This window comes from Thamnophis sirtalis, unplaced genomic scaffold (genome assembly GCF_051295495.1).
Source record: "Thamnophis sirtalis isolate CommonGarterSnake01/CBP01778 unplaced genomic scaffold, rThaSir2_p1.2 scaffold_7, whole genome shotgun sequence".
Taxonomy (NCBI): domain Eukaryota; kingdom Metazoa; phylum Chordata; class Lepidosauria; order Squamata; family Natricidae; genus Thamnophis; species Thamnophis sirtalis.
In genome coordinates, this window is record NW_028261387.1 from 83,599,759 (window position 1) to 83,671,847 (window position 72,089).

Sequence of the window (72,089 nt, forward strand, 5' to 3'; positions counted from 1 at the left end):
AAAGAAAATGTATATTTAATTATCTATGTAATAACTGCAGCTAGAATTGTATTTGCACAAAACTGGAAAAGTGAAGAGATTCCTACAGAGGAGAAGGTGATTAGGAAAATACTAGAATGTGCAGAAATGAACAGATTAACATTAGTAACCAAAGAGAAAGAACAAACTGAGTATTATATTATATGGGAATCATTTTACCGATGGTTTTGAGAATAAATATAAGAATTAGAAATAAAAGTAGGTGAGTAAAATATAGAAAATGTATTAATAGAGTTAATAGAATTAAATAAATGAAGAAGAGGATTGTTTTTTTTAAAAAATAATATTTTATTTCCATTTTCATTTTCATAACACACACTCACATGTATACTATACATAGCCAATATCATATAGTATTAAATAATAATTACATCAGTTCCTCTTGTCAACAATGCCCCCCAAAATAGGAACCCATTATAGCTCTTCTGCTCTCCATACACCTCTTTCTTCTACCACCCTCCAACTTTCTATTTTCCCTCCATCATCCTTTTCTACTCTACTTCCCCTCCCTTTCTACTACTCGTCTCTCTACAATCCACTCCTCCTTATCCTTCTCATCTTCCCCCCTTACCCTCTCTCCTATCCTTCTCTGCCCATCTTTCTTCTTTCCCACTCCTCCTCTCCTTGCCTTGGACAAGAAGAGGATTGTTATAGTATTAGACATTTAAGGTATTGATATTAAGCGAAGAATAGATTAAATAATGAATATGATTGTAAATTTTAACTGTTATTGCGTAAAACATTTGTACCCAGATGGCACACTGTTTGATGGAAGATGGACTGTTTGTATTAAAATAAAATAAAAAATTTCTTTAAAAAAAGGAATTTACATTGTTTAGAGTGGCTTGAAGATGGATTTCATCTTCTTCTGGAACAGTACTACAGAGTTACGACAGACTTTTAAAAAGCTACTTATGACTGATCTTTGGAGTTATGAATGCAATCCCCCCCCCCACTATGAAATCTCATGTGATCACATTTCAAGCACTTAGCAACTGGCTCATATATATAACTAATTGCAGCATTTTGCGGTCATATGTCCACAATTTGTCTGCTGGTTTCTGACAAAAAAAAGTCTTTTGGGGAGAATTGATTCATTTAATAACCATGTGGTTCACTTAACAACCACACATTTTGCTTAATGATTGAATTGGTTTATGCTTTATGTCTGTTGTAAAACCAGTTATAAATTTGAGTCTGGTCATGTAGTGCCTTGACTTACCACCACAGTGACTTACAACCAAAATGCTGGGCTCCATTGTTGTTGTAAATCAAAGACTACCTGTATGCCAGAAAATCTGCCTTTTAAAAGAGTCCTTCAGGGATGGGTTCCTGCCAGTTCTAACCTCTTCTATAGAAGAGGTTCCACAAATCTACCCTGCCGTTTAGAACCGGTTCCAGCTCCCTCCCCCCGCCCATCCGCACCACACTTGCCCCTCCTGCCACTCATTGATTGGCTGGCTCACCAATCCCCCCCGCCTCTAAGAGTCCTATCTAAATCTTAAAGTCTTAAGGCTGTCAAGTTTGAACACCCCTGGGGGGTTTTTTTTCTAAAGGGTTAGGGGTTCAATTGTCTTGTAACTTGACAGCTTTAAGACTTGCACACGTCAATGCCAGAATTCCTGAGCCAACATAACTGGAGGAGGAATTCTGGGAGTTGAAGTCCACAAGTCTTAAAGCTGTCAAGTTTGAACATCCCTGGGTTTTTTTCCTAAAGGGTTAGGGGTGCAGGGGTCTTGTAACTTGACAGCTTTAAGACTTGCGTGCTTCAAATGCCAGAGTTTCTGAGCCAACATTTTGGCTGCTAAGCAAGAGCGTTGTTAAGTGACTTTCACCACATTTTACAAGTTGGCCACGCTCACCCAGTCACATGACTGCCAGGCCACTCCCATCCGGTCACATGGCTGGCAAGCCTCTCCCACAAATCAGGCCACACCTACAGAAGAGGTTTTTAAAAAATTTGAAACCCACCACTGGAGTCCTCATACAGCATAGCTTGGATTTCACCATCAGCTATCCTTCAGTAATTTGTTTTTCTTTCAATGAAAACCAGGCAAAATGTGCACAATTCCTAAGAGAAGGTTGACAATAGCTAAACTTGCTGGTCTAAATTCACCTCTGCCCAGCCTGGTTCATGCTAAGGATAGTGATTGGTAGATGTTTTCCTCCTAACTATTCTTATTGATGGAAACAGGTAAACTGAGGTAATCTGTTCTCATGTGCTGTATAACATTACTGGGAGCAAACACTTTCTGGAACTATTCTGCGTGGAGCAGAATAACAAAAGAACAGGATAACAGAGTTGGAAGAGACCTTGGAAGTCTTCTAGTCCAACCCCCTGCTGAAGCAGGAAACTCTATACAATTTCAGAAAAACGGTTGTCCAATCTCTTCTTAAAAACCATTCACAACTTCTAGAGGCAAGTGGTTCCACTGATCAATTGTCCTAACTGTCAGGAAATTTCTCCTTAGGTTGCTTCTCTCCTTGATTAGTTTCCATCCACCGCTTCTTGTCCGGCTTTCAGGTGCTTTGGAGAATAGCTTGACTTCCTTGTGGCAACCTTTCCAATATTGGAACATTGCTAGCATGTCACTCCAAGTCCTTCTTTTCATTAAACAATAGGATGGAGACTGACAATGGATGCAGCAAAAATTTATGCTGCTATAGTTTACTGCTGGCTGAAGGATATACTTCTTAACTCAGCCATGAAATAATGGCCTATGGTGGATTTGTTTCAGGGATGATGACAGAGTGAGGCAGGAAGAAAGATGGATAACTTCTTCCTCTTTCTTTGTCATGCCACTGGCCCCTCCTGAACCACATTATCCTGAAGATACCCATAGTTCCCACTTTACCAGCCTTAAAAGAGCATTAAAAATATTATTCTTTGGCCTGGAGTTATAATGAGGTGGAGAGGCTTCAGCCTACTTTTATCTCCATGGGTGGGGACAAAATTGGCTGTGTCTCCCTCCAAATGATGCTGTCTTTGGGGTCTTGTTTCCACATTTTACTAGTTTTGATATGTTTTATACTCCAAGCCACCCAGAAATAAAGTAAAACAAGCAAACAAATTTTGATGGAGCGAAAGAAACCCATCCATCAGCATCCTTAGTGAGTGTAGAAGCTATTTGGCTCTGTCATCCATTACTTTGGAGCAAAATCAGCCATGAGGACAGTCCATTTCATGCTGGGATAATTTGTTATTGATACGAGGATGAGCAGAGGACATCTCAGTTTAAAAATAGGAAAAAGCCCAAATTGCTGCATTTATTTTTCAAGCTGCGCCTCGGAATATTAACTGGTAGACCCTTTAAGAAGGGTTTGCTATGATATCTGATAAGTTATAACTATTCCAAACTAATTTAAATTAAAAATAATACTATAACACTATAACACTGCAATGCATGTGTCACTGGTCTGGATATTCTTGATTTATTCTTCTACTCCCCTGCTAGGATATGATGAGGTGGCAGGGAATCCACACAGACTGTAAAAATAAAAGGAAAAGAAAAGGTCCAAGATATGTAATTCAGTATGTTTAGGGCGTGTGCAGCTCACTGAAAGAAAATTTTGTGGTGGGGGGCGGGGGGGGGGGAAGCAGAAAGAAACAGAAACCATCATCTTCAGGTCTTCAAAGGGGAGAGTTTCTCTGAGCTCTATTTTCCTTGTCATGTTCATGGAAAAATGAAGAGGGAAAAATGAAGAGAAGGAAAATTCATCAAGTCGTGATATGTTCAAGATAGAGCCAAGCAATCTTTCTGTTTCATACAGCATTTTCCATATGCTCAAACTGAGGCCAATTCTGCCATTACACAGTTACCCCAGCAATAGGTACAGCTAGTTCTTGACTTACAACTATTTGTTTAATGACCGTTTGAAGTTACAATGGCCCTTGGCAACTGGGCTGTATTTATAATGGTTGCAGCCTCATGTGCAACCTTCCCAGCTGGCTTCTGACAAGCAACCTCAACGGGGAAAACCAGATTTGCTTATCAGCTACATTGGCGTGTCAAACTCTCGGTGTCACGTGACGTATTGAGACTTTTTTCCTCTTTGCTAAACTGGGGGTAGCCAGCACGTGACACATCCAGCCTGTGGGCCATTTGAAACCCATGAGCTACATTATTCACTTAACAATTGCAGTTTTTCATTTTGCCCTGCCAGTTTTGGTGGGGAGGTGTTTTCCTCCTTGGAGGAGTAATATTTTCTACCTTATTGTTTGTCTGGTGTTGATTCCCGCTTATCTGACTGGTGGCTCTTCAAACAGTGCCAAGGACTCTATGGCATTATCCCAAAGATGCTTTTTCAAATGACAACTGGACTGTGCTTTTTCCTTGAAGACGTTTCACTTCTCATCCAAGAAGCTTCTTCAATTCAGAATGTTGCGTCCGCCCGGACACAGCCGGCAGCTGCAGTCAGAGCCGAAAGAAGATCCGATTGGCTCTGGCGCGGCTGCCGGCCGGCGGGAGAAATGCCGCCACCCGATTGGTTCCCCGCCTGACAGCTGTCAGTATAAATAGCTGTCAGGCGGGCATTGTTCCCTTCTCCTCCTGTTCTTGTTAGTTATTCTAGTTGGATTAAAGTTTCTTTGAAGAACCCTCTCCTGCCTCTGTCTGAATTTAAAACAGAAGTTCTTCAGTTCAGAAGAAACTTCTTGGATGAGAGGCGAAACTTCTTCAAGAAATACAAAGAAAGTCCAGTTGCCTTTTGAAAAAGCACCTTTGGGGCAAGCATGATCTGGATGTCTGAGAATCTTCATAAACATACACAGCATTATGACTTCCCATGATTTTTCATATGAGCTGAACTGAACTGTTCAAGCCATTCTCACTTCTAAGAGAACAGCTGTTGGGTTGGGCTGCAGAGAATGTCTTTGAAGTATGAGGCTGAGATCCCTCCAAGACAGTATTCTCACCATTTGGGGAGTGGAGAATGCATACATGGCCGTGTACAGTCTGAATGCATCCTTGATACAGTCTGGGATGCTTTCCCCTTGGAAAATGTCTTTCATTGTCTGTATCATGTCTAGTTTGCTATGGTTCCTCCCAGGGGTGGGTTTCTCGCCCCGTTCCACCCGGTTCGGTTGGAACGGGGCCGGCAGCGTCCTCGTGCACGCGCACGATGCACGCATGCGTACTAGCATCTGCGCGACGCTCCAGCTGCTCCTGGATGATCGCACAGGTGCTGTAAGCGTCCTGTGCATGCGTGGAAGTGCAGAACTTGTCAAAACCAGGTAAGGACCGCGGGCGGGCGGGCATGCCCTTCGCCGTTCCCGGAAGTTACTTACTTCCGGGTTCGGCGACCAACCGGTTCGCAGGGACCGCCGCGAACCGGTTGAAACCCACCCCTGGTTCCTCCAGAAGAATTGTGCTCCTTTGTTTTCAGTGTGGTCAACTCTTGGGGTCAAAGTTAGGAAGTGCCAAAAGTAATTGCTCAGCCGCTTATTATTATAAAGAATTTGATTGTTTTTTTCTTTACCGAACTGGGAGGACAAAGATAAATGATTGTGTCTCCTGGTTGCATACCAGAGTAAATGTTCTAGTGTGGGGACAGAAGCCATATGTAGATTGGCTTGCTAGTGTAATTATTTTATTATTACGGAGCTAGCAACTCCAACTGTGGATGTAAAATGAATTCTTATCTCATCAGACTTTTCATAATATACTATTTCAACCTCAAATCTTCTTTTATCTCTTCTTACCTTTGTACTGATTTGATTCTGGAATGTGTTAGCTCTTTTGCAGAACTGGAGGGAAAAGGTGGAAATGTTTTTACAAGCAAAACAAACTGGCAATTTTTATGGTAATATTCTGATTTCACAAGAACATATGACTGGAATCTAAGATCTCATTCTTTAGACAGACCTTAATTCCTCTCGCGCCAATGTTTCCTTATGGACTAAAACACATTTTTAGCAGAAAATTCAAACTGAAGGCATCTAATGGATAGGTCTGGTGGAAATGAAGATAGTCTTCTCAGCTCAAATGGCAACTGGTAGCAAAGGGACATGAGCTAATAAAAGGATGGATAAACATTATGAAATACCAAGGATGACAAGAAAGAGTTTGCAGGAGAAGGGCCGTGTTAGCTGAGGGTAGCCGAAAATCAGGAGGAGGCATTTGCGATATGTTTGGACAAGATGTGATTAAGTTACACGAGGGTTGAAACAAGCCACTATTCAGCTGCAATCTTATAAACTTGTTTTTTTTTTCATCAGCACTAATCAAGATTAACCACAATCTTGATATGCTTAATCCAGTGGTGGGATTCCAAATCTTTTCCTACCGGTTCTATGAGAGCATGTGCATGCCTAACACGCACTTTGTGCTTGTGCGCAGCACTCAAAGACCACACTCGTGTCAGCGTTGGTGAGCTGAGCTGTTTTTTAGCTCGGTTGAGGTGCGGCAATCCACTCTGTCATGCGAATCAGCTGAGCTAAAAAAAAAACAAGGGAATATAGGACAGGGAATGACCGGAGATGGCATCTCTAAACTATGCAAAATTTTCTCTACCAGTTCGCCTGAACTGGTCTGAACTGGCTGAATATCATCTCTGGCTTAATCCTGAACAAAGGCTGGAATAAGACTCACTTTTATAAGATCAAACTACAATTTAACATCATGGTTCCCAAAGCATGCTAAGCCATAAAGTGGTTTGATAGCTACTGAATGCTGTAGATCAAGAGTGCAACCAATGTAACACGAGGATCACATCCCATGTGTGATATGCATTTATTTTGTGGCTCCTAGAGTGGGAAGGGCGGGGGGAGAAAGATATTTGACCCTTTTCCAGATGCTTAAGGAGCCCATTTCACCCTTAAATCTTCTCCCCACAAAATAGCTTCTATCCCACCACCTGGGGAATGTAGCTCTTGCCACATCTGGGCAACATCTGGTGGGACTCACCAGCAAAGGAAGTTTTTCATTCCAGGTAATGAATCCAGCAACTGTGATTTGAAATCAATAGTTTATATTTAACAAATTGTACAAATGCAGCCAACTGTACTTCATTTGCTAAGTTTTAGTTTGAAAACCACAACATAATACAAGATGGGAGACTGTCTATATCCAAATTCAATTCAATAGTATCATGGGAAATCTGTATTTTTTTTAAAAAGGTGCTTGAATAATTTGTAATTTAGTTTAGAAGTCCACAGTTCTGACATGTCATTTGCAAGTTTGCAAAAATGTGAGGCATATATTCGTAACTTTTATTAGGAATGAAATTCTTTTATTCATCACAAGGAAAAAGTGGAAGATAAACTCCCTTCTAGGGTGTCCCATCATACCAGCAACCACAATTTAAGATTTTGTAATTTTTCTTTATATAATCTGATCTTTGAATTAGATTTGTTCTGCTGGAGAATTGTGATGGTGTCAGTGTTCCAAATATCATGCAGAATTAAATCAGAGTCCAAGACAAAACTATCCTTAAAGTTCCAATTTAATAAGACAGACATGTTGGCATCGTACTGTGGAATCCCAATTCTGGAAGTTACATCAGATTCCCACCCATTTGAAAGTTCATGATCTTGTCCCCATACCCATCACATGGTCCAATCTTCTTCTTCCACGCTGGCATCTCCACCCAGCTGCTTCCGGTCAGGTGCAGAGGTGTGGAGACAAAAGATGACCTTGGGCTTCTAGAAAAGAATGACAACAACACATTCCACAATCCTACTCCTTTCTATTCCCCCCTCCCAGCTACTACACTAATTAAACAGCATATTGAAATAAGAGAGAGTGTGGCAGGCCAAAGATCCTAAAAGGGATATAACTGCAGGCCTGACAGATGGATTCCTTTAAGAAGCGGCCTTGGGGGGGAGGCAAGTCTGGAACAGAAACAAAACTGTTCCAATTCTGCACAATCTAGTCTCACTTTAAATAATATGATATAGAATTTCTGCCCTATCTGCTAGGCTGATTTCTGTCAAAGCTGTTGAAGAACCAACAGTAAACAGAAAAACCTTCCAATTAGCATCATATGCAAATTTACCAAACTTTGAACTTTACCATTTTTTTAAAAAAAAGTTATAGTTCTCATTTGCAAAATACATTTGCAGTAGTATTCGGTTTAAACAAATAGGCAAAAGCATTTTAGGAGGAAATGTGGCAGAGGTGGGTTCCTACCAGTTTGCACCTATTCGGTAGAACCAGTTGGTCAAATCTACCAAACCGGTTAGAAGAGGTTCCACCAGTGGACCCGGAAAGCAGGCCACGCCTACAGAAGAGCTTCCAAACTTTTTTGAAACCCACCGCTGGTCCTTGGATGTGATTATTCTACACTATCATGCTCATATTTATAAAACTCAGTGCCTCTGTGAAAGGTAAGGATGACTACTGCGTCTGTGGTGCAATCAGAACATTGCGTGTGTTGAAGTTGTTTTAACGCAAACCAAAGATGCCTTTTAAAAAACAAGTTTATATCATATTCTTATGTATGCCAGTGCTGTGTGTGAGGTAATTTAAGGTGGTTCTGACAAGTGTCGTTGGCATCTTCATATCTGGTCACATGGGCGGCAAGCCACTCCCATAAAGGAGGCCACACCCACAGAGCCACAGAGCCGAGGTGGCGCAGTGGTTAAATGCAGCACTGCAGGCTACTTCAGCTGACTGCAGTTCTGCAGTTCAGCTGTTCAAATCCCACCAGGCTCAAGGTTGACTCATCCTTCCATCCTTCCGAGGTGGGTGAAATGAGGACCCGGATTGTTGTTGGGGGCAATATGCTGACTCTGTAAACCGCTTAGAGAGGGCTGAAAGCCCTATGAAGCGGTATATAAGTCTAACTGCTATTGCTATTGCTATTGAGTAGGTTCGAACAATTTTTGAAACCCACCACTGAAATGTGGCTATAAAGACATAGCTAACTGAAAGCAGCATATCCAAAATTCAATCATGTGAAATAATACCGTTTGCAGCACAGTTTGCAGTTACAGGAAAACTATGGTATGCACTGAGATACCTGTATTAAAAGAAATAGCGCGAGGGATGCCAATTTTTTTCAAAAAAAAAAAAATCTCAATCCAATACAGGCATGGAATGAACCTGGATTAAATTGCGGAAATGAGAAACTGAAATTGACATTTGTTGATGTCCAATTAATTTTTTTTTAATGTTCTCTACACACCTTCTCCCAGGTATTGCGACTCACAGACCTTGAAATAAAAGCACCTTCTCTAAGTCAAAATTTGCAAGAGACCCAGGGAGCTGTTGATGATGATCTCAGCCAGCAGCTGCACATACAAACTCGCTCAACATTCCTACAGAGTGAAATCTGCTCACCTGCAAGAGACAAAATGACCAACTAAGCATTAATGCTTGCAAATTCCATTTCCTTTTTATGGGATACAGTATGACACTAATCATACAACGGTTGTTCCAATCTAAGCAACTTAGCTCAGTGGATACAAGTGGATGTCCTACCTCTGGGGGGCTGAATAAAAAGGGGGGGAAATAAATGGCTATACATCACTTCCAAGCTATGCCTCAAATTTATTTTTTTAATAATTAAATGGGAATGTCACATTTCCTATGCAAAGTGGGGGTTGTGCAAATAGGTCCATTTCAGCTTTTGTATCATAAACTCAGTTCATTTCTGCTTCCACCTGATATCTTTGTTTTTAAAACAGGAGTATGGAAAATCCCTTTGATATGTCAAATTTGTAAATGATTTCATTCATATGAAGACTCATTCATATGAAGATTTTGTAAGCAATATTTACAATACAACTTTTACTACAATTTGCATTCTTGCTGTCCTGTTTATATCAATGTTGTACTCTTTTTTTAATCATATAAAGAGAAACGTCCATTTAAAATAACTTTTTTTATTTATATGTTGATGCAAAATTACATAATTGAATATTAAATTGTGAAACGTTAATATATCTCTCATTATGCCAAAGGGTTTAGATAAAACACTGTTTCATTTGCACAGCCATCTTGAAAGACAGGGTGGTTGGAGAAACAGCAAGTTATCCATATACCACGATTAATATTTTGAGTTATATACTGTTGAAATCTAGCATTTAAATTAGAAGTGCTTCAATCCATTAGAATTGCCAACTACTTTAAATCTTGGAATCACATCCCATGTGACATCTAATTTCTCCAAAAAGTAGATAAGCCATGACAAAAATACCATCTGATTACAGTCTAATAAAATAATAATATTTAATTAACATGATATTATATTTATGTGTAACATATTAATTATTTTTCCTTTTGTTGTTGTTAGTCGTGAAGTCGTGTCTGATCCATTGCAACCCCATGGACAACATTCCTCCCGGCCTTCCAGTCCTCTAGCATTCCTGGGAGTCCATTTAAGCTCACACCGACTGCTTCAGTGACTCCATCCAGCCACCTCATTCTCTGTCGTCCCCTTCTTCTTCTTTTGCCCTCAATCTTTCCCAGCATTAGGCTCTTCTCCAGTGACTCCTTCCTTCTTATTAGGTGGCCAAAGTATTTGAGTTTCCTCTTCAGGATCTGGCCTTCTAAAGAGCAGTCAGGGTTGATCTCCTCTAGGTCTAGGACTGACCGGTTTGATCGTCTTGCAATCCAAGGGACTCTCAGGAGTCTTCTCCAGCACCATAGTTCAAAGGCCTCAATTCTTTGGTCTCAGCCTTCCTTATGGTCCAACTTTCACAGCCATACATTGCAACTGGGAAAACCATAGCCTTGACTATAGGCACTTTTGTTGGCAGGGTGATGTCTCTGCTTTTTAGTATGCTGTCTAGATTTGCCATAGCTTTCCTCCCCAGGAGCAAGCGTCTTTTAATTTTTTGCCTGCAATGCGCAGTGATCTTGGAGCCCAGAAAAATAAAACCTGTCATAGCTCCATTTCTTCCCCATCTATTTGCCAGGAATTGAGAGGGCCAGATGCCATTATCTTAGATTTCTTAATGTTGAGTTTCAAGCCAACTTTTGCACTCTCCTTCTTCACCCGCATCAACTAAATCAACTAGTAGGAGTTAAAAAATGCTAGTTTGGACTTCATAATGAAAGCACCCAATCTGTTGCTTATCAAAAAAGGCAGCTGTTTTGTTATAAAGCATCTTCCCCACCCATTTTTCCAGAATGAGCTAAAAGCTTTTCTGTGAAATCAACATGAGCCTTCACTACAAAATGCATCATATACAAGACTTCAAGTTGGATTAATTGTACCCCACTACTGGAAACAAACATTTTGGGAAAGGGGGGGAAAAAAGTAGATGTATTTCATCAATGCTGCAGTTTTCATTCCATGAACTTCAAATTTCCGCCCGCTGCTGAAGTCTATAATCTCCTCTCCTATTGCACACCATGATAAATAATTAATTGTGCTTAATTTATCTTCTAAAATGGCACCCTAACTTCATGAGCAAAAGGGTGGATTTGAACCAGAAGGTAAATAAATGTATAAATGCAGTTCTATACTCTCCTTAGCATTGTCTCATGAGTTCATGGGACATTTTCATGAGTCGGTAAGCATAGAACTGATGCCTAAACCATTTTGGCCTGTGTGGGAGAGAACAGACTTCAACCATTTATTATGGGAAGTACAGCAAAAAAAGAATAAGTGAAATGTTCAAAGGCAAATGGGTAAAAGATACGTCTACCTAAGGCTTAAGTTTCTGAAAGCTATTACAATTTATGAAATGAGCTTTGTGTTTAGATTACAAATGGGCTGGTCAGGCTCTTTGCCACTTCTGGAGCGTATCCATCACGATGCTGGCAATAAGCCAATACTGTCACAATAAATCTACAAAATAATGATCATAGCTAGAGTTTTATTAGGAGGAAAAAAGTCTATGCTCGGCCAATATTTTCTTCTAAGGAAGCCAGATTCCACAAACGATGCACATCATGCAAATTAAGCAGATTTATTTCTTTAAAGCCTTTTATTGTGGATCTCCTGCCTGTAAAACATTGTCTATTCAATAGAATGAAGCAATAATTAAAACATGGATGGTGGAAAATGGCACAATCCCCTTGAAAGCACTTTGATAGAACTTAGTTTTAATTCTGTCGCCAATCTCAGAAGTACTTGCCAGCGGCTAAGAAACTTCTCAGGCCAATTCTTGAGATCAAAAGTCCAGCAACTAACCTCGTCTAATCTATGTTGGTCTTGTTTTCTGTAGGTGGGAATCATCATCATCACCCAATGGTCCAAGGAATGAAGGAAAAAAGTTTATATTCTCCCACATCAGCCTGCCAACTGAAGCCCAGGAGTACTCTTTTCTTGAAGGGCACCATGTTTAAATTGTCAGCAATAATGATGTTCATTAAACATGTTTAATTGTCATATTAAATGAAGACCAAAACCAGTAGGGACGGCAGGCTGGCCATGCCCCCGAACTGGTTCCTCGGTCGCCCATGCCTTTGCTGGCAGATTTTTTTAGTCATTTTGCAATGTTCTGTGCATGAGCAGAACAATTCACAGGCAACTGTGCATGCACAAGCAACACGCACGCTAAGCGAACTGGCAGCAACCCAGCCCTGACTAGGGGTGACATTTTTGCATCTTGGAGCGAAGGGAAGGACGCGACAAGCGGGTATGCAAACAGCAACCTTTATTGAGAACAGAGTGACTACGATTCAACGTGGCGTGGTTCGCGCCAAACATTTATACCTCCGGGTTTGAACGAGGAGCCAATGGGGCGTCGAGTAGCTCGACCAATCAGGGCGAGGATTGAACCGGCTCCACCCGGGAACCAATCAGAAGGGAGTCCTTTATTCCCGCGCTTGTATTTCCCGCGCTAGTATTCAACACCCCTCCCCCCCTAGTCAAAGAGTTCCTTTAGGAAGGGCAAACATAGTCTTGTAAGTAGGTGGGACGGTGACGTTCTCGTCCCGACCTTCGTGGCTCCCCGGCGGTTGTCGTCGGGGGGGGAACCGCCGGCGGAGGTGTGCCCGTGGCGGGGCGGGGAGTCTGCGACGCGGCCCCGTGAGGTGGCGCTGGCCCCGGGCCCTGTGCCCGATGTTCATTTGTCCGGGGTGGCGTCTCCGTGGCAACAGGAGTGTCCGACAGTGGCCCCGTGCAGTCTGGTTGGGGTGTAGGTTCAGGGTCTCGATAAGGGCTTCGAGGAAGGGAGTAGCCGGGTGAGGCGCGTTTGTACGAAAAGTTCGCATCGGCTTGTCCCCCGTTCCCCGGGTGGAGGCGGTCCGTTGGGGGAAAGGTCATCGAGGGTGGCTCATGCTGAGAACGGGTGTCTGAGAGGCTCGGGCCGTCTGTTTCCGCGGGGAGGCGTCGCCTTAACTGGTCCACGTGGCGCCTCCATTGTGTTCCGTCGGCCAGGCCGACCCTGAAGGAACAGGGGCCCGTCAGAGCTGTGATGGTTGCGGGAACCCACCGTGGATCCCCAGAAAAGGAGCGGGCCCATACAGGATCCCCTAACTTAAACGCGTGGGAAGGAAGGGCCCCCAGGTTGCTCGGCAGATCCCCTGCGTAAAGTGGATGGAGCCTGTCTAGGGGGGTTCGCAATCTCCTACCCATCAAGAGCTCCGCGGGACTTTTATTAGTCGTTGGGCAGGGTATGGAGTGCTGGCTCAAGAGGTAAGCCGCCACTCTTTCTTGCCAGTCGCCCTGGTCCATGCGGCCCAAAGCTTCTTTGGCTGAGCGAACTGCGCGCTCCGCCCGGCCGTTACTAGCTGGGTGATAAGGGGCTGTGGCTGCGTGTCTGATTCCTTGTTCGGCCAGGAATTCTTGGAACGTGGTGGAGGTAAACTGGGGCCCATTATCTGAGACTATCACATCCGGTAACCCATGGGTGGCGAACATCTTACGAAGGGCCCTCACTGTACTCTCTGCTGTGGTGGAGGTCATGATTACCAGCTCCACCCACTTGGAGTAAGCATCGACTACTATCATGAAGTTTCGGCCATGGAAGGGGCCGGCAAAGTCAATGTGTAAACGGGACCATGGGCCTCTAGGGATTTCCCACTCACGAGGGGCGGCTGTGGGGGGATTCGGCCTAGAGTTTTGGCAGATCCTGCATCGGCCTACGTAGTCTGCAATTTCCGAATCTAGCAAGGGCCACCACACATAGCTACGGGCTAAGGCTTTCATTCGCGCTATGCCTGGGTGGTTTTTGTGGAGTGCGGGCAGGATTCATGCCCGCAGGGCTGTGGGGATCACTACCCTATCCCCCCAGACAAGACAACCCCCGTGAAGGGCGAGTTCGGCTTGTCGTGCTTTAAATGGTCGGAATCCTTCCGCTACCTTTTCCACGGGCCAACCCCTCAACACCCATGAAGCTACTTGGGATAGGACGGGGTCAGCCTTTGTGCAAGCTGCGACGTCCGCGGCAGAGACGGGGAGGTCGGATTCGGCGATGGACAAAACAGAGAGAGCAGGCACGTGGGCTGTGTCTGTCTCTGGCAAAGGGCAACGGCTCAGGGCGTCTGCGTGCCCTAGCTGCTTACCCGGACGGTATAACAGCGTATACGAATACGCCGTTAGGAACTCCGTCCAGCGTGTCATGCGGGGAGACAAAATGGGGGGGGGGTTGGCTTGTCGCCTGCCAGTAGCCCCAGGAGCGGCTTGTGATCCGTGATAAGGGTGAAATTCCTACCATAGAGGTAGTCATGGAACCGCTTAATGCCGGACACTGCAGCCAGGGCTTCTTTATCGATTTGGCTGTAGTTCCGCTCCGTGGAGGAGAGTGTCCGGGAATAGAACGCTATGGGGGCCTCTGAGCCGTTCGGGAGGGCATGGCTCAGGACCGCCCCTATGCCATAGGGAGAGGCGTCGCAAGTCAAAACTAGGGGCATCCTATCGCTATATTGAATTAGGACTGCCGACGAGGTCAAAATGTTTTTTATAGCCGCGAACGCGTGCGCTTCACGGCTACCCCATTGCCAGGCCGCTGACCGGTCAAGCAGTCGGTGTAGCGGCTCAGCTAGTGACGCCTTGTGGGGAATAAAAGGGGCGTAAAAGTTTAAAAGCCCCAGGAACGCCTGCAATTCCGCCCTCGAGGTGGGTGCAGGTGCGTTTTTGATGGCGGCAACTTTGGAAGGAGTGGGGTGGATGCCTTGGGCATCAATGAGGAACCCCAAGAATTCTACTTTGGGAACAGCAATTTCGCATTTGCTGCGCTTTAGTTTCAGTCCTGCCTCCCTAAAACGTGTGAGAACCTCCCGCAGTATTTTCAGGAGTTCCGAGTGGCTGGGGGCGGCGACCAGGACGTCGTCGAAGTAGGGAACGACGCCTGGGAGCCCGTGGAGCAACCGCTCCATGAGGCTCTGAAAAATCCCCGGGGCGACCGAAACGCCGAATTGGAGGCGGCGGCAACGGAAGGCCCCGCGGTGGGTGACGATGGTCTGGGCTGTAGCCGCATCGTCGTCTACGGGAAGCTGCTGGTAGGCCTGTGCCATATCTAGCTTGGCGAAAATGCGGCCTTGCCCTAAGGAGTGGAGTAGGTGTTGCACTACGGGAACCGGATATGGATTTGCCTGCAGGGCCAAATTGATGGTCGACTTATAGTCGGCACATATTCTCACCGATCCGTCGGGTTTGACCGGGAGGACTATGGGGGTTTCCCAACGGGCGTGATCTACGGGCTCGATTACCCCCTGCTCTATAAGCTTATCAAGTTCAGCGTCTACCTTTGCTCTCAATGCGAAGGGGACCCTGCGTGCCTTCAGTCTAATGGGAGCGACCTGGGGATCGAGGCAGAGGGAAATGGGGGTGCCCTTATAACAGCCCAATTTCCCATCGAACACATCTGCGAACTCATCTAGAACGCTATCTACGGTGAGGGGAACTACCCTGTGCACCCCCTCTACGGTGAGGCCCAAGGCGGGAAACCAATCCAACCCAAGGAGAGCGGGCAGATCGTTCCTGACGATTAGAACTGGGAGTTTCCCCTTAAAGTCTCCGTATTCCACCCGGATGTGGAATATTCCTGCCGTGGGAATCCCATTTCCCTGGTAGTCTAGGAGGGAGACCCCGACGGGGCGCAATTGGCTCTGGGGAACCCCGGGACAAAGGCGGGAAAACAGGGCCCAAGATAGGAGAGAACGGGAAGACCCGGAGTCCACCTCCATTCGACAAAGCTGACCTTCGAGTCGGACGGCGGTGCTGATTTTGCGATCGCCGGCGGGAACGTGGGAAGCCTGGTAGACCACGCAGTCGGCGCTGGAGGGCTGGTAGGTTGAGTGGCAGTCCTCAGCTCGCCTCGCAGGACGTGGCTGTTGGCGGCGTTGCGGTGCCTGGCGCTGGTCGCTGGGCTGCATGAACGATGGGGCTGGCACGAGAGCCCGGCAGACCCTGGCGAGGTGTCCTTCTCCTCGGCAGCGGCGGCAGACGGCGGAACGGAACGGGCAGGATGCGCGGCTGTGGCGGCCGCCGCATCCGCGGCAAGGTGCGTTTGAGACTGGCTGAGCGGGCGTCGGTGGTTGCTGGTGCGGCCTCCGCTTCGGCTGCGTCCTCATTTGTCCGACGGTTTCCTCCTCCTCGTCTTCAGCAGGAGAGAGGTCGTCGACGAGGTTCGTCTGGGTGGAAGGCCCCGCGGCGGGTTGCGCGGGGGTTTTCAGCTGGAGGCGTTCGATGTCGGCCGTGGATTGTTCGGAGAGCTCTGCTGCTCGCGCGGTCTCCACGGCCTGCACCAAGGTGATTTTGTGGTTCCGGAGCATGCGGCTGCGCAAATGCACGTCGCGGACCCCGCATACGAACTGCTCCACGAGGTTCTCCTCCAGGTCTGCAAAATCGCACTGGGCGGCCACTGTGCGCAAAGCCTCTAGAAACTGACTGATGGATTCGTTGGGCTTCTGCACTCGGCGGCGGAAGGTGAAGCGGCGTGCGATCAGAGAGGGTGAGGGAGCGTAGTGGTTCCTCAGCCTGGACATCAGCTCGTCCCACCCAAGTTTGTAGGCTGGCCTCGGGGCGGCCAGGGCTCTCGCAGAGGCGAACATGGAAGGCTCACAGCAGGACAAGAAGAAGCTGCATTTCTCCTCGTCGGTCTGTGCCTGGTTCTTTGATGCGATTAAGTAGCACTCGAAGCGCTCCATGAAGCCGTCCCATGATTCTCCGGCGGATCCGAATGGCGCGAAAGGAGGAAGCGCTGATGCCATCATGGTGTGGAGCCAGAGAGAGGGAGGAAGAGGGCGGAGAAAATTTTGCGTTCGCTGCCGGAGTTCTCAGCCTGAGGATAGCGTTCGTGCTGGTTCAGACGCGGTGGCAGCTGGCTTGTTCTTCTCCGTGGTCGCGGGAATCGGAATCCCACCTTCGTCGCCAGTTTTGCATCTTGGAGCGAAGGGAAGGACGCGACAAGCGGGTATGCAAACAGCAACCTTTATTGAGAACAGAGTGACTACGATTCAACGTGGCGTGGTTCGCGCCAAACATTTATACCTCCGGGTTTGAACGAGGAGCCAATGGGGCGTCGAGTAGCTCGACCAATCAGGGCGAGGATTGAACCGGCTCCACCCGGGAACCAATCAGAAGGGAGTCCTTTATTCCCGCGCTTGTATTTCCCGCGCTAGTATTCAACAGACATGATAGCAGTGTTCCAATATCTCAGGGGCTGCCACAAAGAAGAGGGAGTCAAACTATTCTCCAAGGCACCTGAGGGCAGGACAAGAAGCAATGGATGGAAACTAATAAAGGAGAGAAGCAACTTAGAACTGAGGAGAAATTTCCTGACAGTTAGAACACTTAATCAGTGGAACAGCTTGCCTCCAGAAGTTGTGAATGCCCCAACACTGGAAGTCTTTAAGAAGATGTTGGATAGCTATTTGTCTGAAGTGGTGTAGGGTTTCCTGCCTGAGCAGGGGGTTGAACTAAAAGACCTCCAAGGTCTCTTCCAACTTTATTATTCTATTCTATTCTATTCTCCCCTGGGAGATATGCTGACATTAGAACACCCTTTCATTCAGCGGAAATTAATTGCAACCACTTCCTCAGCATTTTTCTGCCAGTAAGGATCGCCATCACTGACTTGGAGTCTGTACCTTCATAAACTGAAGGACTAGAAACTTTATCCTTTTGCAATATGATAGACATTCTTAATAGGTCAAAATCAAAATACCCACATTTGCTGTTGAAACCATTGATTTTATCTAACATTTTATTCCATTTATTTTTTAAAAAAATCTAAAAACAGCCAAACTAAAAGAAACAATTAAGCCCTTTTGAAAATCAAAACAGAGGTAACAGGCACAAGAAAGCAGAAAATATTCCTAGCCTCGAGGAAATAATAAATTACAATGCAGCATTATTATTTTTTTAAAGGGAACATTTCCACCAACTTGTACACAGTGCTGCTGAAGATGCTCAAGTGGAATTAAGAAAGCTTTGGTAGCAGTAACTGGAGCTTTGTCCTATCCAGCCAAAGGCTTCTCTGCATAACTACTGTCTGTAGATGCTTATTTACGTAGCATGCTCGTAAACAGAATTCCTTCGCAATCCACATGGATATTAAAAACATACCTCTGTTTTCTTGGCAGGAAAAAATGACACAGACTCCAAGTCAGTCTTGCTGTTACGGATTTTCAAATGTCTGTCGGCAGATGAGCCAATGGCAGGCCTCCAGCTGGGCCACAGCCTATGGAAAGGTACCTAATAAATGATGTTCATTAAATCAGATAAACCGTCCAACTCCCACAAACCATTACAGCAGTTGACTTTTTTAAAAAAAATAATGCTTACCTGCAACAATAATCATCATCATCTATCACCCCATCGTCATCATTCTTACTTGCCTTTAGGGGTATCCTATTTAAAAATATACCGGTACTTAAGATTCTGATTTTCAAAATAGGCTGTAAGTCTTTCATGCGCTCCAAAGGACCATGACTTCTGATTTGAAAAGTCCTGCCTCTACTCTTTTTTTAAAAAAAAATATTTAAAATTAATTTTCTATTAATTACATTTCTTAGTGCTTGATAAACATCGTGTTGTCTGGATATTTAATTTGCTTAACAAAACAGATTCCATTCTTACTCTCCACCCCTTTTTTCCAACCACTGGTAAACTAAGTTCTATGTTTGATAATATTCTGTGTCTTCTTTCTGTTTGATTTTCAATGTAAGTCTATCTATTTCTGCAGAGCCTAACATCTTTTTAATTATCTCTTCATCTTGGGGTGTTTCTTCATCTTTCCAATATTGTGCGAAGATAATCCTCACTGCAGTTAAAACATGTAATACTAAATACATGCTTTTCTCATCAATTTTTTTTCCTGATAGCATCCCTAATAAAAAAAACACTCCTGCCTCTTCCATTAGCTGTGAATCGTTGTTCATTGGCTGTTGGCTACCTTCCTCTTTAAAATTTCCCTTGCATTTAATTTTTGCTTGCTTCATGTTAACTCCTTCTCGCTTTTATTCTTTGCCCTCATGTTTTTGGAGGAGACCAAAAGCAAAGCAAAAGCCAATTATTCAAGGGGGGCGGGGAGGGAGGAACACAAAGGAATCAAAATGCTTTCATATCCAAAGTACTTTGAGGAAAAAAATAACATCAAAACAAAACCCCGAAGTGTTTAATTTATTTTAAGTAAATAGGAAAATGCTGCCAGTTTTTAAAAACCAATTAAATTAATGCAAGAGAAAAAACTCCTGGATGAAGGATAATTACATGGTTTGCAATGGCTTAGAGGCTGTTTTTGTTTTCTTTTCTTTTTAATCAAATTGCCTTAGGGGATTTTTCTTTTCCTTCAGTGTTTGGAATCAGCCTTTTAATTCTAAATCAGTTACTAATAGTTGTTCTTTCATAGGCCCGTATGATACAGCCGTGGTATCTTCTGACTACCCCTATGGAAAAGTACTATAGTATCTCATGTTTAATAATTTGTTTCTCATTTCACAATTTTGAAATAGGTTTTCTCTAATCTCTTAATTAGAAAGATACATCCAATGCTTAATAAGTTGTGCACATTGATAAAATTATTTTTTATTAAAAAACAAGATACAATAAAAGCATAAATAATTAAAGGGAGAATTTAAAAATGAATAAATAAAAAAGTGTTGGAAGAAATGTCCTTCTGGGTTCAGTTCCAAGTGGGGAAAAAGACACTGGAAACATGGAGGCTGTTTGGAAAGATGGTTTAATGGTGGACACAATCACATGCCTTAGAGCTCCTGGGTGCAAAGGGGAAGCGATGCTGAGAGTCCCTGGGTTTTATGCACTCTCTGAGCTTTGAACTTCCTGGGGCAGAGGAAGAGTATCCTGATTGGTTGCTGTCAGAGGTCATAGCTAGCTTTGTAGAGTGTCTGTGTGCTAAGTTTGGTTGAATCCTGGTGGGTGGTGCAATGAAGGGCAATGAAATGGGGTAGATCTTTGTTATGTAGAATAGACTGGCCCAGACCTTAATTGCCCATTAACAAAGGTGCGGGTGGCGTTTCTGCTTCTCTGAGTTTCTACTTTTCTTTTAGGGGAAATATTCTGCCTTTTTAGTGTATCCTACAATATTTCATTTTTTTTAGGAGAGGGGTGGGTTTTAACTTCCAACAAAAGAAAACATAGAATTACGACTTCTGCTCTTCTATCAAGTTGTTCCATCTTATTTTTCTTTCCTTTTTTTAGTACTCCTTTCCCTTTAACCCCCTTTACTCCCCAAATTCATAAATCATCAATTCAGTCTTTTCTTCTTTTAACAAAAAGTCGATATAAGGTTTCCAGTCCTTTTTTTTTAAAGGCATTTTTCGATCTTCTCCTCACCAAAGTAGTTCAACTTTGCCATTTCTGCCAGTTTTATCAGTTTTAAAATCCAATCTTGAACTGTGGGTGTTTCATTATTCTTCTACATTGCTAAATTCTCAATGGGTTGGACCAAAACTTCAGGATGGATGATTCAAAACTCAGAAAACAGAGAGCAACGTTGTTGTGTATCCTATCGGAAAGGAAATACTTAGAAATTGGTTAATTTGGGAATGTGAGCATTGGCATCAAAAGTTTCTGTTAAAGTCCACGAATTACAATCTGACACTAGCAGGCAAATTTGGTTGTTTTAGTGAGTTGTAAGGATTGGAGAAGATTTCGTAAAATGGCAAGATTGTGTTCTGAATTCTGTCATAAGTTATCAATAAAAATCAGCAGCCAAATGTTATTGCAGGACCTTAAGATAGTGAAGTGGGCTCAGGCAATTGATCTGCAGATATTTATTTCGTATGACTGAAATTTTGCTCCCAGGGAGAGGCACTTGGAGGATTTTCTGCTTCAGTTGCAAAAATAACTTGGACTCTCTTACATAGTATGTATTTAAATGTGGGAAGGAACTTTCAGAGTTGGCTGAGAGTGAAGAGCGTTATATTTTGGGAATCGTGTTTAGAGTGGCAAGCGTTTATTTTTATTAGTTATTATACTTTTAACCAGGGGTGGGTAAATTCAAAAAATTCAGCAACGGGTTCTTTGCCCGGTTGCTGGGTGGGCGTGGCCATGATGGGCGTGGCCTAATTGCCTCCTGCACCACAGCGCGTGGGGGGTGCCTTCCCCAGGCTCCAGAGACTTCCCGGAGGCCTGTTTTTCCCCCTCCCCGAGCCTCCGCACGGGCCCTGCATTTACCTTACATCCAAAACGTGGAGACTGCGGGGAGGGGCGGGGAGAGGTGGGATTTGGAGGTTCTCCAAACCAGCCATAACATTAGCTATGGGTTCTCCCGAGCCCGGGCGAACCCGTAGCAGCCCACCCCCTGCTTTTACCCCAAGGAATGGGAAGAGTTGTTTGTGAGGATTTTTTCCCCCCTTCTCCAGCTTGGTAACTTGAATCACACTGGAGTTGAAGTCTGCACACATCTAAGCTGCCAAAGTTGCGACACATGTTCTAGGTATATGACTAGCACTAGACTAGGATATTTCAAAAGGTGGTTGGGTTCACGTTCACAATCAAGTCAATAGATGAATGCTATTTTCTGTACTTTCTCAAACATCAAAGGGCTTTGAGAAAGCACCATCAATTGTCAGATGCTACCCAAATTCTAATTTTGGGGAAATAACCTTGTGTTGTTAAATTGTGGTGTTCAAGAGTAGATATCTGCCACATATGAATTCATGCCAAGAGTCTTCAGTGTTTTTCAGTCTTGACAACTCTGGACTTCAACTCCCAGAATACCACAGCCAGCATGTTGACTGGGGAATTCTGGGAATCGAAGTCCACAAATCTTAAAGTTGCTAAGGCTGAGAAACACTGGTTTGGACCACTGATAGTAAATGCAAAATTCCATTGACTCTTTAGGGAAGGCTAAAGAGATAGATAGCTGTTTGTCATTGATGGTCAGATCATCTCTGATCAGTACATTATTTAGGCTGAGGGCCCCACCTATCTTTAGATATCACACTGAAGGCTACATTAGAGACAGAGGTAAGAGAAAAGTTGAAAACCAAAGTAATGAAAATACAGCTAGTAGTAGCATTTCCAGTTCATTCCCATGCAATTCCCCTTTTCTGTCATATTAAAATTCTGTTTTGGAAAGGATGATAGATCTCCAATACATAATGTACATGGCAACAAACTGGAGTCTCATGATAGATAACTTAGGCCCATGATGGCAAACCTGTGGCACACGTGCCACAGGTGGCACACAAAGCCATCTTTGCGGGCATGCGAGCCGCCACCCCAGCTCAGCCTCCCACCAGCCAGCTGGATTTTGGGTCTCTACCACGCATGCACAGGGAGCGGGGTGCATGTGGGAGATGCATGCACGTGTGTGGTATGCAGGGGGTCGCATGTGCATGCATAGGTGGGCGAACATGGGGGGTGGTTGCATGCGCATGCGCGGGGTACCTGTAAGGGGGTAGTCATGGACAGTCACATGGACAGTCTTGCACACATTGCATTATGGGTGCACAGGCACCGTTTTTGGCATGCGATGACAAAAATGTTACCCATCATTGACTTAGGCAATGAATGATTTGGAAGCATGCGTCCAATATTTTATTTTAAGCAGCTTATCCAAGAAGAGAAATTGCTTTACATTCTTTGCTGAAGCCTATAATTATACCAGCAATTATGCTTCTCCACAACAAAGTTTGCCGTTACTCCTTCCATGTATTTTATGCAATCAATTTGTAGAACTGACTGAAGCTGATGCTGCAGTAACATTTCCAAAACACCATGATAGATCTGAAATCGCTTTGATCTCATATCAACAAATAACAAGCATAATTATAGGTTCTGGGTTAATTATCCCTGTTCCACCCACTCAGATGAATTCTGGCTATTTACTCCCAAAGTCAATACGGACATATGTTTTCATTGTACCTACCTTCCATGAACTCTGTTTTGGCTGGTATTTAAGTTTTGTAGCCTGAAGTGGGATGAAGTTGGGGATGATGAGAACGATAAAATCTGGGTACCAAACATTACATGAAACCTGTTTGAACTAGAAAACATTTACATATGTTACTGGATAAATATCACAAGGAACTTGAGCTGAAACTTTGGAAAAGTTCTAATTGTTGTTTCTTGCCAAAAAAACCAAACCCTAACACAGGGGTGTCAAACTTGAGGCATCACATTGTCATCCTGTGACATATCACAACTCCCCTCCCTTCGCTAAACTGGGGATGGGCATGGCCAGCTCATAATGTAGGGGTGTGATTCAGCTTGGTCGAACTGGTTCGGGCGAACCGAATGCTAATTTTACAATTAGTTTGCTGAAATGGAAGTTGCAAGGACTGGCTGGCCATGTGCACCTGCCCCGCCCCTCCTAGGTGTCTCAATGCAGCCTGTTTTGGATGCCAGGTAAGTGCAGGGGGCCTGCAGAGGCTTCCTGGAAGTTCTGAAAATCCGGAAACAGGCCCGTTTCCAGACTCCGGAGGACCTCCGGAGCACAGGGGAGGCCATTTCTGCCCTCCTGGAAACTTGAAAAAAGCTTCCAGAGCCTGGGGAGGGAAAAAAGCCCCCACTCCCTGCCATGGTGCAGGAGTCCAAGTAGGCAACGCCCACCATGGCCATGCCCAATCATCAACCGTTCAGACAACCGGTTGCTAAAATTTTTGAATCCCACCCCTGGGATGCATCTGTGGTGCATCCGGCCTACGGACTGTGAGTTTAACACCCCTGCCCTAACCTTTGAAAAATGTTAGCTAAACCCTGACAAGACAGAGTAGCCCTGGATTTGGGGGCTTCTGGAGGAAAATTTATTATATTTGATGTTAGGTGGGATGGCACTCTCCCAGCTAGACCCTGCTTGAAAACTAGGGATACTTCTACACCAGAGGTTGGGTTCCTACCGGTTCAGACTGATTCGCCCAAGTAGGTAGTAACTCGGCTGCGAACCAGTTCTATTGTCAGCGGCACCATCTTTATTTTTGCTTCTCCATTGCAGAAATGTAATCCCCTCTCCTTTTCTTACATTCTGCACATACACAGACCTTTTTAGGTGTAAATGCGCATGCGCATGGAGCAAAATTATGTGCAGTAATGCTGGTAGCAACCCCCCCCCCCCGGTTCTAGATTCACAACTTCTGCTCAAGAAGCAAATGGCAGATATGGCAGAGGGCCTTTACACAATTTTGTGTTGTGTGCTGGTTGTGCCCTTTCTTGGACCATGTGGCTGTACTCAGTTACTTATGCCCTGGTCACTAGTAGAATGGATTATTGTAACAGACTTTATATAGAGCTGCTCTGGAAGAGTATTTGGAACCTTCAGCTGGTGCAGAATGCAGCTATGCAGGCAGCTATGTGCAGCCCTGGGGTGGCGCACGTGACACTCTGTTCCACAAGCTACATGGGCTGCCAGTTTGCTTCTGGGTGCAATTCTAAGATGCTGGTTTTGCCCTACATGGCATGGGACCAGGTTGTCTAAGCCAGTGGTCTCCAACCTTGGCAACTTTAAGACTTGTGGACTTCAACTCCCAGAGTTGAAGTCCACAGATCTTAAAGTTACCAAGGTTGGAGACCACTGGTCTAAGCAACCGCATTTTCATGATTAATCTATCCATCCCGTCAGGTCCAGCAGAAGAGGCATGCTGTGGATTCCATTGCAAAAGAGTCCCATCTGGTGGGAACGAGATATGTCCCTTTTCCTGCTATGTCCCTTGCCCTCTGGAACATCATTCCTCCTGAGATGAGATTGGTCCCATCCTTGCTTGCCTTCTGGAAAGCCCTCCAATTTTTTCCCCCTATCAACCCCGGGCATCCAAGGTGATTCTATAATATCAAGCAATGGTTGTTTTCTCACTATTTTGGATTTTTCTGTTTTCTGTTTTTTATTTATATTTGAGTGTTTTATGGTTTTAACTGTTTTTATATATTGCATGCCACTCAGAGTCACAATTTGTGGGATGACTGCATCAGTCAATGTTTTGTTCCAAGATTAATGTTACTCTCCCCATTCCACTTAGATGTTTTGCTCACATTTTAGGCCTGGAAGCCATCTTTTGCGTTGAGCCTTCAGGACTGCCACATTTATTGCTATGGAAAATTGGGAGGGGGATTATATGGAATGGGGTAGATACAGTCAAAATAACGTTCCTTTCTCAGAGAGTCAAGGACACCTTGCCTTGCACCTGGAGTGGCGTGACTGGGAGGCATCTCCAGTTGGGACAGTGGTGTGATTGGACCATGTGATGGACATGTGGGTGCTGGGCAGGGACTTGGACTTTCATTTGAGTGGGGGAAACATGGAAGCTTTCAGATTTGGGTTTTCCCAGATGTGCCCATATGACATCTCTTATAAAATGGAACTTTGAGGAATCTCGAGCCTTGGAGTCTTCTTTTGTTGGGGGTGTTACTTGGAATCCTGAGAGGTCCTTCTGCTGTGCTGGCCTGGGACTGAACCTCTCAGCATTTCCAGTTTATAGAAGGTAGTGGTAATGATTTAAATATGCTTCCATTATTTGGAACAATAATAAAAACAAAGAAAGTAAAAAAATTGTTGTAAACAAGCCATAAGATCCTACAGAACTATTAAAGCAAAACAAAAAAATCTATTTAATTGCTAAATCGAGCTTGCCGATTAGATGTGTGTTTTATGCCTGTCTTCACTGTTTCTTTCTGCATTTGTTGACCAAAACAGCGTATAGAAGCTGATCTGTACTTGGGAGATTACAGCTACACACCAGTGGTGTACTCAGAACTTAGACATTAATCCTCACAAAGGTATCCAACTATCTTTCAGTAACATGTCACACCCTTCGCATGCAGCCAAACGTTTCTTCATTCCTTCTGTAGCAACCACGTGTTCTACAAATAGCAGGCTGTATCTTGCTTTAATGATTTGATAGTTAGTCAATTCTATCCTTAGGGTTCAGGTGTAGGTGAGATAAATATTGTCAGAAATCTCCTCCCCTCTTTTATACTATTCCATTTGCTCCTTAGATCCACCGAAGTCAACTTAAATGACTTCCATCGCTTTCAAAAACACTCCTGTAGACTATGTCTTGGCAAGTACAGAGAAGAACATTCTGGGATGAGGTGGGGTGGAGAGTTTGTAGTCTTTCACCATCACTTTAGACCAATGTTTCTCAACCTTGGCAATTTGAAGATGTCTGGACTTCAACTCCCAGAATTCCCCAGCCAGCGAATGCTGGCTAGGGAATCCTGGGAGTTGAAGTCCGGACATCTTCAAGTTGCCAAGGTTGAGAAACACTGCTTTAGACTGAATTCAGACTAGGACAAGATGTTAAACTATAAAGTCCCAGAATTCTCAGTTAATTCTGGGATTTCTTGCAATTGAAGTTCAATATCCTTGGAGGGTATTTGTTTTGAGGGGTATTTGTGCAACCAAATTTATCTTTCTCTTTTGGACCTGATAGAACAAAGGATTCATGTTGTGGATCAATTTAAATCAGTCCACATCACTGCAGAATGCGTATTCGGACCACATTCTGTTCGGCCCAATATTTCAAAGAACGTTTTTACAGATTTGGGATGTCAATATATGTAGCTTTGTATTAATTGTGCGTTGCAAGGGATATTAACTATCCATAATTTTTTTAACTGTTCCCATTATATACATTTAGTTACCTCTATGCACATTTCCCTAATATATACTTGTATTAATTGCACTTTATTCTAACGTATTAACTTTCTTCAGACGTACTCCCCAAATATTGCATATTTTCTTACTATTACTGTAGCATTTAATTCTGATTTTTTTTGCGTGCAAAACTGCTCCAGGTTTGTTTGCTTAACAGCTTTGATGTTTGTTTAATGACTGCTGCAAAGAAGATTTTTAAACTGAGTCATTCACATAAGTGACCTGCTTTGCTCATGACTTACAACCAGGCTCTGTTATGATTGTAAGTCGAGGACTACCTGCATCTCTCTGTTTGCTGCCTATCTAAGAGATTGGTAATCAGAGGTCACTTCCTTCTTGCCTTTCTTCCCAGGTTCACAAAAATTCTTGAGGTCTCCTGAACTTCCAAACACGTATAACTTCCTTCACGTCTGCAGTAAGGAATTAAATCTAACTAAGCTGTCTCCCATAAACTTCTGCTGAGAGGTGCTAATAAAATATATAAAATAAAAGATGCAGTCTGAACAATATCAGACTGAAAAGCACCATCCTGAATGATTATAGCAGAGATATCAAACTCAAGGCCTGCAAGGTGGATGCAGCCCACGGGGTGCTTAGATCTGGCCTGCGAGTGTCAGCTTCTGCTTTGCTATCGCTTCAGCTGCCATGAAACGGGGAGGGAGGGCATGGTATTTGGGAGGGGTTACTCATTGTGCTGGTGGACGGTTCTGGAGTTCACCGACTGATCGGACTGCGCATGCGTGGGTGTTTCCCGCCAGGTCTAACGGCATTGACATTCCATCTTCGTGATGCCTTTTGAAGTTATCTTGCACCTGACATTTGGAAGACTTATGATTGGACTGGGACTGTGATGCCAAGGGGTGGGGAATGGGCTATTCTATATATCAACTGCTTTCGCGCCTAATTAATCAGACTTCGCTATGCATTGCCTTTTAACCATTCTTAATTAGTAAAAGTACATTTGATTTCTACGCATGGAGTCTCGTGGTCTTTCTTTCCTAATTAACTAATGGAGAGGAGCTGACAGCGAGGCTGCCCTGGAAACAGTAAAGGACTGGCCCCCGGTGCCTCTGCCAGCAAAAATGGAGCTCTGGGAGGCCACACCCAGCACTGATGGATTCCTACCGATTCGGACCAGTTCAGCCGAACTGGTAGTGGTTTGGCAGCCTGGGTCACTGGGACCAGCAACGACCCAGGCCTGCCACGCCCACAAACCAGTGCATGCGCAGAACAATTTTAATTGGACTGCACATGCACGCGCATGCATGAAGCATGCATACAAGCGAACCGGCAGTAGTGCCTGCTGGAATCCATCCCTGATGCCCAGGCTCTGTTTTTGGCCACGATGGCCTCCTGCAACCTTCTGCCAGCAGAAATGGAGTCTTGGTGACCCGCGTGCAGCCCCCCCCCCCACCCGAGCTCTGTTTTTGATGGCAGAAGGCTTTAGGAGGCCATCAAGGCCAAAAATGGGGCCTCAATGAGCTGGCCATGCCCCCACTGGCCATGCCCCCTGGCCACACACCCCCAGCTTCCTGAGGTCAAACACAACCCTGATGCGGCCCTCAATGAAATCGAATTTGACACCCCTGGGTTAAAGTAATGCCATATAAGTAGCCTTCACTTAACAACCGGTTGCTTACTATCCATTAGAAGTTACAACAGAACACCCCCCCCCCCAAAGGCACTTATGACCCAGATTCAAAGTTTCAATGATTGCCAAATTCCCATGGTCGCATGATCACCTTATGGGTCATTGGCAACCAGCCCTCATTTATGGCCATTTGAATCATCCCGCAGTCACATGACTGCAATTTACATATTTCTTTTGCCATAAACAAATGTTTACTTCCAGTTTCCAGCAAAAAAAAAACAACCAATTGCAGACAATTAACAACACTTAACAACAGTTGATGAATGCTGTGTTCACTTAATGACCACCACAAAAGATGTCCTATAATTGGGCCTCGATTTATGACCATCGTCACGATATGATGGAAAGTCTGGGCTCCGTTATGGTTTTAATTCAAGGACTACCTGTATGGTCATTCTGTAAACTTTGCACATGCATGTAATGATACAATCCATGAAGAAAAAGGCTTGTGTCACAACTTCAGGTAGCATTTTCTTCAATCTGAACCCTCCAACTATCCCCATCCTATTCTGACCGAGGCTTCCCAAGAGCAGGAAGCAAACTCCTGGTCCCAACAAAAAACCCTTTTATTAATTTACTGTGAATTCTGCTCATTCACATCCAGGAAAGTCTTTCAAGGGTGGATTTACAGACACAGACCTTATCTGGCTTAGAGAGTTACCAGGCTGATATCTGCAATACTTGGCAAGGACTCTCGGAGAGTCACGAACCGATTGAACAAACTAATTGTCTCCTGCAAACTCCACTCCCCTTTCGCTCCTTTTTTATTTCCTCTGGGAGGGGCCATTCACCATCCACCTGTCGCCTTCCTCCCAAGTCGACCCCTGTTCTTTAGCTGTTCCCTTCGTCTGGCAACTCTGCACATGCGCACACTGGGAACAGGCTCCAGCTGTTCGTCTGCCTCACTGATGTCTGACTCTGAAGGCAGCTGATAATTAGTATATGGCTCTGCCCACTCTCTGCCTCCAACACAGAGCCCTCATCAGAGCCTTCCCTGAACTCCAGGACTGGCCTTCCCTAGACTCCTCCCCAACTTCCTCACTGTCCAAATCTGGGGGGCCACAACACATCTCACAAATGCTGCCTCTTTGCAAAGCGTGGATTGTTACTATGTTTTGAACGCTTAAAATGCAACACACAACTCTCTGTCTCTCTGTCTGTCTGTCTGTCTGTCTGTCTGTCTGTCTGTCTCTCTGTCTCTCTGTCTCTCTCTCTCTCTCTCTCTCGCTATAAGCCTGGATTAGTCCCACACTGCACCAGTCCAGACATGACTTCAGTACCCCAAAAATGCCTCTAAACAGTTTCTAGATTCACATAGGAAATGCTTCCACAACAGATGGTAGGTATTGTGTAACCACCTCCCCATGGATCCCTGCCTGTGTTTTTGGAGTTATGAAAACACAACTGAAAACTCCCCCTTACAATCTCGGTGGGAGCCTGACAGGTGCCATCAGCAATAAAGTCAACCATGATCAAACCTGCAGGTGATAAATAATGTTAAAAAAAGAACTGTCCAGGCTGAAGAGTCCATGACAAATACCAAGTGTTATATCCTGTGGGGGTTTATGAAAAGGATCCATTTAAAAACTGTTGGGCAAAGTTGGTGGTGAATTGCCAAGAATTGCCGTTGGGCATCTGCGGAGTTCAGAATCATAAATAAATGTTGGGCTTTTGGTAGATTAAAAATCAACACCACCTTCCAATTCTCTAAATTTGCAAATTGTAAATACAACTCTATAATATTAAACACCATCTTTGTTTCGTATATAAAGTTTTAAGACACATAACAGTTGTCTTAAGACTCTAAGAGGCTCAGGAGCAGAATATTAATGTGAAGCTCGCCAACCAGCTTAGAGTCCGCTTAAAGTCCATTTTCTTTTTATTCATTTCATTTCAAGTATTTATTAAATTTATATACTACCCATCTCATTATCAAGCAACTCTCAGTGACATATAAATTTAACTTACTTTCTCTGAGGTTTTCGGCACTGACACAGCAAATAAGAATTGGTAGGGGAACCGGAGTGTCAATGGCGGGATTCAGCCAGTTTGCACCTATTCGGGAGAACCGGTTGTTAACTTTCTAAGCAGTTCGGAGAACCGGTTGTTGGAAGAAATCTCATTTTGGTTTTTTCCACTTTACAGGGCTAATCCTGTAAGGAAGGAAGGCAGGAAGGAAACGTTCTGGTGTTGTTTCCAGCCTAATCTTTATTGCCCTGCTTCCAGAAACTGCCTCTCTGGTTAACCCTTATTACATTATAACAGCTAAGGTGAAACGCCCATTGACCTGAGTGACGTTGAGTTGACCACGCCCACCCAGTCACATGATCACTGAGCCACACCTACCCAGCTGGTGATTAGGGCAGAGAACCGATTGTTAAATTACTTGAATCCCACCACTGAGGAGTGTCCATACTTTGTGATCAAGAAACTCAAGAAGGCAGCCACAATAGTGTGACTGAAGTGTATATATGTATTTTGATAGTCAAAAATAAAACAAAAAAACCGTCAGGCAGAGATTCAATCATATTTTTGTGGTTGCCACTTTGACTATTTTTGACCATACCTCATGAACAGTCCTGAGTACCAAAAAAAATTGAAACAATTCTTGTGATCCTCTTTAAAATCCTTAGTTTTACTGAGTGAAAAGTATTCATCTGTCTCATCAGAAAACCACATTAAACCTCAGCTAGGAGAGGGATCCCCTCCATTTATGACACCAAGGGGAATTATGGTTTATTCAAGGAGGTACTTTTCAGTCAGTGTGGATTCCTAGGGACTGCCTGGATGAGTCCTTGAAATTTTCCTGGTGAGATTTCAGAAATGGTTTGCCACTGATTGCTTCCTAGGCTGAAAGAGAGTGACTGAACTCAGAGTCACCCATTTGGCTTAATGCCTCAGGCAGGACTAGAACTCCCAGTGTCTTGGTTTCTAGCTTGTTGCCTTAACTACGACACTAAACGGACTCTCCTCTTTATTGCCCTACTGTTTTGGCATAAACAAATATGCCCAATTCCAACTGCAGTCAAGAAAATCTTGACTTATCATCGCCAGCTCTTCTGTCTTTCCTAACATTATGAGAATTGAAGTCCAGTGCTTCTGAATGCTATGGGATTAGAGAAAACTAGAGAATACAGTAGATATCTAAACCCCAGAGCTCACTGTAACAGCATTGCCAAAAAGGCATTAAGAGTTGTTAACCTTATTTTGTGAAGCTTCTTCTCCGGTAACACTGTATTGTTAACTAGGGCATACAAAACCTTTGCCAGACCAATTCTCGAATACAGCTTGTCTGCTTGGAACCCACACTATATTTTGGACATTAACACGATTGAGCGGGTTCAGACGTATTTCACGAGAAGAGTACACCACTCCTCTGCTCACAATAGAATCCCTTATGCCACCAGGCTCAAAATTTTGGGCTTGGACAATCTGGAACTGCACTGCCTGTGGTTGAATTTAAGCATAATACACAAAATTGTCTGCTACAACATCCTACCAGTAAACAACTTCTTCAGCTTCAACCATGGGCAAACAATTGATACAAACTCAAGGTAAACAGCTCAAAATTCGATTGCAGAAAATATGACTTCAGCACAATGCCTGGAATGCTCTATCCGACTCTGTTGTTACATCCTCAAACCCTCACAACTTCAACCTTAAACTGTCTACCGTGGACCTCACCCCATTCCTAAGAGGTGCGAAAAGGAGTCATGCATAAGCACACCAGCGTGCCTACTGTCCCTGTCCTACTGTCCCCATTTATCTGCATCTACTTCCTTTGTTCATATTTATGTTCATATTCATACTTATACCCAGTGGTGGGATTCAGACAGTTGGCACCACTTCGGGAGAACTTTCTGAGCAGTTTGGTGAACTGGTTGTTGGAAGAAATCATCAGGGCAGAGAACCGACTGTTAAATTATTTGAATCCCACCACTGCTTATACCTGTTACCTTGTACTTGTTTGACAAAAAAATAAAATAAAATACAAATCATGAGGCTGGTTGAGGCCGGCCAGTATGTTTTTATGGAAATTCAAGAGGATACAGGGTTGAGTCAACATCTTTGTGGCTGGGGCTGGGAATATGCCAGAGACCAAACGATGGTGACTTCTTAAGTCCCCCCCTCCACCCCCTCCACTTCATGGCAAAACCGAGAGGAATGGCTTTTTACAGCTTCTAGGATGAGGAGAAACTCTGTAGGGTCACTCCATTACTTTGAAGCCAAACAGCCCAGTAAATACCTGAGGAGAAAAACCAGGAGCCAGGGAAACAAGGGAAACATTATAGTTTAAGAAACTTGTGGAAGTTACAAGGTCACAATTTATGAACTGTGGAGTAAATAAATATTCGGCCCTCATTAAGGCAGATGGGGGCTAAGTGGCTAATCCTCTGCACATTTCGAAAAGGATTTACCTTCCTGCCGTTTATAGGAACGGTTAATTTACGACCGCCTTGTGTAAGAGGCTGAGAAAGTGAGAAAGAGTTCAGAACAAGACTATTTACTGCTCCTGCTATTTCTCCTTTTAAAAAAATGAGGCCTTCAGAACTAACACAAGCATTGGAGGCTGAAGAGAAGGAAATTTTAGATAAGCTGTCCGTGGAACTGCCCTCTATGAATCGGTTATCAGTTGCTATGAATTGGTTGCCAAGCATTTGAATTTTGACCATAGGGATGCTGCAACAGTCATAAGTGTGAAGAATGACCATAAGCCCTTTCTTCAGTGACACTGTAACCTTCAGCAGTCACTAGATGAACTGTTGTAAGTCAACGACTAGCTGCACTGTGCGCCCAAAGCATTTTTCAATGTATAGATTTTTCTCTTATTTAGTTTCCTTGATATTGTTCCTTTCTGCAACTTTTGAAACAGAATAGAACGCTTTTGCAAAATGTTCTTCTAATCCCCACATTTAACTTCAACGTGTAGTTCTCTCAAGCTTGCTCCAAAGCACAACTCAACTCACAGTTCTAGCATTTCGTCCAAGCATGAGTAAATGAGGAGGGAATCCAGTTGCAGTGATAAACATTAATTGCAAAGTTGGCATATTGACTGTCGGAGTGCGCACAGTGTGACTATTTTGAGGCAACCCGGCAGGGATGGGTTGCTGCCGGCACTACTGCCAGTTTGCAAACTATGCGCAAGGCGCACCAGATGCGCATGCATACTCTGCAATGCGCATGCATACGCTGTTCAATGTAAATTGTTCTTCCCGCAAGTGCAGAAACATTTACAGTGAACTGCACATGCACAGTCAGTAAAATCCAAAATGGTGGCAGCCAAGCGGCAGTAAGGGAACCGGTTCCGGGGCATGGCAGGCCTGGGTTGCTGCTGGTTCTGCGACCCAGTCCCGAATTCACTACCGGTTTCTGCCGAACTGGGTGAAACTGGCAGCAACCCACCTCTGCAACCCAGGAGAAAAATACAGTAAACAGAGGATTGTCTTTCAAATAGTCTTTATCTACGAGGAATATATACATACATGTACTAGGTAAAGTCAGGCAATCAATCATCAACTTTAGCATGGAAGCACATACGGGGAGAGAGAGATATGCCCCAACAAGGCCTCTCTTATAATACAGTCTCTTAAAGTGGTAAAGAGTCAAATAACCCTGCTGACTCATTACTACCATTGCATTATCATTATACAGTATTACAATATTACAGCAGCTGGTCAGCTATTAAATCATCATTACCCTGACATTGACCAACTGACATTTCTGTTTGAAACTAACATTCCTGACATATCTAATGAAGCTTTGCTAATTTTTTTTTATGGGATCAACCTGAGAGAAATGATATATGGTCCCCATAGGCTATTACATTACGTTTATCTTGATGATTTAACTGTGTTTGGAAATCTATTAAAGGAATTTGAATGCAGATTTATGAAAGTCCTCGATAAAGTAGAAGCCTGTGGTTTAAAGTTGTCATTGGCTACGGGTCACCTTTGTCACTGCAAATAATCTAAGTTGGTTATATAGGACTTAAAAGGGCTATTTCAATAAAAGTAGCTAAGACGGAGCATATCACTATATGGAATCATCCATAAATTGTTTTTACAGTCATTCTTGGGGTTGATGTTTTTTCCAGACTCTGTAGTATTATAAGCAATTTGTAAAAATGAACTATTCCTCTCTCATTCCACAACAATAACAAACAAACAAACAAAAAGATTTCGCATATCATCTGCCAGGAATCAAAATCCCTTGAAACATATAAGATGCTAAATTACTTGAAAAGCCTTTCCACAATACTGTCTTCTGTCTCAGTCATATTTCTGGCTTGGTTTTTGCTGATATCAGTAAAAGGCAAGTGTTTCACATACGGTTGCCAGTTTGAATGGCCTTGGCACTGTTTTATATCAGAATCAGGGTAAGCGATTACAGGTAGTCCTCAACTTACGACCTCAATTGAGCACCACATTTACGTTACTAAGCGAGACAGTTGTAACGTGAATTTTGCCCCATTTTACAACCTTTCATGCCAAAGCTGTTAAGTGAATCACTGAAGTTATCAAGTTAGTAACATGGTTGTTAAGTGAATCTGGCTTCCCCATTGATGTTGCTTGTCAGAAGGTCGCAAAAGGGGATCGCATGTCCTTGGGACACTGTAACTGTCATAAGTGTAATCCAGTGCCAAGCATCTGAATTTTGATCGCATGACCATGGGGATGCTGCAATAGTCGCGTGAAAAACGGTCATAAGTCAGTACCGTTGTAACTTCAAACAGTCACTAAATGAACTGTTGTAAGTTGAGAACTATCTCTACATTGCTTTTTTGAATCTGGAAGAAGGTACCCTAGTCCTCACTTAGATCACTTGCTCTCAAGTGGCCTCTGGACCATAGGACATACAGCAGTGGTGGGTTCCGGATCCCGGTGCAACCACTACGGTGCAACGGGGCCGGGCATCCACCACATGCATGTGCACAGCACACGCGCAGCGTACACATGCGTACTTACTGTCCGCGATGCTCCAGCTGCTTGGCGGAGCGTTGCATAGGCACCGTACGCTCCATGCACAGAAGCCCTGATCAGCTCAAATACAAGTAAGGAGAGCGGGCAGGCAGGTGAGCCCTCCAGAGCACAGTACCGGAACGATACCTGGTGCTCCCAGCAGGCACAGGTACGCCTGTACCGGGGCGTACCATTTGTATTCCACACTGACATACAGTAGATGTATTGTTGCTTTAACAGGCAAGAACAAGGTAGATGCTCATATCTCAGCAAACTCATAACATAGGCAGAGAGAGATAAAGGCCACAGGCTAAATGAAGCAATGAAAATCTGATGTGTATCTCTACATTAATCATCAAGGTCGAGGACGGGGGTGTCCAAACTTGGGAACTTTAAGACTTGTGGACTTCAACTCCCAGAATTCCCCAGACAGCCATGCTGTCTAGGGAATTCTGGGAGTTGAAGTCCACAAGTCTTAAAGTTCCCAAGTTTGGATATCCCTGGTCTAGGACAACCTCTGAGCTGTAGCCCACTATTGGGCCATGGCCTATTCACAACCGGGCCGTATAAGTGTCAGGCCGGCAGGAATATAAGCACAAGTGTGTGCAACTCAGCTTGCGCAAGTTAAGCTGAGCACGCAGGTGTGTGTGCGCTGGCCTACCACTCACACAAGTTGAGCTGTGTGCACGTGTGTCCATGCCACTCGCACAGCCCAGTTCCTCTCTCTCCGGCTAGGCCACCAGGCCAGAAAGGTTGGGGACCGTTGATCTAGGATGAAATCAGTGTAATTTGTAACTTTACTCCGGTTTTGTCCCATGTCAATTATTTCAGTCTTAGCGACAGCAGCTATAAGAAGAGACAGCTTATAACTTAGAGACAGGTAATAAAATTTTCTGCTGGACTAAAATGCATTCTATAACATATTGTTGGATCATCCTTCCAAGAAAACCATCTGATCTTGCTGAATGTAAAACAGAGATTAGTGTAGGTTTTCCAACATAAAAGCTTTTTGGAGGCGCATCTTAGAGATTGCAAGGAATCATCATCAATCTTATTCAATAGCTTTTGAACTCTTCAAGAAGCATCCAAGCATTCAGGATTTATTTTTATGATGATAATATGGTCTTGCCATTTGCTTAAGTATCTTAGTTAAATGCCCAAATTTGCACTGATCTCTATTACAGCCAATATACTATTGTTCTCACTTGGCTAGGCACATAAACGTGATTATTTTGTTGTTATAGTTGCGAAGTCATGTCCGACCCATCGCAACCCCATGGACAATGTTCCTCCAGGCATTCCTCTCCTCTATCATCCTCTGGAGTCCATTTAAGCTCACGTCGACTGCTTTCGTGACTCCATCCAGCCACTTCATTCCCTGTCGTCCCTTTCTTCTTTCCCAGCATGAGGCTCTTCTCCAGTGAGTCCTTCCTTCTCATTAGGTGGCCAAAGTATTTGAGTTTCATCTTCAGGATCTGGCCTTCTAAAGAGCAGTCAGGGTTGATCTCCTCTAGGACTGACCGGTTTGATTGCCTTGCAGTCCAAGGGACTCGCAGGAATCTTCTCCAGCACCAGAGTTCAAAGGCCTCAGTTCTTTGGCACTCAACCTTTCTTATGGTCCAACTTTTACAGTCATCCATTGCACCTGGGAAAACCACAGCCTTGACTATAGGCACTTTTGTTGGCAGGGTGATATCTCTGCTTTTTAGTATGATTTGCCATAGCTTTCCTTCCCAGGAGCAAGTGTCTTTTAATTTCTTGGCTCCATCTGGGGTGATCTTGGAGCCCAGGAAAATAAAATCTGTCACTACCTCCATTTCTTCCCCATCTATATGCCAGGTATTGAGGGGGCCAAATACTGTATGTTAGGCAGTATCCAAAATGTGATTATGGATACTGCCTAATTCTAATTATTATCTATTCTATACATAATATTTATAGATATATTTATCTGTGCAGAAAAATCCAGCATCACAATGCATAGTTTTTGTATGATTAACTTTGCTTGCATAGTCAGCAAATAGCAAACCTTTTTACTGGTTAAAAGAACAAATATAGCAAATATTGTTCATACCTGTCACTGAAAATTATAGTAATGTATTGTCCAGCAAAAACTTTGCAGAACTGATTTGCAGTCTTCATAGTAATCACTATACTCCAATCCATGCCTTGGGAATATTGAAATCATTGGGAAATATTACCATTTGCTATTGAAGCTAAATATTTTTAAATATAAGGATATTTATTAATGCTTGCCAACTACATGTAACTCCTTGGTAAGAAACCTGATATTTGCTTAAGTCTTAAGAGAATCTTAATCTCATAAGAGAATCTTGGGGTGAAAATGTGTTGGAAATTGAAGTGTTCTGTATGCACACGAGAGTCTTCTGGGCAGTGAGAATCTGATCTGAGCAATGATTAGTGAAGCAATTTTAAAGCTGTATGAGAAAAGAGATGACTCTATCGGGCCGTGATGGGAAACCTAGGGCACGTGTGCCACAGGTGGCATATGGAGCACCCTCTGCGGGCATGCAAGATGTCATCCAGCTCAGCTTCACTGTGCATACATGCGTGCCTCCCACCTGCCAGCTGATTTTCAGGACCCTGCCACACATGTGGGAGAGGCATGTGTATGCACGGGGAGGGGGTATTGCATGTACATGTGGGGGATGGGGGAGCGCGGGGGAGTGGCGCCCCCACCTCATTTTTGGTCCCAGGAAGCTTCAGGGTCACACGGACATGCAGGGGGAGCGAGAGTGATGGGGAAGTCACATGCACATGTGCAAGGGGCGTGGCACGTGGGGGTATGTGTGGCATGTGCGCATTGTATTATGGGTGTGGGCACGCACATGCATGCTTTCAGCATGCAAGGGCAAAAAGGTTAGCCATCACTGCTATAGGGAATGCATTTTAGGGACAGCAAAGCCCAAGTCCTAAGTAGTTGCATCTCACCAGGAGGAGAATGCAATAGCATGTGTTCCGTGTATTTATGCTGGGATGAAGTCCCTTGAGTAACTGCAGAGGAGAGAGAGAGAAAATGACAAAGAGGAGATAGAGTAAATCAGGGGTGGCAACTATGGCAATTTTATTACCTATGGACTTCCACTTCCAGAATTCCAAGCCAGAATGGCTGTTAAAGTCAACAGGTCATAAATTTCCCATAGTTACCCAACCCTGGAGTACTTAACTCTCTATCTACACCCTACTGCCCTCTTGTGGCCAGGAGGAGTTGAAGATTGATGTTTCCTGCAACTTGCATCTGAGCAATAAAAATGATTTTTTTTAATTACCTTGACCAGGATTAGTTGTGTGAATTTGTTTTCCTTGTAATTTTTCAAAAACAACAACAACACCCAACAACTGTACTGTTATTGTAGACCTCTGACTTCAAGATCCAAATCCTAATTTAGCCAGTTGACCTTCTAATCTATCTGGCACTGAGCGATCTGTGTTCAAATGAGCCAAAAAGCATTTGAACTGACTTGAAAGCAAAAGTCTTTGGACAAGGAAGAACTTTGATATGAAAGAGTTGAGTTAATTTAAATCAAGCATGGTTAATCCCATGTTTTAACCAAACAAATTTTAAAAATAGAAATCTTGCAAGCTTCATTCCAGCCTAGCCTATCCCCATTAGAACTATATTATGCAAAACGTTCGTGTAAAAACAAAAAGAAGAAGCTGATAAGTAGTAGGATACCATGGGCAGAATTTTAAAAATCGACTTCTATACAATAGCAGCCTTGATATTTCCAGTATTATCTTTGAAATAGATACATATAGTGATGGGATCCTGCCGGTTTTAACAACTGGTTCGGTGATTGCGTGTTGCGTGCCCGTGCACAATTTTACCAGAACTTACCTTCCACATTACTTCTTGGGGTGTAATACAGCTGAAACGCGGCAATCCACTCTCCTGCGCTAATCAGCTGAGAGAATATAGGTAAGTAAAGTGCAAGGGCGGACGGGCAGGCCCACCTGATTGTCGGAGTGAACCGATTCGATCTCAGCTGATTGTCACAGCTATAGGTTCGCCCAAACCAGTCCGAACTGGCTGAATCCTACCCCTGGATACGTATCTGGAGAAAGTATAATTTAAAAATGGTACATGAAAAATAAGTGTTACTGTTTTACTAATCTTGTTTTTTAATTGCAGGGCTCAGAACAAACAGAACCACAGGTGGTTTCACAGGTGATTCCTTGATTAGGCTGTTGATTATTCCTTGATTAGGCTTCCTCACCAGCAATCAACACCCAGATGAGCAGAAATTAATACCAAGATTAACATTAGACCAGGGGTATCGAACTCGCGGACCAAGGACCAGATACGTCACACGCTGGCCACGCCCACCCCCGGTTTAGCGAAGGAAAAAAAGTTGTGATATGACATGTGACAGAACGTGACGCAGAAATGTCGCACGCGCACAAGTGAATCAGTAGTTAAAAAAAATTGAAATCTACTACGGTTCACATCCATGTTTTTACTTATACCTGTTATCTTGTACATGTTTGCACAAACTAAACAAAATAAAATAAAATAAAATAATATGTGCTGTAAGCATGATGGGCGGGCGTGTCTTTCTCTTGCCTCTGAACTTCTAGCTGCAATGGAAACTTACAGCTTCTGCCTTCCAAAAAAAACCCTGCAGATTTCTTTCACAGCCAAAGATGCAGCCTTGTCTAAGCTGTCCAGACTCATGACACATTGAGTTTTCCACTGATATAAAAATAATCTTTAAAAAAAAAAAAAGGTGAGGAAAGAATAGAAAGAAAAGGCACATTTGAATATGCTTCCATTGAGAAGTTATTTACTGTCTAGTAAACCCATTTATAACCACGCCACATTTCACATCTGAATGTTCTGAGGGACACACATGCTGCATATCAGCCATTATCAGGCGCTGGAAGCTTTTGCAATGGTTCCCAGGCGCCATTTCGAGACTGCCAAAGAATTCAGCACAACAGAGATTGGAACGCTATGATTTCACCCCCACAACTCACACTGCCTGGGCTCAAAAAAAGGAAAAGAAAAGGAAGAATGCATTGAGCCTAGTGTGCCAAACTAATAGGCAATTCCTGGTCAGAAACATACCCCACCCCACCCCCCCAATTTTGCCCCAGTCTGTCTTTTACATTAGGGTTACCAGATCTTCGGTAAAAGTCCAGTATGTCTTCCATTTTTGTCCCATTTCCCAGGCTTAGTCTAAAAATCAAATACAGGTAGTCTTATGACTATCATGAATTACAACCACGATGGACTGGCTTCATTAAGGTCGTAACTCAAGGACTACCTGCATTGCCCAGCTTTTTGAGTGTGTTAGTTGTTGTTTTCCGGAGAGTTTTTACTTCAGTTCAAACCTTCCTGTATGGTGACCTGGTAAGTTGCCTTCAGACACAACAGCTTAGAGGGGGGGGGTGTCAAACCCGGGGGCCAGAACCAGCTTGTGGGGGTACTTAGATCTGGTCCGCAGGGCCACCCTGAAAACAGAGATGTTTCTACCAGCAAAAACAGGCTCCCAAGTTCTGTTTTCAGCTGCCACAGCCTCCTGCAACCCTCTGCCATAAGCTGAAGAAGCTTCTTGGATGAGAAGTGAAAAGTCTTCAAATAAAAACCAGAAAGCCCAGTTGCCTCTTGAAAAAAGCACTTTTGGGATCTGGATGACTGAGAATCTCCATAGACATCACCTACTTGGGTAATGAGATGTCACCAACCAACCAACCAACCAACCAATCAGAAAGCACCAAGAACTCCCTGTTCAGCACTGAGCTACAAATATTCTCGTCCATATGCTATACAGTCTACGGTAACACTACAATTAATTGGATCCATGCAAGATCCTAAACTATAAAGCATGATTTATGCATCACAAGGACTGGGTTCCAAAATCTAAATTGAAATCAAGCAAACTACATTTATAGCTTAACATAAGACATAATCCCAGCCAAAGGTTCTTATTCTAAACAAGCACTTCAAAGGAGAGGGGGAAAAAATCTCCCTCAGCTGTTATTGATTTCAACTTCAAACTGGAAAAATTAAGCATTAAATGTTCCCAATTGGGCCTTTGCATCCTTCCAAATCTTTGGCGATTTCCAAATGTGCCAAACTATAATTCCCATCATCCATAACTAATGCCATACTGTCAAGGATGATGGGAATTGTAACCAATAATACGTGGACATCAGCTGGTTGGGCCAAGCAGCCTCCCTTCAGATACAAAACAAGAATATCTGGAAGAGGTTCTACCATGCTCTTAATACAGCACCCAGATACTTCTCAGCCTGTGTGCCTTTAAGACACTTGGACTTCAACTCCCAGAATTCCCCAACCAGCATAGTATCGCTGGCTGGGAAATTCTGGGAGTTCAATCAATCAGAATAGAGTTGAAAGGGACCTTGGAGGTCTTCTAGTTCAGCCCCCTGCTCAAGCAAGAGATCCTATACTATGGGTATCAAATGTCAAACTCACTGCTTCATGTTGCCATCACACAACGTTTTGCGATGTTTTTCCCCTTCGCGGAATTGGGGTGCGCGTGGCCTGCGCGTGACACATCCAGCCTGCGGGCTACCATTTTGACACCCCTGTCCTATACCATTTCAGACAAATGACTGTCCAGTCCCTTAAAAATCTCCAGTGATGAAGAACCGACAACTTCTGAGGGCAAGCTGTTCCACGGGTTAATTGTTCTCCCTGTTAGGAAATTTCTCCTTAATTTCAGGTTGCTCCTCTCCTTGATTAGTTTCCATCCATTGTTTCTTGTCCTACTGTCTGGTGCTTTGGAAAATAAATTGACACACATACACCCCTTCTTTGTGGCAACCTCTTAAATACTGGAATACTGCTATCATACCCATCCTGGTCCTTCTTTTCTCTAGATTAGCCAAACCCAAATACTGCAACTGTTCATATTCTTCATATGTGTTGGTCTCCAGGCCTTTAATCATCTTAGTTGCTCTTCTTTGCACTTTTCCCAAAGTCTCAACATCTCTTTTGTAAAGTTGAAGTCCACGTGTCTTAAAGTCACCAAGGTTGAGAAACACCGTAGAATGCTAATCTTCTCTGGGTAAGGGAAAGGGGAAAGCAGTTAATTCTACATTCTTGGCTCACTGTCTGAAATAGAACAGACCATGAACATTTTTTATCATGTACAGTAATGAGCTACTGGACGAGGTGACTTTTGATTATATGGGAAGTTGATGTCTGGGGTTGTACATAAGCTTCCTACATGTTCATGCTTATCTTGGACTAAACCCCACCTAACTCGATGAGATTAACTTCTGTGCAAGCAGGAACAGAATTGTACTGCATGGCAGCGTTTCTTGTATCCATTTATTAAAAAGAGCAATCCCCCTCCTCCCTTAAATTCCAAGTAACTAGGCATAGCCCTGGGCTACAAGGCAGTTGTCAAAATGAGTGGCCAAGAGTGTGTTTACCATGCCTCACTCCCTTTGAATGTTCTGACACACCCTAAGAGTGTGCTGTTGCAGATAGAGCCAACAGAGCAAAAAAAGAGAGAATTATTTAATTCCTCTGTAAATGGGCCCAGTTCGTTCCAAGGCATATATAACAGTGGGGGGATATGACCGGTATACCTTCTGGGAGTACCAGGTACCTTTCCGGTACAATGCTCTGGAGGGCCCACCCGCCCGCGCTCCTTACCTGTATTTGAGCTGTTTGGGGCTTCCGCGCACGCACACGGAGTGTACGGCGCCTGCGCAACACTCCGCCGAGCAGCTGGAGCGTCACAGAGGCGTTGCGGAGTGTCACGGAAGTGTCACGGAGCATCGCGGGCGGTAAGTACTATGTGCGAACTGCACACGTGTGCATGTGCGCTGCACACGTTCATGTGATGGACTCCCGGCCCGGTTGCACCATACCGGTTGCAACAGAATCCGGAACCCACCACTGATACATGAGCATCCTGCTGAGATGATTGGCATGCAAAGCCACCTCTCTGGGGGCACCCGAGCTGTCATCCCAGCTCCACCGCGCATGCGTGCGCGCCTCCCACCGGCCAGCTGATTTTTGGGTCTCTGCTGGGCATGCACAAGGCGGGGGGGAATGTGGGAGACACACACAAAAGTGCGGGGGCATGGGGAGGCATATGTGCATGCGCAGGGGCGTGGGGAGCACAGGTGGTGACGCCCCCCTGAGGCCCGTTTTTGGTCCCAGGAGGCTGCAGGGAGGCCTACTGGGCTCAAAACAGGGCAGGGGGGGGGGTGTTCATGAGCCCATGGGCAGGGGAGCAGGAGGAGGTCGCATGTGCATTGCATTATGGGTGTGGGTGTGCAGGTCGGCGCTTTCGGCACACAACGACATAAAAGTTAACCATCATCCTATACCATTTCAGATAAATGGTGGTCCAATCTCTTCTTTAAAATCCCCATTTACATTTACAACTTCTGGAGGCAAGTTGTTCCACTGATTAATTGTTCTAACTGACAGGAAATTTCTCCTCAGTTCTAAGTTGCTTCTCTCCTTGATAAATTTCCACCCATTGCTTCTTGTCCTCCCCTCAGGTGCTTTGGAGAATAGTTTGACTCCCTTTTCTTTGTGGCAGCCCCTGAGATATTGGAACACTGCTATCATGTCACCCCTAGTCCAAAGAAATAACTGGGTGATGATGTGGTTGGTTTTCACTGGCCTCCAGTGAGTTGGATCCTGCCTACAGAGATAATCTCTGCCCTCTCTTCTGCTTCTCCTTGTCTCTTTAATAATCAATTTAGCTTTGCTGATACGTTTCTTTAAAAAGAAGAAAAAAAAACAAAACAAAACAAGGCTACCCGCCTAGCTAAAAGTTCCTGTTGTTTTAAAAACTTAAAACATATCACTGTGGGAAATTTAAATTGTCCAGATTGCTTCAGAAAGCATTGGGGACAGGGGAACAAGAAAGCTACAATAATACACTTTGTTATTTTAATCTCTTTTGCTCCCCTTCCTCTCTGTCTGATGCTTAATTTTCTGTACATATTACGAGGTGCTTAAAAGCCTCTTTTCTTTAGTTCAGAACGATAGTATTAATTGGCCCAGTCTGCATGGTATTTTGCCAAGTCAGATAGTTGCAGCATATCAAAGAAAATGCATATCAACTTTTATCTTTGTTGCTGGAAAAACAATGTTGGAAAAACAGACAGAGCATTACAAACCTACAGTGCAATGCCTCTATATCAGTGTTTTTTAACCCCAGCAGCTTTAAGATATGTGGTGGACTTCAACTCCCAGGATTCCCCAGTCAGCATGCTGCCCTAAAGACAGAGAATCTTTGCGCCACAGGGGAACAAGGCATTTTGATGAAACCAAAGAGAATAGCTCTCCAGTGTGTACTATCAATGATTAATGGCCTCCCGTAAAGAAGGAGCAGTTTTAATTATGTGCAAGCATGTGTGACTGAAGGGCTCACAGTTTGCCTGCCTCTATTTCCCTCCTCTCCCTTTCTTGATTTGCCCGTGTTGGAATTCTGGATCAAAAATAGAGAGATTCTCCTTTTATATCTCATAAATCACCACCAAGAATAGAAAAACAGGATGCCCCTGGAATTGTCCTTGATGAAGCCAAAATGGCTGAATAATTAAGAGCAAATTAGTGTGTTTCTGTACACACAGAGACGCACATAGTATTAAGTTGAATTTATTCTTAACCTTTAATTTTTTTATTCTAAAAAACTCAATGTGGCTTGCAACAATAAGAGTTTAGCTCAGCTGAGGCGAGACAATCCGCTCTGCCATGCAAATCAGCTAAGCTAAAAAATGCAAGGGAAGATAGGATTGGGAACAGCAGGGGTGAGGGGAAAACCAGAAGTGGTATTTGCTAGTTCTCCGGATTACTCAAAATGTCTGCTACAGGTTTGCCAGAACCGGTTCGAACCGGCTGAATACCACATCTGGTTGGGGTAGTGTGTGGGGACAATCCAGTCTCTGTTGTTGACTCAAAAGTACAGGAGAAAAAGCTCCAGGATTTCAACACTGGCCCTGACATATAGGTAAAAGGCTGCAACTTCCATAAATTATGTTTCGGGGCCATTCTGCAGTTAGACCACCAAGGGGAAGCTGTTTGGAGGCAACAGGACACTGGACAGTTGCAACAGGAACTGGGTATGTCTAGTAAATGAAGAGAAGATTTAGGGCCTGACATGACAGCAGTCTTCCAAAATTTAAGGAGCTGCTAAAAAGAAGAGGAAGTCAACTTATTTTTCCAAAGCACCTGAAGACAGGACAAGAATCAATGGATGGAAACGTACCAAAGATAGATCCAATCTAGAACTAAGGAGAAATTTCTGATTGTAAGAACAATTAATAAGTGAAACAACTTGCCTCCAGAATTTGTGGGTATTCCATCACTGGAGGTTTTCAAGAAGAGATTGGACAGCCATTTGTCTGACATGGTATAGAGTTTCCTCTTGAGCAGGTGGTTGGACTAGAAGACCTCCAAGGTCCCTTCCAGCTCTGGTATTCTGAAGATCAGGAATAATAGAGCTACCTGCCTGCCAGGACCAAGATTTGAAAAGGGAATTTCGGAATGCCAAAGCATTGATCCTTATACCAAGGAAGAATTGTTATGGGAGCGTGTTTGTATCAAGGTATATTTGAATCCTGACATGGTGGACACTACTCAAAAAATAGGATTGGCTAGACGTGGATCAAAGAAGTCAAAATAAATGCTTTAGACAAAAATGTTGGGCAGGGGAGTGAGAGATAGGGGCCCTTTTGACTGTTTCAGTGCTACTGATTCAATGGTGGGTTTCAAAAAAAATTAGAACCTCTTCTGTAGATGTGGCCTGCTTTGTGGGAGTGGCTTGCTGGCCATGTGACTGGGTGGGAGTGGCTTGCCAGCCATGTGACTGGGCGGGCATGTCCAACTTGTAAAATGTGGTGAAACTGACTTAACAACGCTCTTGCTTAGCAACCAAAATGTTGGCTCAGAAACTCTGGCATTTGAAGCACGCAAGTCTTAAAGCTGTCCAGTTACAAGAAACTTGCACCCCTAATCCTTTAGAAAAAAAAACCCAAGGGTGTTCAAACTTGACAGCTTTAAGGCTTGTGGACTTCAACTCCCAGAATTCCTCCTCTCGCTCTTCATCTTGATGATGTGTGGATGGGAGGGGGGAGGGAGCTGGAACCGGTTCTAAACGGCACTGTAGATTTGTGGAACCACTTCTATAGAAGAGGCTAGAAGTGGCAGGAACCCATCCCTGTACTGATTCCTTAAAGATATTAGTATTAAAAAAACTAAGAGACCACAGAAGTTAGAGTTAGGACAATGAGCCTAGCAAATTTAAAGACATTGGAACAGAAGCATAAATGAAACTACAAGAAGGCAAAGTAACGTGGTTTTGAGATCTACAAATCATGAAGCTTTGGAGGACAGGGTAAAGTTTGCTTGGGTCCTAGTATATCTAGGGCAGTCATCGTTCACTGGAGGCCAGTGAAAGCCTCCAGAGATGTTCTCAGTTGACAGGCCAGTTCCAATGGGAGAAGGCCTCCATGGAGAAAGTCCCCTTGAAAGACAAAAAATGCAACTCACGGCACCCTTAATTCCTTCTCTGTTTCCACATCTACCACCCACATCTTGATATTCTGGTCCAAGAAATCCTACCCATGTCTGCTTTTTGGTAATAACCATTCAGCAGTTCTTGCCAAGCATTCTACTACACAAATACTAGCAACTCAAAACTCTGAATAAAGCAGCACTGAACTATGTGCTTTTTTTCACACAATCATTGTTTGTCTTACGAGGGTTGGCTAATGACATCTATCTCTTATGGTCATGCAGAGAAGACTGGCCTCTTCCAGCTGCTCATGGGTAGGGAAATGTCATTTTCTCCCTTAAGTGAGTTAGGATGTGTTTGGTGATGTAGTTTGTTTACATTTCTACAAGTTTAACCATATAAAATTAAACACTTGTTGGGAGAAATTCCCGAAGCATCACGTAGAGAGGTTTTATATTATGTTTATAATATAAATATAAAACTTATCTTTATGTGTTAAAACAGCCCACATCACAGGTCAGCAGCGGTGGGCAAACTGCTATGATTTTGCCTACAATACAGGACAACCAGGGGTGGGTTTCAACCGGTTCATGGCGGTCCCCGCGAACCGGTTGGTCGGCGAACCCAGAAGTAACTAACTTCCGGGAACGGCGAAGGGCCTACCCGCCCGCCCGCGTTCCTTACCCGGTTTTGACGAGTTCTGCGCTTCCACGCATGCGCAGGACGCATACAGTGCCTGCGCAATCATCCAGGAGCAGCTGGAGCATCGCACAGACGCTAGTACGCATGCGTGCGCTGCGCGCGTGCACGAGGACGCCGCCGGCCCCGTTCCAACCGAACCGGTTGGAACAGGGCGAGAAACCCACCCCTGAGGACAACGTTGTTTGTCTGATGTCTGACAGTTTTCAAAGGAGGTGAGTGGCTGAGATCAATGATATGTCAGCCATTTTAGAGGCAGATCAGTCATTATATTTGGAGTAATCCAAAATGGCAGACATGAGCTAAGTGTGACATCTGAATGACTTTTCCCAATCTTGAAAAGCTCAGTAGGTTTAATCAGTGGTGGTCAATTTTTTTTACTACTGGTTCTGTGGGCGTGACTTGGTGGGCATGGCTTGGTGGTCATGTGGCTGGGTGGGTGTGGCTGGATGGCCATGTGGCTGGGTGGGCATGGCTTGGTGGTCATGTGGCTGGGTGGGTGTGGCTGGGTGGTCATGTGGCTGGGTGGGCGACTAATGCTTAGATGGTGATCATCATAAATTGTCAAAATTGTAGCCTAGCCTGGGAAATAAAAACACAAGCATTCTAGAAGAAAATGACAATTTCTGTATTATTGGTAGTCCTCAACTACCTATAATTCATTTAATGACCATTCGAAGTTATAATGGCACTAAAAAAGGGACCTATGACTAGTTTGCACACTTAGCGACTGTTGTAGCATCCCTACAGTCACATGATCAAAATTCAAGCACTTGGGAGCTGGAATTGTCCCGGGGATCCTGTGATCATCATTTGTAACTTTCTCAGCTGGCTTCTAACAAACAAAGTCAATGGGAGAAGCCAGATTTGCTTAATGACCACATGATTTGCTTAAACAATGGCAAAATAAGTCATAAAATGAATACAACTCACTCAATAATTTCCTTGGTTACCCACATAAATTTTGACTTCAACTGTGGTCATTAAGTCAAAGACCACCAGTATTCCCAAGTAAATTACCTTCATGTCCATGTCTAGCAAGTATAGCACTGTTCTAATGTTTGAGGGGCTCCTACAAAGATGAAAGGGTCAAACTGTTTTCCAAAGCACCAGAAAGCAAAAGAAGAAACAATGGATGGAAACTAATCTGGGAGAGAAGCAACCTAGAACTTCGGAGAAATTTCCTAATGGTGAGAACAATTAACCAATGGAACAGATTGCCTCCAGAAGTTGTCGGTGCTCCAATCTCTGCAGTAAAGAGACTGGACAGCCCTTTGTCTTAAATGATATTGGGTCTCCTGCTCAAGCAGAAGGGTTGGACTAGAAGACCTCCAGGGTCCCTTCCAACTCTATTTTTCTATGTTTTATAGGGTTTTGACTTGAAGTAGATTTTAAGATGTTAAGACAGCTTAAGCTGAGTGTACTGGAACCATCACATCCCTCAACTGCAATTCATTTTATCAGCTCTCTTCAAACTTATTTCCCCCAGCAGGTCCTACTGCTTATAATGGGAACTGCAGCCCCCCTATCTTGAACACATCTGGGCGTCAAATTGTGGGAGTCAGTAGCAGATGTTTGGAATCTGGCAGAAGGAAGTCAGTACAAAGTTTGACTGTGATGCACGCTATAAATAGTGCCATGCCTGAGGGAGTACTAAATTCTGGTGTTTCTGATGCTAAAATATATTTATAGCAGCCTTCCCCAATGCCCATATGCAGTAAGACTCAGGTTGAAAAAAAAGAAGTGAATTATTCCATATGTAGACTAAGGCATGTATTCAGAGAGCAGTGCTAGTCACCATATGGGCACACATTTTAAGCCTCACTTAAATGTCTCTCAAATGATGTCATTCTCCCCCCCCCAAAAAAAACCCTCCACCTGTGCAGTGCAAATATCTAAAGCAGAGCAATCTTTTTGTATTAAACTGTTTTATAATCCATGCAAGGTGCTGAGGCATGAAAATCAACAATTGTGAAACCAACAAAATCACATTTGCATGTGTAGGTGTGTAGTCCCTCTTAACAGACATCCAAGGGAAATTTCATCTAAGCAGAACTTATGAGGACTGTTCAGAGGGTGTTTGTTTCTAAAATGCCCGATAGTCCCATTTTTCACAATATGATTCAATGTAAGGCATTAAATGTTTTTTTTTAGTGATTTAGGGATCAACTAGATCAGGGGTCACCAACCTTTTGGACCTCAGGGACCACTAAATTCAGAATTTTAAATCCCGTGGAGTGGACCACTAATATAATCTGCCTAATGACTGGCTGGGTGGGTGTGGCAAGGTGGTCAGAGCCGAGGTGGCACAGTGGTTAAATGCAGCACTGCAGGCTACTGCTAGATCAGCAGTTCAGCGGTTCAAATCTCACCGGCTCAGGGTTGACTCAGCCTTCCATCCTTCCGAGGTGGGTAAAATGAGGACCCAGATTGTTGGGGGCAATATGCTGACTCTCTGTAAACCGCTTAGAGAGGGCTGAAAGCCCTATGAAGCGGTATATAAGTCTACTGCTATTGCTATTGCTATTGCTATTGGTCATGTGACTGAGTGGGCATGGCCAACTCGACATCTGTGCAGGCGCGAAGAACAATTTACATTGAACAGCGCACATGCGTGCAGGTTGCAAACCAGTGGTAAAACCGGCAGCAACCCACCCCTGGTGTGCATTCAAAACTGAAGCAGCAGCTGCTCTTTTTAAAAAACAACTCAGTAAAAGAAATCAAGTGTGCAGGGAGGAACAATAGCAATAGCACTTAGACTTATATACTGCTTTACAAACCTCTCTAAGCAGTTTACAGAGTCAGCATATTGCCCCAATAATCTGGATCCTCATTTTACCCACCTCGGAAGGATGGAAGGCTGAGTCAACCTTGAGCCTGGTGGGATTTGAACTGCCAAATTGCAGGCAACTGGCAGTCAGCAGAAATAGTCTGCAGTACTGCACTAACCACTGCTCCACCATAGAGGCTAAAACATATAAAGAATAGTTACAGGAACTGGGTATGTCTACTCTGATGAAAAGAAGGACTAGGGGAGACATTATAGCAGTGTTCCAATATCTCAGGGGCTGCCACAAAGAAGAGGGAGTCAAACTATTCTCCAAAGCACCTGAGGGCAGGACAAGAAGCAATGGGTGGAAACTAATCAAGGAGAGAAGCAACTTAGAACTAAGAAGAATTTTCCTGACAGAACAATTAATCAATGGAACAACTTGCCTCCAGAAGTTGTGGATGCTCCAACACTGGAAGTTTTTAAGAAGAGATTCTGCCTAAGCAGGGGATTGGACTAGAAGACTTCAAAGGTCCCTTCCAACGCTGTTATTCTACTCTATTCTAAAACTGGCCTATTTAAACTGGCATGCTGTATTCATCCAGCAAGGTGCAAATCATATTTATGTGGGAGGAAATATTGATGTTTTTTCAATAAACCTATTTTAGAGAGAAGCTGCATACACCTGTGCTGTGAGGATACCTTACAGCTATGTTTGTGTGTACTCACACATGCATTTACCTAAAGTGCAGACCTCAAAACCGCTCCCTCAGCTTTTATTTTGACAGTAATTTGTTACAAACCGTGGGAATTTTATTCAGTCACTCTTGTTCATTATTGATTAGATGGTGAATGCTTCTTAATGGGTTTTTTGATTATGTATTCTAAGGAACTCTTTGCCATTTTGCTATAAAATATGACTGGCTTCACACTTAGATTTATACCACAGATACCAAATGTACTCCTGGAAGCTACTCAAATGCCTGCCAGCTTTCCTGCCCCCTTGGATTTTAAGGTTCTTTTAATTACACAGATTTAATGCTGCACACAGAGCACAAATGTTAAAGGTAGCATTTTCTTTCTTTCTGATAATGCTTTCAAGCACTCCAAACTGCACTGGAAATGAAAAACAATGAGTGGTTGCAGCAATTTTTGTTGTTGTTTGGAAGAAAGCAAAACTAAGATTAGATTTTTAGACTAGATTAACAGAGCTGGAAGGGACCTTGTAGGTCATCTAGCCCAGTGGTCCCCAACCTTTTTATCGCCGCGGACCAGTCAGCCTTTGATAATTTTACTGTGGCCCGCTGAGCGCGCGCAGGGGTGGGGGGCGTTGTTCTGCAGCGATCATGGCCCCCAGCCATTAATGTCTAAACTGCTGCAAGATATACTTAAATATTGATAAAATGTGAGGGGGTGTACTCACTTCTGTGATATCTATCCATCCATGTCTGTCTCTGTCTCTCTCTGTGTATGTATGTGTGTATGCGTGTATGTGTATATATCCTCTATCTATCTATCATCTATCTATCTATTTATCTATTTATCCATCCATCCATCCATCCATCCCTCTCTATCTATCAATCACCTATCCACCATCTATCTATCTATTCTAGCTGGCTGGGCAATTTGGGGAGTTGAAGTCCAAAAGTGTTAAAGTTGCTGAGATTGAGAAATGAGGACGAAACAAAAGGGAAGAGAATGAAACAAGGTCGTAGAGAGAGATTGCAAAATGAAAGGGCAACTTCTCTTTTTATTTCCTTCCACCCCCACCACCCCCACCGTGCCTCTCTGGCAATTGGCTGCCCAGGAGGTGGGGAGGGGAAGATGTTTCACAGACAGCTGCCACCCGCCCATCTCTCTCTCTCTCTCTCTCTCTCTCTCTCTCTCTCTCTCTCTCCGCCTCCCCATCTGACCTCGGCTGCTCCACGGCGGAGACCCCAGAAGGCAAGCAAAAAAAAAAAAAAAAGGGCTCAGGAGTGGGGGAAGAAAACAAACCCCATCACGTTCCTATCTATGAAAGCTCCCCGCTCCCTTCCTGGGCAGCCAATTGCCAGAGAGGCAGTGTGTGTACGTGTGTGTGTGGGGGGGGGGTTGGCAGCCCGCGGCGCGCCTAGTCCGCTGTGGAACGCGCTGCCACCCGCCCAGCGCTCGCTCTCTCGCTCTCTCTCTCTCTCCCCCCCCTCCAATCTCCCGCTTCTGCTTCGACCGGCCAGCAACTTGTCCCAGCTTGCCCGGGGACTGGCCTCTGATTGGCTGGCGGGGAGAAAGCCTTGCCAGGGAAGGAGGTGAGGACTCCGCGGTGACGTCATGGGGACGGTGCCCCCAGGTAGCGGCGAACCGAACGCGCTCCGTCTCCACGGGCTACCAAGGCGGCCGGGCGGGCGGCCGGGGTGGGAGTGGGGTTTGGACCGGAGAGGCGGCTCTCGGGTTCGAGTCCCGGGGTTGATCTCAGGCTGCGCATGTGGGTGAAGAGGCAGCAGGGATCATGGCCCCCGGCCGCTGCAGCGATCATGGCCCCCGGCCGCTGCGCGGCCCGGTGCCAGGTACTCCACGGCCCGGCACCGGTCCGCGGACCGGGGGTTGGGGACCACTGATCTAGCCCAACCCCCACCCACCCAAGCAGGAGACCCTACACCATTTCTGACAGATGGCAATCCAGTCTCTTCTTGAAAGCCTCCAGTGATGAATCCCTCACAACTTCCGAAGGCAACTTCTATTCCATTGGTTGATTGCTCTCCCTGTCGGAAAATTTCTCCTTATTCCCAGGTTGAATCTCTCCTTGTGCAGTTTCCATCCATTATTCCTTGTCTGGCCTTCAGGTGCTTTGGAAAATAGCTTGACCCCTTCCTCTCTGCAGCAGCCCTTCAAATATTGAATGACTGCTATCATGTCTCCCCTGGTCCTTTTCTTCACTAGACTAGCCCAGTTTCTGCAACCATCCATTGTTCATTTTAGCCTCCAGTCCCCTAATCCTCTTGGCTGCTCTTCTCTGCACTTTTTCTAGAGTCTCAACATCTTTTTTTTTTATAGCGTGGTGAGCAAAACTGGTATCCTGTATTCTAGGTATGATATTAACATAGCTGGAAGAGCCCAGCCTCACAGATTCTGGGGACAAGGTGTGCATAGACTATGATCAGAAAAAGTCAAGATGGTTGTCACAAGAATACAATGGAAGCTCCATCTGGTTTAAGTGCACATCATTGATTGTGTTTATCACAGCCTGTCATGGAATCCCTGGCTGAGGAGACCAGAAGAAGTGGCAGAGACTGGCCAGTTTGGCTATGCCTACATCCGCCATTTTGTGAAGAGTAAATGGAGTAGTCCGGTGTTTCACAACCTGGGTCATTTTAAGATGGGTGGACTGGGGAATTCTGGGAGTTGAAGTCCACCCATCTTAAAATGGCCCCAGTTGAGAAAAATCTGGAGTAGTCTATTAATCCTTCCTGTTTGTTCTTTGAAAGACCTGAATGCTTCAAAGGAAATAAATGGAGCTGAAATACGACGTATTCTCTGAGGGTAGCCAGAGTCTGGCTTATTTCTCCTTTGGCTGTGTGCATGATTTTATGGGATGGAGTTCTCCATGGAACATTTTCTTATTTTAAAAGGATAACCAGCATCTCCTACTTCCTTGATTGGAAGCAACCCACTCAGATAATGAAGCAAAAACGTCTCGGGCTCGATCTTGGATGTTTATTTTATTTCATCATTAATCCCTCCTATAATGAACATTCCTTTTGGCAGCGAAGATATCTAATCTGTCCAAACCACATAGAATTTGTCCACAGCCAGTCCTAGATCAGAGTTGTTTGCTCAGCTACCCTTGCCAAGAAAGTCAAGCAGCTGAAACTGGAAATCGGAAAAGGGTTGCGGTTACTGCCTCAATGAACAGAGACAGCTCCCTCCTGTTTCAGATACCCCTAAAGTTCAGCGCATACTTGAAATTATGCCTTTATCTAAGGATGGAAGACAAAAGAGTCTAGATACACTACCAAGAGACTTTGAAGGACTCCAAAAAGTCAAGATGGAAGTGGCATTCAGAGCCCCACCTGCTTTTTATCTTTGTTGCACACAAAAAGCTTTCAAGATAGACCAGACTAGGAAAGCAAAGTTATGAATACTAATGCTACTTCTACTATAAGGTTATAGTAACAGAATCTTAACAAGTCTGAATATGTCCTTCCTTCCTTCCTTCCTTCCTTCCTTCCTTCCTTCCTTCCTTCCTTCCTTCCTTCCTTCCTTCCTTCCTTCCTTTATTCCTTCCTTCTGTCATGCCTGCAAGCGATCTTTTCTTTTTGGACTTCAGGCCTGCCGTTCTTTCCACTGTGGGAAAATGGAAGGGGGGATTATATGGAGTTGGGTGATATGTAGCCATAATAACATTCTTCTTAGAAAGTCGAGGTCATCCTTTGTCTCTGCACATGGCCGGAACTGGATGGGTGGAATCTGTCTTCGTGGCAATGGAAGATTGGACCAAGTGATGAATTTGTGGGTCTTGGGACAGGATCTTGAACTTTCAACTGGGTGGGAAAACCGGTTCCACCACAAAACCGCGGAGGAGAAAATCACGCTCGACGAAAGCGCGCATTTGACGTCATCACAGCGCGACGAAAACATCGCGCTGTGATCGAAAAATGTAAAAATAAAGCAAAAACCTTACCCTAACCCCCCCCAAACCTAACCCTAAACCTAACCCTAAACCTAACCCTAAACCTAACCCTAAACCTAACCCTAAACGTAACCCTTAACCTAACGCTAAACCTAACGCTAACCCTTAACCTAACGCTAAACGTAACCCTAACGCTCTAAACCTAACCCTAACCCTTAACCTAACCCTAACCCTAACCCTAACCCTAACCCTTACCTTTATGTGAATCGGCTTGCTTTAATTTTAATTTTATTTCAATTTTTAATTTTTTTCGTCGCGCTGTGATGATGTCAAATGCGCGGTTTCATCGAGCGCGATTTTGTCCTCCGTGGTTTTGACGGGTCACGGGGAAAACCTGGAAGCTTTCAGATGTGCCAACATGACATCTCTAATAAAGTGGAACTTTGAGGAAACTGAAGCCTCGGAGTTTTACTTCATTGGGGGTGTTTTTTGGAACCCTGACATCTTCCTGGCCATGGTGGTACACTAGTTAGAATACAGCATTGCAGGCTAATTCAGATCACTGCCAGGAGTTTGAGCCTCACTGGCTCAAGGTTTCTGACATCGGTAAAATGAGGACACAGATTGTTGGGGGCAATATGCTGACTCTATAAACTGCTGAGAGGATGCTGTAAAGCTCTATGAAGTAGTATATGTCTAAGTGCTATTGCTATTCCTTTCTTCCTTCCTTCCTTCCTTCCTTCCTTCCTTCCTTCCTTCCTTCCTTCCTTCCTTCCTTCCTTCCTTCCTTCCTTCCTTCCTTCCTTCCTTCTTCCCTTCCCCTTTGTGAGAACAAGGGAGAGTATTGCCTGAGATGCTTGCACAGATTACTTGTCTGCCATGGACTCAAATCTCTGCTATCTGAGTGTTACCTTAGTTGCTGTTCTTCCTTCTGCTCCTTATGGTTATTCCTTCTGCCCATTTTCAAGAGGTGAAACTTCGGTTTCATAAATGCAGTTGCCATCTTGACTTTTTGACCCCCCTCCCCACAGATACACCTGCACCAGAGGTGGGTTCCTACAGGTTCGCACCGGTTTGGTGGAACCGGTAGGGGAAATAGTGACTGGGTCTTCGAACCCGTAGGGATGGCATGCTCACCACATCCCCGAACCGGTTCCCCAGTCACCGCGACATCTTTTTTTTTGACCTTTTAAAATGTTCTGTGCATGCGCAGATCTATTTATAGGCAAATACGCACGTGCACCAAATCGGCAGTAATCCCGGCAGAAATGGCCTAACCCTGACCTGCACAGCATGTTCTCTTAGGCAAGTGAGCCAAGTGAGTTTGCAAGTAGAAGTGATGTGTTTCTTATTCAGACTTTTGTAGAATAATTGGCTGGGAACTTCAATCGGTGCTAAGTGCTGCTTGCTGGGAATCAGCCTTTCTTGCTGAAAAACAAGAGGCACATTTCAAGACACATTTCATCCAAAGGAGAATTTTGGCTTTAAAAGAAGAGCCCGGAAGAGATGCATTGAGGAATGTTTCACCAATCATCACTGCTTTGTCATCAGTTTTTATGTTTTAGGCTCATTTCTCTGAATTGCACACTGCAGTTTGCCAATGTAATAATTTAATATAAGGTTATATTAAAAAGTCTGCCAAAAAAAGTGCATAGATTTATACAAATAAGGCGCAGGAATGCCTGTTTACTGGAGGAAAGGATGCAAAAACAATTAGGAAAAACAGCTGACAGGTATGTGAATGCTTGAAAAAATAAGCATATGCACAGATTTTAGGGTGCACTTTTTTTTAAAAAAAAACTATCCAATTAGAATAGGAATTGCATGTACTGAATTTAGCAAATAGCAAAAGAGAAATGGAATATAACGGGTAAATTATCAAACATTCATAAGATTGTTTTGAATGTTTGTTGGAAATGCAAGTGTAAGGGGAAATTGTGTTTGTGTGTGTGTTTACACACACACATACATATACATACATACATACACATACACACACACACACACACACACAAACACACACAAACACACATAATACTATCAGGACCCCATGGGCAACATTCCTCTAGGCCTTCCTGTCCTCTACCATCCTCTGGAGTCCATTTAAGGTCATGCCTACTACCTCAGTGACTCCATCCAGCCACCTCATTCTCTGTCGTCCCCTTCTTCTTTTGCCCTCAATCTTTCCTAGCATTAGGCTCTTCTCCAGTGAGTCCTTCCTTCTCATTAGGTGGCCAAAGTATCTGAGTTTCATCTTCAGGATCTGGCCTTCTAAAGAGCAGTCAGGGTTGATCTCCTCTAGGACTGACCAGTTTGATCGCCTTGCCGTCCAAGGGACTTGCAGGAGTCTTCTCCAGAACCATAGTTCAAAGGCCTCAATTCTTTGGTGCTCAGCCTTGCACCATGATTATGGGTAATTAGAGAGAGACCCATGATAAAAGGTGGAATCAAGATGGATTGGGAAATTGTAATGCATGCTGGTTTCATACTGATTTCTAAGATGTTGTGAAATGAGGAATTGAGAGGAAACCAAATTGACATAGTATGTAGCCCACCTATGCCTTTTTATTCTTCCTGATGGAAAGACCCTAAATAGCAGAGCACCAAGGGCTGCCTTCCCAGTATCTTTTTTTTTTTTTTTTTTTTTTTGGCATCTCTCATCTGTTGCTGCTGATCTTTGCAAACAGTTTAGGCTGAGAACAGGAAGGAACATCAATCTTGGCACTGATGACAAAAGAGAAAGCCTACAAGGATATACCCTCCATTCTAAGTAATTAATTGCCATTTGAAATGAGGATTTCTAACCAGCCAGCTTTTTTTAAAAAAAAGAGGGGGGGCAGTACGAAATGAACAGTGCGATTAATCTGCAAGCTGTACACCCAATATATTTAAGCAAATTTTGAAAGAATAATTTAAGTGGCCATTTAATTTACAGACACTAACATCTTCCTTAAATTATGCATTCGACTGCTTTATTAAAATACACTCTTTTCACAGTACTTTTATTTGATTAACTAATAAAATCTTAGACTCGTAGATCATTTGGAAGGAACTTTATAAATCATCTAATCTCGGCTCAGTGGAAAATCTCCAATACTACACAGGTCATTTTAATTATTACGTATCTCTAAAATAGATTTAAAGAAAACATTCACTATTAAAATGGAATATTATATTTAAATGTAACTCTGATGATTTAAAAAAGCCTGTGGGAAGCTAGATAACTACACTCTACACTGGAAAATGTAATGAAGTGCCATTGACGTGCAGTTCTAGCATTTCGTGTCCAAGTAGCAAATCTGACATATTAGCTCATGGAGTTGCAGAGTTGTTACCCAGATCTCAATTAATTCAATGTAAAATTCTGCTTGCAGTTGAGCACCCTAGGGGCATATCCAAGTTTCTTTGATGAGTCATGCGGTTCATCAATAGCCCAAGGGCAACAAGCAAATGGAGAACCAGTCTTTGTCCAAAACAAAATTGTGAAATGTTCTTAAGTTTCTCCACTGACATGCGTATCCCATGTGATTTTGCCTGGTACTTCCTCAACTGTGTAACCAACCAAACTCAGAAATGTGATTTTCATGCGACATAATTTCTGCCTTTCAGAATTGGAAGCCGTCTTTTATGGGAGGATAATGTACTTCATGGTTTGGTCTATGTCCAACCCATTGGAAAATTTGTGATGGGATCTGATGAATATCCCAATGGTGCTTTTTTTCAGGAGGCGACTGGGCTTTCTTGTTTTTTCTTTTGAGAACAGCTGGTCATTTGCAACCTTTTAGAGGGTCATTGAAGCACTTGGAGGCTTATTTGTGTCCTCAGGGTCACCTGAGTAGTGCTCCTGGTTCGAATTTCCAATCTCGAAATCCATTCCTACTTCCACACCATTCAAAGGGAGTTCATCCCAAATTGTATAGCTGAAAGTCTGCAGAGATTCTCTGTCATCCAGGATGCAAAAGGATGCACATGACCAGCTGTCTGCAAGGAATATAAATGCTTCCACTCCCTACTATCCTGTCAGAGCTGAAGAAGCTTCTTGGATGAGAAGCAAAACAGCTTGAAAAGAAAAAAAAACAAGAAAATTGCCTCCTGAAAAAGCACCTTTGGGGCAACCATGACCTGGATGACTGAGAATCTCTACAGATCTTATGAATATAATTATCTCTGAAATGTTTAAAGAACTGGTACCACAGTCTATAAAAGTAGGGTTGTGGTCAAAGATATCAGGTCAGAAATGAGAACAACAGCATGAATTTCTTGATGCAGTCCCCAAGAGTTAAGGTTGACTTGAAGACTATAGGTAGAGAGAGAGCCTTGTACATGGAAAAGACCTTTGTCACAGTGGTAAAATATGCTGGAAGTGAAAAATACATAGATTAACTCCTGCTGTTTCCAGCCAGGAAATACTAGCAGCTAGTGTATTTATATTCTTGCTTTGTGGAATCTATTGGTTTGTACTCTTGGCTGAGATGCTACATCAACTTTATCACTCTCTCTTATTCCTTTATTTCTTGGCTGATACTTGCCAGTGTCTGCTTTCTTTCTTTGAGGAAAATAGAACACAGCCCAGTTAACTACATGCTGACAATATGTCCATTTTTTTTAAAAAAAACAACCATTGCCATTCAGGTTGAAAAAAAAGAGACAGCTTTCATGGTTATTTGAAGGAAATAAAATTCTCACGGCTAAGGCGAGACTTGTAGCACAAGATGATTGAGAGGAATGTTCAGTTGACCTCTCTTTCTACAAGTATTTCTTTGAGGCAGGGTCATATACAAAGAGGTATGAATAGTGGCCAAATATGTAGATTAAATGACTGTTAGGTAATCTCCCAGTTGGGAGAGTGAGTCCATTCAGAGAAGTGTTGTGAGAGTCGTGTTGGAGAACACACAAACCAGAATACAGAGACATTGCAGTTTAAATAGGCTTTTACTTTGGTGGAAATAGAGGTATCAGAGTCCATCAAACAGTCCAAGTCATACACGGATAAGACAGTCAGTCATCAATGTCTTTCAGTTAAGGGATAATCAAAATAACATAGTCCAGTATCATATAATCAGTTCAGTACTCAAAGTTTGCTAACAGTTGCAAAACTTACAATAGCTCACGGTACTTTCTAACAGTAAGCTTCCAAAACACTCAGATCAGATCAGCCCAGCATTTAACAAACAGAGAACTAACAGTCGTTCTGGCTCCCTCTTATGGCCGATTGAGGAAAACAGCAACCAATCACATTTTACAATATGATTTAAAGAAACAGGTACAGCATTGCTATATGATTTATATGAAGAGGACCACTTCTGAGAATTAATTCTCATCATCAGAAGAAGAAGAAAACAGCTCAATATCAGATTTATCTGTTACCAAAACAAGAGACAGATGCAAACCAGACCAGCTATCCAAAGCAGAGGGTCACTCAGTCTGTGCATAACTTCAGGAGCAAAAAGAGGTACAGGAATCCAAATATTAATTTCACTGTAAACAGGTTTCATCTAGATATATATAAAAACGTGTGTGCATGTTCGTGTGTGTGTTCCAGCATAACTCTGGAACGCCTTGAGCAATTTCAACCAGTACACAGATCACTTACTCTCTGGAACGAAATACTGTGGGAGTAAGATACCACTAAAATCCCTGGGGGGGGGGGGGGGTTTCTGTTAAGATACAGCCTGTTGTGCCTTAAAATAGCTTCTACTCTACTGCTTTAAAATGGCTGCTTCTGTACAGCGCAGTGGAGTTGCCATGGTAACAGCTTCACAGTACTCCGCAAGGGGGCTCCCTCTGGAAGGGGGGAAATCCAACATTAGAAATTACATTTGGTCCAGACAATTTCCCCCTATAAATAAATACCCAGGCAACCACAGGTTATTGACTAGTACTTGATAAACAGCAATTGCTGGAATTCTTTTTTAACAGCCTCTTACCTTTTTTTTTTTTTTAGAATAGAATAAAAGAATTAGAAGGAACCTTGCAATTCTATTATTCTATTGTAAAAAAAAGTTAATATACTATTATAAAAGAATAAAACTACTTAAAAATAAAATATAAATAAATAAAATATGAATAAATAAAATTACTTATCAAAAATTATTGAATTCTTATGTCCTGCTTAGTTGAGTCTTGTCTATCTTGCTGGGAAAAGCTTCCCTTTATGCAGCTCTCAAGAATGGCCTCTTCTGCACACAGGTGCAGACGAGAGGTGGTATTCAGCAGGTTCTAACCAGTTCTGGAGATCTGGTAAATACCACCTCTGACAGGTTCTGCCCCCATCTATTCTTTTCCTCCTGAGTCCCAGCTGATCATGAGGAAATGGGAATTTTGCAATAACCTTCCTCTGGAGTGGGGAGGGAATGGAGATTTTACAGTATCCTTCCCCTGCCACGCCCACCAAGCCATGTCATGCCCACCAAGCCACGCCTATAGAACTGATGGTAAAAAAAAATTGAATCCCATCACTGGTGCAAACACACACGAATGCCCATCATAATTGAGCATTTCTCCCCCTATATCTAGGTCTCATTAAATCGTGCTTTTCCTTCATTGAAATCAGATGTGGACATAATGCCCAAATCTCTTCCTTGAGAAAGAACAACAGTCCAATGGTCACTGTTTGACTCTCCCTCCTAGGTCTTGTGTTAATAATGATAAGGAATCTCTGAGGTAGAAACCCAAACTCACGTCTCCATTGCAACTCTGGGTTCATTTCTGTGTTTTCCATCAGGGGCCATTTCTTCCATCTCTTCTGATGACAGTAATCTTCCATGTCCCAGGTATCCAGGTGGACCTGTGGGCTAGGTAGGGTGGAAATCCTGCAAAGATGGTATTCTTCTGGGAACCGTTCCCAACACGTGGAGACTTAATTCATGCTACTAGCTAGGACAGTTTTTGGCATGAGTGGAAAATGTACTTCAACTCTCTGTGGTCTTCCTTTGGCTTCCTTCCTTTGCCATATTATTCTTGAACAGCATGCAAAGGGCTCTTGACGGCCAGCTCCATTTTGTCAATCCAGTCCAACCCTTCCTGGCTTCTGGGTGGTCTCGGTGAAAGAGGAGAAAACCACACTGTGCTGGGATGATATAATAAGCACAATAAACACTGATGTTGTTGGGTCAGGGGGCTTCAAAATCATTGTAACAATGGGATGTTTCCACCACCTAGCCTTTCCTTTGCTCTTCTTTCTTTCTCTCCCTCTCCTTCCTTCAATCCTTCCCTCCGTCCCTCCTTCTCATTCCCATCTCCTTCCTTCCTTCCCTCCTCTCTCCTTCCCTCCTTCCATGCCTCCCTCCTTCTCATTCCCATCTCCTTCCTTCCTTCCCTCCCTCCTCTCCCTCCCTCCTTCATTCTGTGCCTCCCTTTCTCATTCCCATCTCCTTCCTTCCCTCCCTCTCTCCTTCCCTCCTTCCATGCCTTCCTCCTTCTCATTCCCATCTCCTTCCTTCCCTCCTCTCTCCCTCCCCCCTTCCTCCTTCCGTGCCTCCCTTTTCATTCCCATCTCCTTCCTTCCTTCCCTCCTCTCTCCCCCCCTTCCTCCTTCCGTGCCTCCCTTTTTCATTCCCATCGCCTTCCTTCTTTCCCTCCCTCCTCTCTCCCTCCCTCCTTCTGTGCCTCACTTTTTCATTCCCATCGCCTTCCTTCTTTCCCTCCCTCCTCTCTCCCTCCCTCCTTCCGTGCCTCACTTTTTCATTCCCATCTCCTTCCTTTCTTCCTTCCCTCCCTCCTCTGTCCCTCCCTCCCTCCTTCCGTGCCTCCCTTTCTCATTCCCATCTCCTTCCTTCCTTCCCTCTCTCCCTTCAGTATATAAAGCCTATATGAGAAAAATAGTATGTGTCTTTGAATGCTATGTACAAAGCAGGGTAATTACATTTTTGAAAGCTGAGGATGCACTGGAAAAAAATATGGTACAGCAGTTTAAAGCAATGGATCAGGACTAAGATCAATATTAAAGTCCAACCTTAGCCACTGAAGGTCAATGGGTGATTTTGGGCTAGTCTTCTCTTTTTATTCCACTCAACCTGCCTCACAGAGTATAAAACAGTCACTTTGAGCTCTTGAAGAAAAAGTGAGATATAAACCTAACAAGTCTGCACTGGGAAAATTTCCTTTTAAAAATAATAATGTGGAGTAAATTTACTCTAACTCAACACTGAATTCTATGTGCTTGAAGACACTTTTTTAAAAGAACAACAACAACTACATCCTGGTGTTAGGCTGTAGTAGTTGGCAATTAAAATGAATTCAGATCTTTACTTTTGTTTTGTTTAAAAATAAAATCAGTGAAATAGAATATTAATTTCTAGCCAATAAAAGAAATCAGATATTTTTCCCTGACCAATAAGAGTTCTAACCTTTGTGGCAGTTTTTGTAACACCAGGCATTTTGGCAAAATTAGGAACATTGTCACAATGCTTTTCTAAAAACTAACAATGCTGCTTTTGATACGGATGAAAAGTTTTGAAATAAATTGGAATATGCATGCCTGCAAATGCATAAAATATGATTTTCGTCAACAGATGGGGAAGAGTATCTTTCTCTGACTTTTTTAATTAGCCCACATCCTTATGTCCATATTAGATGTGCAGATTCCTAATGTGAATTGAATATGAAACCAGCTTTTCTGAAAACGGGGGGGGGGGGGGAGAGAAGCGGGAGGAATTTGTTCAACAAAGCCGTTCCTTAAAACTGAGCTCAATTTAAGATGATTTGCTGCTCATAAATTTTCCATTGTTCTTAAGTTGCGTTGACTTGATTTTACATGAGTAATATTTTTATGCAGCATATTAAAATATGTGTGCCAATTTGTAAAGGTTTCCAGGAAAAGAAAAGGAGTAAGAAAATTATAGACTTTTTGTGGAAATTGGCCCATGCAATACTTGGCAAATTCAGAATTTGGAAATCCAGCGTACTAATTTATCAGTAAATCAGATATGTACCACCACACAAATGTATTTTTAGGGTACCGCCATTTTGATCTGTTGCAGTGAAAAAACAGCATACTCCCACCACAGCACAACAGCTAATGTATTTTCTCCAACTTTTATAGGTATGAAAGTACATTTCTCATTGTTTGCAGCAAATGCAGTGGGAGCTGTAATCCAATAACCGATTGCACAATTCAATGGCTTTAAACCTGACTAAAATAATGCATTAAATCACCTTCATAATTAAACCATTAAAAATAATAATTGAGGTAATTGTATCTTAACAGCTTTAAACATTTTAATAAGCTTTTGAGGTACACAAGAATAAAAAACATATACAAAAGATGTAAATGCTCTTTTGCCCAACAGAATAAATGTTAATGGGTTTAAGAGTGTTCCCTGTATTCCACTTAAAATCTTTCAACTCAACATGGATCTACATTAATTATGACTCAAATGCCTTCAGAAAGAACTGGCTGGAATAGTGGTGGTCCCTGTTCATCTACGTATATTTACAGTAGTTGTTAAAATTCAATAAATATTTTGTAATTACTTATTGGTCTCCATCTGTGACTACAGATATATTAGAAATAGAATCACTTTGGTATTGGTCAAATACATTAGACACTACATCTTAGTCCTTCCCTTTCCTATTTTATTTTTCAACTGCATCCCCTTCTGATGGGGTAGGATGAGGCGGTGGCTCAGCACAGAGGTGGGTTCCCCAGTCAGCGCAGCATGGATTTCCCCCCCTTTACAATGTTCTGCGCATGCACAGATGTATTTATGGGCAACTGTGCACGGGCACCGAACCGGCAGTAATGCCAGCAGCAACCCACCCCTGGCTCAGCGGTTAAAATGCTGGGCTTGTCAGCTGGAAAGTCAGCAACCCAGCTTTAAGACCCACGAGCCATGCAACGGGGGGAGCTCCCATCCTTACCCTAATTCCTGCCAACCTAGCAGTTCGAAAGTATGCAAATGCGAGTGGATAAATGGGAAGGTAACAGCACTCTGTGATGTCATGCTGGCTACATGATCATAGAAATGTCTTCGGATAACACTGGCTCAATGGCCTTGAAACAGAGATGAGCACCGCTCCCTATAATCAGCAACGATTAGTAGAGTAAAATCCTCAGGGAGTCTTTTATCTTTTTTTTTTACCTACTCTGATGATGAGCATAGACTCCCTTTTTCTTTGGTTGCTGGGGATCAGGGATGTTCCCACCCTACTCCTCTGGATATCCTATGATCCCATTTTGAAGGCATCAACGTTGCTGAAAGCACTGGGTGATGCCACAGGAATAGCAACATGTCCATTTCTCCTAACTTTAGCAAGGATCCAATTGGAAGCAACTCCGAAAGGATGACTCAAACGAGTTGTCACGAGTTGTCTAATATATATTAAAAGGAGCAACTGGTCCCTTCTTCTCCTGCTGTACAGCTGATGCTTTGGTGGAAAAGTGGGGAATGAAGTTAAGAAATCAACCAATCAGTTTTCTTCATTTGGTCCACAACAAAAGTATAAGGACAACATTATTTACCAGCCTTGGCAGATGAGAGCTTTGCCATTGGGGCAGTGTAATTTTTGTACCTATTTGAACATTCAAAGAATAGATTAGGATTCAAGGATTAGAAAAGACTAAGACAGGGGTGTCAAACTCAAGGCCTGGAGGATGGATCCAGCCCGCAGGGTGCTTAGAACTGGTCTACAGGGCTGACCTGGAAACAGCAAAGGACTGGCCCTCAGTGCTTCTGCCAGCGAAAACGGCACTCTGTTTTTGCTGGCAGACGATGCAGGAGGCAACTGCAGCTGAAAACAGAGCTCAGGCACCTGGTTTTTCTGGCAGAGTACTCAGGCCGCCACTGGTGCCCCCGACACGAGTGACGTCGAGATGGCCACACTCCTGGCCACGCCCCGGCGGTCAAACGCAACCCTAATGCGGCTCTCAATGAAATCGAGTTTGAGACTCCTGGACTAAGATGATTGTTAAGGAAGAACAAGATAGTGGCTATCGTCCACCATTAGCTAGCTGTGCTTAGCTGGAGTTGCTTGGATGTGGTTCTTCCATTCTCTACATCAGAAGAAGATAGAGGCTTAGGGAGACTCTTCCTTTGATCTGTTCCAGTAAACATACCAGGTGTTCCAGTAAACATACCATTTCAACAACACCCTGACAAACCATACAGATTCCATCGATTTGCTATTTCTATACTATGAGGCAGTGTGTAGATGTGTGAGCTTGGCCGAGCAAATTCTAAAACTTCTTGATTTTTCCATGATAGAGTTTAAAATTTCTTTTGGCTAAAGACGGATGGAAAAAAAATAAGTCCAGCCCTTTAGCCAAATCTTACTGCAGATCTACTCCCAGCCCACCTGATGTCAGAATAAGGAGGAGCAATTATAGTGCAATAAGGATTTTCTCTTAACCATTTGTCACGCTTATTGCCTTCCCCCCAAACCGCAGTGGCCGTGGCTTCTTTGAGTGTGCTCCAGAGGTTTAGCCCAAATCTCATTTCACTGATGTCACATTGGGAAGGATGAACGGAAATGAAAGGGGACACACGGGCTTGCATCGTTCGGGCTGATGAATCATCTCAGGCTCGTTTGGGCTGCGGGGATGCTAAGCCACGGCTTACATCAAAACGTAAACAGACACTCTGAGTACAATGGACTTGAAGGGGCGGGGGAGGTCTTCCTCCCTGTTTGTTTCTCTGAAAGGAGGTTGGAATTGGATGGGGGGGGACTAAGGGGGAGCCCAGCACAAATTAGAGATGGCAAATGGCAGCTAAATCATAGGAAAGAAGAAACCGGGGAGGAGGTAGAGTGCTATAAGCTGTTCAAGCTGCTTTCATTTCCCCTTGTGATGTCAACAGAAATCCTCTGCATGGCCGTAGCATTGTTATCAATCATCCGCCATCTGCTTTTCCTCCCTACTGTACTGTATAGTAGGAGGCATTGGGGTGAAAACAGTTTGCAAAGGCAGCTGGAATCTCTAAGCCTTGAATGAGCGCCAGTGGGTTTTGCAGATTGCTCCGAAAATCCAAGCAATTAATCTCCAACGTCTGAAGATAATGCAGCCCAACCGTTGTAGGTTGCGATTTCCAAACAATCCGATAACCCTCGTTATTAAGTGAAAGTATAAATGCTATTAGGAGATGGGGGATGATTTAAGCCCATCTAGACATAGCTTCCAGGCCCATGAATAAATAAGTGGGGTTTTTTTTTTCATAGCAAGATAGGAGCAAGTAACACAATACAGAGCTTCATTCTTCAAAGGCTGTTATCGTTTTCTTTTTTGGGGGGGGGTTTGCTCCCTATTTTTCTTTTTAGAGGAACGCGGTGGCTCAGTGGCTAGGTCACTGAGCTTGTGGGTCAGAAAGGTTGGCAGTTCGGTGGTTTAAATCCCTAGCGCTGTGTAACAGAGTGAGCTCCCATTACTTGTCCCAGCTTCTGCCAACCAAGCAGGTCGAAAGCACGTAAAAATGCAAGTAGAAAAATAGGAACCACCTTTGTTGGGAAGGTAACAGCGTTCCATGAGCCTTCGGTGATTAGTCATGACGGCCACATGACCACGGAGACGTCTTCGGACAGCGCTGGCTCTTCGGCTTTGAAACGGAGATGAGCACTGCCCCCTAGAGTCGGAAACGACTAGCACATATGTGCGAGGGAAACCTTTACCTAATTTTTTTGTTGTGGTGGTCACTAGCGAGCCATGTTATTGTATACAGGTAGGCCTCGACCTACGGCCACAATGGAGCACAACATTTCTGTTGCTAAGTGAAACATTTGTTAAGTGAGCTTTGCCCCATTTTATGACCTTTCTTGCCACAACTGTTAAGTGGATCACTGCAGGCCGAAGTGGCGCAGTGGTTAAATGCAGCACTGCAGGCTACTTCAGCTGACTGCAGTTCTGCAGTTCGGCTGTTCAAATCTCACCGGCTCAGGGTTGACTCAGCCTTCCATCCTTCCGAGGTGGGTAAAATGAGGACCCGGATTGTGGGGGCGATATGCTGACTCTGTAAACCGCTTAGAGAGGGCTGAAAGCCCTATGAAGCAGTATATAAGTCTAACTGCTATTGCTATTGCTATTGCATTTGTTGAATGAGTAAGGCGGTTGTTAAGGAAATCGGGCTTCCCCATTGACTTTGCTTGTCATAGGTGAACACGTGACCCCAGGATATTGCAACCGTCGTAAGTATGAGTCAAGTTTACAAGAGTCTGAATTTTGATCACATGGCCATAAGAATGCTGCAATGGTCGTAAGTGTGAAAAGCGGTCAAAAGTCACTTTTTTCAGTGCCGTTGTAACTTCAAATGGTCACTAAACAAACTGTTGTAAGTCGAGGGCTACCTGTACTACTGAAGGTAATGGCTGGGGATTTGGGTTTGTCTTCAGAGGGTCTCCATCTTCATTTTCCATTAATTTTAGTGCATTTTAGAAAGGCAAACGATCTTGGCTGCTTGAAGAATTTTCAGAAGCCACAGTGGTTCTTCATTTAATACCACCAAGTAATTATCCTCTGTTTTTTTGTTTTATTTACACTGTACTTTTTAAAAGAAATCTTTTCATTTTAACTTTAGGAAAGAGCCAGGACATCTAAAGGCACCATCTGCCTTTAGATTTATGATCAAAACTATTCAAAAATTCAAAAGGCTAAATCTGTCAAAATCTTGTGACGCTTTGGAGATTCCATAGAAGATATTTTGAAGTCTGACTTGATAAGAGCGGAACTCCTGTATGTAATGTGGACGAATACCACCATCTCATGCCCATATTATGACACATCAGGAGTTTTGATAAGCGGTTTAAAGATCTGCAAGTTTTAAAGCATCCCTTGTGCTCCTTAAACCCTCCAGTGCCCCAGGTTCAAAAAACAGAAAGTCAATATTTCTGGCACCCATCCTACCATCTGGAAAGACTGAAAAAGAAAGGGTGGCAGACAGCAATTTCTTGCACTCCTGTTCTGCGTAATGTAAAATGGCAGCAGCAAGCCAATTTTGCTCAGCCTCAGAAAGCCAAGTAGGTAAATTCTTGGATGATTGACACCCAAACATTCCCAGACTATGGACTAGGCTGGGAAGTGGAAAGAAACATTCCAGCATGGCAAATCACCCCCCATACCGTTGCCAACAAAATTACATATATCGGCCCAGGAGATCACCAAGTGTCCAGCTGAGTTCAAAGGGGATTTTATTTATATGTATAATCCAGATTATTACAGGTCCTAAACTATCGATGAGACATCCGTGGCAACTTCAATGCTGGCAGTTTGACTTACCACCGGCCACCCTTCCATTAAGTCCTTGCCTAAAGTAAAACTTGTGACTTCTTCAGTATGGCTTCAATGATCACACCTGGACTTCTGCTTCCACTGTTCTCAATTAGAGATATTGAGGGCTTTTTTTTGTCCTTGCAGCAAAAGGAGCCACATGATATGGGATGCCCATTTTTGGTTACCACGTTCTGAAAAAAAGAGGTTGAGAGTTTGGAAAAAGTGCAAAGAAGAGCAACTAAGGTGATCAAAGACCTGGAAACGAAAACATATGAAGAACGGTTGCAGGATTTGGGTTTGGCTAGGCTAGAGCAGGGATCAGCAACCTTAAACACTCAAAGAGCCACAAAGGTCCTTACTGGAAGCTCCCCATTCAATTCTTGAGCCAACCGTAAGTCCGGTTCCCTCACCATAAGTGTCTCCTCCTAGTGCAGTGTCCTTTTCCCTCTACCTGTCCTAACCGAAAGCCCTATCCACTGTGGAGCCAACCAGCAACAGGGAGCAGCAACAGAAGGATGAAAGAGCCACATGCAGCTCCAGAGCTGCGGGTTGCCCACCCCTGGTCTAGAGAAAAGAAGGACATGATAGCAGTATTCCAACATTTGAGGGGCTGCCACAAAGAGGAGGGCATCAATTTATTTTCCAAAGCACCAAAGGGCAGGACAAGAAATTATGAATGGAAACTAATCAGGGAGAGAAGGAACCTGGAATTGAGGAGAAACTTCCTAACAGTGAGGACAATTAATCAGTGGAACAGCTTGCCCTCGGAAGTTCTGGATGCTTCATCACTGGAGGTTTTTAAGAGGAAACTTGTCTGAAACGGTATAGGATCTCCTGCTTGAGCAGGGGGTTGGACTAGAAGACCTCCAAAGTCCCCTCCAGCTCTATTCTTATTCTGATTCACTTCTGGCCCTTGCCATTATCATCACACTCAGCCATGGCAGTCCACAGTTGCCTTCATCTGTCATAAACTGTCATAAAGGAGATGGGTAACACCAGAGGTGGGTTCCTACCAGTTCGCACCTATTCGGTAGAACCGGTTCGTCAAATCTACCGAACCGGTTAGAAGAGGTTCCACCAGTGGACCCGGAAAGCAGGCCACACCTACAAAAGAGGTTCCAAATTTTTTTGAAACCCACCACTGGGTAACACTCTTTGACGCACACCAGGCAACCTTGGCCAGCTGCTGTCACGAACCAGCCAAGCGAGAGCATCCAACCGCTGCTCACTAGAGATGTAGGGAAATTTTATCGCCCAGGGAGGACAAATGAGGTGTATCTGGCCAATAGCCGCTTCTGCTCATTGACTGATTGAAAACGTAATTGATGGCACTTTCCATAACAAAAATCCAGAACGTAGAGTCCAGTGAAAAGCTAAGCAAGCCAATGCTAAAGAGAATGGAAATATATTTTATTTCTTGTAGGCTCTGTTAACATGAGGGGGAAGGAGCCGCTAGCAGATTTCAGATTTTGTTTTTAAAAAAAGCAAACACATCTGCCAAGGAAACGAAGACTTCTTTCTTTTATGCTGCTATAGTTTTTTTCCCCTAAGGAGTCAGAGTAAGGCTACACGCAATCCTTGACTTACGTCTCATTTAGTGACCGTTCAAAGTTACAACCGCACTGAAAAAAAGTGACTTATAGCCATTTTTCACAGTTGCAACTTCTGTAGCAGCCACATGAGAAGGTGAGCAAAATTTAGATGCTTGGCAACTGACTCATACTTATGACCATGGCGGTGTCCCAAGATCATGTGGTCCCCTTATGCGACCTTTTGACAATCAAAATCAATGGGGATGCCAGATTCATTTAACAACCGGGTTACTAACTTTTCAACTTGCAGAACTCTGGCAAGAAAGGTCGAACAGTGTATCAAAAGTCACTTAACAAATGTCTCACTTAACAACAGAAATTGTGGGCTCAGTTGTGGTCGTAACTCGAGGACCACCTGTACAGAAGTATGATTACTTCTTGATGTTGGCAGCTGAGTTTGGAATGAAATATTTTTTGCCCCATTTTCAATCCATCAAATAAGGATTCATGTCTGTATATGGAGAAACAGGAAGTATGTAGTCCTCGACTTATGATTGGTCACAACCCGAAAAAGGAGACTTACAACCCTGGTTCAAAATTCTAATGGCTGAGCCCCCTCCCCAGTCATGGGATCAAACCAGATGCTCAGCAGCATGGCTGCATTTATGGGTGTTTACAGCATCCTGCAGTCATATTTTACAAGGTGTGTGTGTGTGTGTGTGTGTGTGCGCGCGCGCGCGCACACGCATGCATGCATGCGTGCTGGAAATCGGAAGATCAGCTGGTCGGTGCACATGCACGCTCCGGAAACCACAAAATCATCTTCCCGGTGCACTTGTGTGCACTGGGCAGCTGTTCTTCTGGTTTCCAGCTCTCCCGGAACCCAGAAGAGCAACAAGCAACGTCTCTCGTGTGCCTGGAGAGATCGCTCTGCGTGCCACTTCACGTGCCATAGATTTGCCATCGAGGTCTTAAATCATTAATTTGGACAAATGGTTTTCCACTCTCTTCTTAAAAACTTCCAGTGTTGGAGCATTCACAAATTCTGGAGGCAAGTTGTTCCAGCGATGAATTGTTCTGTCAGGAAATTTTTCCTTAGTTCTAGACTGCTTCTCTCCTTGATTAGTTCCCACCCACTGCTTCTTGTTCTGCCTTCAGGTGCTTTGGAGAATAGGTTGTCCCCCTCTTCTTTGTGGCAGCCTCTAAGATATTGGAGTGCTATCGTGTCACTCTTCTGCAGTTTATAGTATAAAATTATGG

General features: G+C 43.9%; 1 protein-coding gene across 1 annotated transcript; it reads right to left on the bottom strand.

Moving 5' to 3' along the window:
• Positions 1–14,492: 14,492 nt before the first annotated feature.
• LOC148044738 (uncharacterized) lies at positions 14,493–17,027 on the bottom strand. Its single transcript, XM_087720864.1, has one exon. The coding sequence runs from the start codon at positions 17,025–17,027 to the stop codon at positions 14,496–14,498; it is 2,532 nt and encodes an 843-aa protein (XP_087576990.1). The 3' UTR covers positions 14,493–14,495.
• Between the last annotated feature and the right edge of the window lie 55,062 nt (positions 17,028–72,089).

What these genes read in the sequence shown, in the direction of transcription:
- LOC148044738 (XM_087720864.1), bottom strand. Translation starts at nt 17,027, where the DNA reads ATGGAGCGCTTCGAGTGCTACTTAATCGCATCAAAGAACCAGGCACAG.